This window comes from Sarcophilus harrisii, chromosome 3, assembly GCF_902635505.1.
Source record: "Sarcophilus harrisii chromosome 3, mSarHar1.11, whole genome shotgun sequence".
Classification (NCBI taxonomy): Eukaryota; Metazoa; Chordata; class Mammalia; order Dasyuromorphia; family Dasyuridae; genus Sarcophilus; species Sarcophilus harrisii.
The window spans coordinates 571,883,227-571,955,315 of NC_045428.1; the positions used below are offsets into that span (position 1 = coordinate 571,883,227).

Here is a 72,089-nt window from a genome sequence, read left to right on the forward strand (position 1 = left end):
GGCTTCTAGGGTAGTAACCTTTGTAAACACTTTGTAATCAAATGTAGACATTTCCAGCTAATAAAGAGTACAGTAAGTGCTGCAGGTATTATCTATTTTACAGATGAAGAAACTGAGGCTAGAGAAGTTGACGTATCTTTGGTCATGTAGCAAGTCCAAGACTATTCATTAAGCAATATAAGCCTTTTTGGGGAGCCTACAGACACATAGCGGGTCCTTAATAAATGCTTATTGATTGATTTTTCACTAATTGGTAGAAGATATATTGAAAAGAGTATTGATCTTGGATCCAGTTCTACCTCTGAAAGTTCTGGCTATGAGACCATGGGCAAATTCAACTCTCTAAGCCTCCATTTTCTTATCTGTAAAATGGAGCTAATACCTACAGTACTTGGTTGCAGAGAACTATTATAAGGATTAAATATAATGCTTAGAAAGTACATTATGATTCTTCAATCACTCTATGAAATGTTATATTTATGGCTAGGGTCCATGAATTACTATATACCTTTATATGCACCATCTAAGTGTTTCTGAGTGAAAGGCAGGACTCAATCTGTCTGCATCATAAAAAGTGAAAAGTATACAAAGACACTTGAGGATAAAAATTTCAAGAGACAGGTTATAAGGGTGGAATAACAGAAGTACCCAGTAGGGCCTCTGGTCCTCAAGGTAAGAAAAAGACCCATGTTGTGTTAGATTAGGAAGCGGGAGGCCAGACCCAGAGCAGGATGAAGGACCAGGTTCTGTCTGTTCAGTTCAAAGAACTGACACTGTATTCACTCCCAACCAGCTAGTTCTGGTGTGGGAAGGGCAACAAGATAGAACTAGTCGGACAAGATTCAGGGAAAATAAAATGTTCCAGAGGGGTGAGAGGATATACTACTGAGCACCTCAGGAGAGATTTACTGCTGGAAGAGTAACTGAGAAGACTTAAGGGGATAATAGGCAGTGGCTCACAAATCAGTTCCATACACATCAGAGGTAGTTCAAGGTTGGAAAACACGTAGACCTGAACAATGAACTCCATCATGGTTGGATGCGTGTATAGTAGAGCAGGGCTACTCTTTTGTTTTGGACACTCTTAGAGAACATACCAAAGCCCTAGGTTTGATCAGATCTGCATAGTATGGAGGGGAAGAATCTTGGATACAGCATCAGAAGTCAAGAGTTCAAATCCTGACTCTCGAACTAGAACATTGTACGCAATAACATTATGCAATGATCAATTTTGATAGACTCTTCTCAGCAATACATTGATCTAAGACAATTCCAAAAGATACATGATGGAAAATGCCATCCACATCCAGAGAAGTATGGAGTCTAAAGGCAGATTGAAGTACACTATTTTCACTTTGTTTTTTTCTTTTTCGTGGTTTTTCCTTTTTTGTTCTAATTCTTCTTTCATAACATGCCTAATGTGGAAATATGTCTAATATAATTGTACATATATTATAGTCTACCTCAGATTGCCATTTTGGAAATAGGAGATAAGGAGGGGAGGAGAAAAAATGATATTCAGAATCCTATAAAAGTAAATGTTGAAAACTTTTCTTTACATGTAACTGAAAAAACTCTTAAGTGGGGATGAAAAAATCTTGACTCTTCTACCTACTCCTGGTATTTTAGGCAAGTCAACTGCATTTCTTTGAGACAAAAGTGCCCTCGTTTCTAAAATGAGGGCTTAGGACTAGATGAGGTTTTTGGTCCTGTCTCCATGACCCAATTTGGTTTGGGAGCAACCCTATCACTTTGCAACTTGCTGAGCTTGCAGGCCACAGGCTTTTTCTGTAAAAACTTCCCAATTTTATTGGTAAAATGAGGCTGCTGAGCTAGATTTATTCTTTTAAGTTTTCTTCCTGTAGCAAGGACAAAATTCAGAGGAAAATCCACAAAGGTACAGAGGAGAATTTGTTTCTTTGGTATTAAGCTCCTAGATTAATTATTAAAACCCTAATTGATTCTCTGTCAAAGTCTCCAGACCATTCATTTCTTCTTTCCTCCATCCTCCCCCACAATCTATGCCATTATCTTGTCAGCAGATCTCTTATGCTTTACTTAGAAAATAGAGGCCACTCTATGTGAGCACCCTCTTTTCCCTTTCTTTACATCTCAAAACCCTTGGGCATCATTGCCAATTTCTCCATTATTTCTAGTCTCTAATGAAAATACCATAATCATTCTTGCCAAAGTCAACACTTCAAGATAATTTTTTTTATTTTGATAATAGTTTTTTATTTTTAAAACACATGCAAAGATAGTTTTCAACATTCATCCCTGCAAAATCTTGTGTTCCCAATTTTTCTCCCTCCCTTCCCCCCATGTCCTCCCCTAGACAGCAAGCAATCCAATATAGGTTAAACCTGTGCAATTCATCCAAACATACTTTCACATTCATCATGCTGCAAGAAACATCAGATCAAAAAGGGAAAAAAAAGTAAGCAAAAAAGTGGAAAATATTATTTTTGTGATCCACACTCAATTCCCTCAGTCCTCTCGCTGGGTGCAGATGGCTTTCTTCATCACAAGATCATTGGAACTGGCCTGAATCACCTCATTGTTGAAAAGAGCCATATCCATCAAAATTGATCATCACACAATCATCTTGTTGCTGTGTACGATGTTCTTTTGCTTCTACTCACTTCACTTAGTATCATTTCATGTCTTTCCAGTCTTTCTGAAATCACAGGATAAAATTTTAATCCCATCCCCTCCTGTCTCTTCTAGCAGATTGCTCCCACAATTATTTCTCCCCTAAGCTTTGTTCCTTTCCTGCTGCCTACAAATATGCCCATGTCCCAAGTCTTAAAAAAAAAACAAAAACAAAAACAAACTTGTAAATCTATCATTTCCTCAGATTATCATCTTTTTATTTCCTTTCACAATAAGGGCTTAATAATAGCTAACACGTATATACACACACATACATACTTGCATATAAGTGCATACACGCACAACGCATGTGTTTGTATACATGCATATATTTACATCTATGCATACATGTATGTATAATCTCATTTGATCCATATGTTTGCTTTTTGAGGTGCTATTACTGTGCCCTCAATTTATAGAAGAGAAAACTGAGACAATAGTTATGTGACTTGCCAAAGTTCACACAGCTAGGAAGCATTTGAGGTAGAATTTGAACTCATGACTCCAACTTCAACATTCTAGCCCCTTAATTGATGTCTGCTTTAGTTTAGTAAATGTCATTTTGGATTAGACTTGACTGGTTTTGTTGAATTCTAGGGAAGTTTGCTTATCCAGTGAATGAATTCTGTTTGCCTGTATGGTGTATGGTGTAAGATATATGAATGGGAGTAGTAAAAATTGAAGCTGGAAAAGTAGATTTGGACCACATGGGGAGACTTGATTCTGTTGGTTCTTAAAACATGACTTAAAACATTACTAGGGGCTACAAGGGCTGGAACACTGAATCTGGAATCAGGAAGACCTGAGTTCAGTTTCATTTATTAGCTGCGTAACTCTGAACAAATCAGTCTTAGTTTCCTCTTTTGTAGAGTGGGGATAGTAATAACACTTACTTCTCATAGTTGTTGTGAGATTCAAATGAGATATCATTTGTAACCAGTTTGGCAAATGTTAGAGATGCTTGTAAATAGATTCTAGCTATTGTTGTTACAGTTATTAGCACTGAAGCAGAAAAAACACCCAGAAAAAGAAAATAAATAGGCTTTTGTGTGGGCGTACAAAAAAGCCAGGCAAACCTCTCAGGAACTGAAGAACAAAGTGCTCCGGAAAGTCACTGCCAATCCTACCCAGGAGAACAGAACAGTTTGGCCCTGGGGGATGAAGCTCCTGGCCTTTAGATTACATTGTGGCAAGGAATCAGTCAGTGCTCTATCTCTTCATTGCTTCAATACTGCAGGTCATGGATACACTTGACTCTTTGTGTGTGGATGTGTGTGTCTGGGTAAATCTGGCACTTTCTTCTCCACTGTTGCTGTTTGTTTCTGCCTCGAGATGTGATTATCTTTCTTTTCACCCAGGGAATGATAGCAAGACGAAACAGATGATCAGGACATTAGAAAGCAAGCGGAGGAGAGAAAATCAAGAAAATACTGTATGGGATGGGACTGTTATTCTGATCCAAGGGAGCTCTTCTGCAGCTAGCAGCCCCCAAGCCTTGTTCCTTTTATCTACGACTAAGCCCTGCTCCTCCAAAGCACTGAGCTGTTTTAAAACTTAGCAATAAAACAGCCTGATCATCCAAAGTAAGGCAGGAAACCCAGTCTTTTGAGGGAAGTAGCTGAAGTAGGAATGCTCATTATCTGAGCAGCAATAAAACTGGATAGCTATCTGCTTTTCCTTTAGGATTGATATTTGCCCTATAACTAGAAAAGAGTAATAAAAAATGATATTTATATAGTGCAGCTTGGTAGTGAAGTGGATTACTAGGTGGCCTGGAGTTCACATCTAATCTCAGACACTGGGCAAGTCTGCCTCAGTTTCCTTATCTGAAGAAAATGACTGACCACTGCAATATCTCTGCCCAAAAAACCCCAAACAAGATCACAAAGAATTAGACACGATTCAACAATAATAACAAAATATTGTATTTTACATACATTATTTTACTGAAGCCCCTTTGGGAGTGGGTAGTAGAGATATTTCTGTTTTAGAGATGAGGCTTTTAAAAATTATTAAATTATATACTTTAACATATTTAACATGTATTGATCATCCTGCCATCTAGGAGAGGGGGTGGGGGGAAGGAGGGGAAGAATTGGAACAAAAGATTTGGCAATTGTCAATGCTGTAAAATTACCCATCCATATAACTTGTAAATAAAAAGCTATTTAAAAAAAAGAAAAAAATTATTAAATTAATGCTTGAAGAGCCTAAATTACTTGTCCCACAAAACACAGTGAGTTTTGGGATAAGACTTGAACCCACATATTTTTGACGCCAAAGCGAACTCTCCATCCATTCTGCTGCATCTGCTACACTCTTAAGGAGTAATGGACTCTTTCTGCAAATTTTGTAAGTTTCCATTTACTTCCTCTCCATCTCCAATTTTTATTCCATCCAATCAGGCTTATTGACTTCCTTTCGCGTCAGGCATACCCAGTCTGTCAAGTGAAAATTATGTTTCTTCCTCCTTCCATATTTCATCAGGATACCTTGAAGATGAGCATCAGTGAACTCCAGTCATATTGCTCTTACTCTGCAGAGTTGTCATCTTGCTCAGCAGATGCATGCCAGAAAGGTTCTTAAAAGAATTGAAGGAATTTCAGGCACTCTTTAGGAAAAATACAGAATGGGGGAAATTCTTATATTACAAGTCATGTTGTTTTTCAGTCATATCTAACTCTTCATTCTCCCATTTGGGGTTTTTTCTTAGCAAAGATACCAGAGTGGTTTGCCATTTCCTTCTCTATTTTACAGATGAAGAAACTGAGGCAAACAGGGCAAAGTGACTTACCCAGGATCACCCAGCTAGGAAATGTCTGAGGTTGGATTTGAACTCAGAGAGATGAGTCTTCCTGACTCCAGACCCAGCACTCTATGCACTATGGCACCCCCTAGCTGCCTCATATCACTCTGTAATGCAGGAAAATGTTTGCTCGAATTTTAACCTTTCAAAAGAAGAAAGCAAAGGAATTGCTTTCACCAGGTTATTTCATCCACCCATGCAGACAGGCCATCTGTCAGGATGGGGACCTTCAGGTGAGTATATAGGAGGTGGGAGAGGGGAAAGTCTGCCATGAAGTAGCTTCGAGAGTTTCCTGGGATCAATGAGAGGTCACCTGACATTTCCAGGACTAGTCTGCAGCCAGGGCTGGAGGCAAGATTTCAACTCAGAAACAGATAAGAGAGCTATAACTGGGCATTTTGGTGCCTGGGACAAATCCCACAAACCATGCCGTGGGCAAGCCTTCAGGGGAGTGAATAGGAGGTGGGGGAAGGGAAAAGCCTGGCTAAATAAGTTATAGTATATGAAAGTAATGGAATATTATCGTTCTACAAAAAATAATGAATGAGCTGATTTTAGAAAGGCCTGGAAAGTTTACACAAACTGATCCTGAGCAAAACAAGCGGAACTGGGAATACATTGTACACAGTAACAGCAAGATTATGCAATGATCAACTATGAAGGACTTGTTTCTTCTCGGTGGTTCAGTGATCCAAGGCAATTCCAATAAACTTTGAATAGAAAATGCCATCTGCAGCCAGAGAGAGAACTGTGGAAACGGAATGTAAACCAACACATGCTATGTTCACTTTTTTTCTCTTTTTCTTCTGTTTTTTTTTTTTTTCCCTCTTGTGGTTTTCCCCTTTTGTTCTGATTTTTCTCTGTCAACATGATTCATAAAGAAATGTGTATAGAAAAATTGAATGTACATGTATAACCAGAAAAAATATATAAAAAATAGAAGAAAAATGCACAAATCACCAAAGTGTACACACACACACACACACACACGAAGACATATGTTGCTAATCCTCTGCTTCCTTTGGCTTCTGGTTCTGGAATGTGAATCCATCCAGGAGATCAGATCTCAACCAATTTGGAGTGATCTGAAATAAGTAGAAATCTGTGTGTTTTTATAGGAAAGTGAACAAAGAAAGCAGGAGTCTTTTTCAAATTTATTTATACAGGACAAGGAGAGCTCAGGTACATATAGCTGCAGCTATCATCCATATGTCAGATAAATATAAACACAGGAGTTTGACAGAATTCCTTTGGTGTTAAGGGTTCTACCCCTTGGTCCATCAGTCACTCTTGATTATATGTCTTCCTCCTCATTTATAAAGCCAGGGCAATGGAGTAGGAGACCTTTGAGGTCCATTTCAGGAGGGGAGGGGAGGTGAGAACCTCAAGTAGAAAGTAATATCTGAATTGGGCTCTGAATGAAGCTGAGATTCTAGGAGGTAAGAAGTGAGAAGAGAGTACACGACAGTGAACAGCTGTGCAAAAGTAAAGAAGAGGAAAGAGTTGCTTGTAGAGGTTCAGTCCTAAAAATACTTACAAAAAATAGAACTAGGGCTCACATTCAAGTCTTCTCACTCCAAGCCTAGCACCATTTACATTATACTCTGAAGGTAAACAAAGTCACTATGGATTGAGGTCAGAGTCTTTCCCAGAAATGACCAATCAATTTCCCCTCTGGTATCACCTATACCCAGAGCACTTTCTAATTAGCCTGTTTCAAAGATTCTAGTTGACGCACCCCAAGATTTCAAGACAAAATCCATGCAATCCCCTAGTCGCCCAGTTCCTGTCTTTGCCATGTCAGGAAATAGAAAGGGAAAGATGGTTTTACTTCTGGGTCAATCACTCAAACTTTTATTAAGCACCTACTTTGTAATAGGTTCCATAATCACTTGAGCTGGTCCCGGAAAGTAAACATTTCCTAGGCCTGAGGAAGCAAGACTTTCTCAATTCTATTCCAGAGTGTCAGACTTTCTCTACCATGCCCCTCGGGGCACCTTCTCCCTCCCCCCACCTCACTTTTTCAGTGTCCTTTGATATATTGTCTTCTCTCAGTAGAAAGTAAACTCCTTGAGGGCAGAGATTTTCTTTCTACTCTAATCTGTATTTTTAGCTTTTAACACAGAGTGAGCAAGTACTTAAATGCTTTTTTTTTTTTTTTTTGACATGGAATAGTTTACTGAGTTGTTTCCCTACGTGTGGCAAGTAGTAGTGGGTCCTTTTCTAGCACCAGTGGGCAAGGGGCCTATCATATCACTGACAAAATCTAACCATTTTAATTTCTCATAGAAACAGGAAATAACACGTACACTAGTTAGTGTGTAGAATACATGTGGTTCAGTTTTCTTGGCAATGATACTGGAGTGGTTGACCATTTCCTTCTCCACCCCATTTGACAGATGATGAAATTGAGGCACACAGGGTGAAGTGACCCGCCCAGAGCCACACAGCTAGTAAGTATCTGAGCCCAGATTTGAACTCGATGTCCAGAAACGCCAGGCTAGAAAGCAGTTGGGTACGATGTCCCTCCCTGACACTCGCCCCAGACAGTTCAGTCATGCTGCTGGAGACAGCAGCTCTTGCTTTGGAGGCTGGACTCTGTGTGCTTGGCTTGTATTCATCAGCCAATAGTGTTCAGGATTCATTAGCTATATCTTGGCCCCTGCTAGGATTCTAAAGAGAGAACAGCTTTTCCATCTGGTCTTCTGATGTCTCAGCCAGGCTGATGGTGCAGGGCTGTGCTGGAGCCATCTCAAACTGCCTCAAGAGAACTGGCTGTTAAATTTTTAATGTGAGCTTTCACACCTCAGAAATCGGCAAACACGATAAATCAGGGATTGATTTATTATATTGTTGAGTGTCGACTTGAGAAAGTGACTGGAGAAAATGTGAATAATGCAGATTAAACTTGAAAGTGTGTCATGTATATATTTTCTCCTTCCCCAGAGGGACAGTTGCTAAACATCTATCAATATACCATTGACTGTCTCCTTCCTAGATAACTACTGCTGCTCCATAGAACTAGGTCTGAACCTCCCCGGGCTTCTCTCTAAACAGCCCCTACTTTCCTCTTAATGCTCTCCATCCCCAGGGAGGCTGAAATTTGCTCCAGTTCATGTAAATGTTGAAGTAGAAGCCATATGCAGTGGTCTGCTATATGGGGCAGCTATTTGGTGGATGCAATGAATAGAGCACCAGGCCTGGATCAGGGAGGTTTCTGTTCAAATCTGGCCTCAGACACTTACAAGCTGTGTGACCCACGGTTAGTCACTTTAGTTTGCCTCAGTTTCCTCTTCTGTCAAATGGGGTGAAGAAGCAAACCACTCTGGTATCTTTGCCAAGAAAACCTCAAATGGGGCCACAAAGAGTCAAACATGAGTGAACAACACTTACTCCACACATTAACCAGTATACTTGCTATTTCCTATTTATTTGAAAAATCAAAATGGTTTAACCCTGTCAATGACATGATGGGCCCCTTGCACACATTTGTCCCTCACCTCTAAGAGCCTTCACGTCTGGAAAGCATCCCCTCCTCATCTCCACTCCTCAGAATCCCCACCTTGTCCCAAGGCTCAGCTAGATCCCACTTTACTTTTTGTCTGTTTTATCCTTTCCCTGTTGTCCCTCTCTTTCCAGATTGAGAATCATAGACTTAAGGGACCTGGAAGAGACCTTTAAAGGTCCTTTTAGAAATTTAATTATCTCATGAGGATGAGACCAAGCATTTGCCCAAGATGACCCAGCTATTCTACAGCAGAAAAAGGTTTTCTCAGGACTTCTGCCTCCAAATCTTGTCTCCTTGCCACCATAGCCTGCTATCTCTATGTTTGTTTATCTCCTTATACATTGTATCCCCAAGTACGTTCCTTGAGGTCGGGGATTGCTTTTCTGTATCTAGCTCACTGCCTGGCACATTTTGTTCTTGTTTAGTCATTTCAATCACGTCTGATTCTTCATGATCCCATCTGGGATTTTCTTGGGAAAATTACTGAAGTAATGTCCCATTTTCTTCTCTAGCTCATTTTACAGATGAGGAAACTGAGGCAGAGTTAAGTGACTTGCTCGGTTATTTAATAAACATTTACTATTATTGTTGTTGAATCATAGGACATTTGAGGTTATCTGTGTATGGACAAACAACTCCGGCCAGAAAAGGAGAGACAAAATATCAAAACTACCCTCCAGTCATGAATGATTAACTCTTTATTTACAGTTTAATAAAACATACATGCAACACATCACGTGACTACAAGGTGACAACTCTCCCCTCCCCCCCACCAAAAAATCCCCTTCCCCCTTGAAAGAGGAAAACTCATCCCCCTAGAAAAGTTCTCGAGAATGACTAAAAGCCCTGGGATTAGTCCATTCCGTTGAGTTTCAGTTTCTCATTAATGAAAATCAATTCCAACCTAGGAGACAGAACAGCGAGACCAGAAGACGTTGCAGACTGAGGGTTGTGTCCTAGAGATTAAAAATTCATGGCTGACAGATATTGTAGACACGAGCCAGGTTCCACTATTAACCAAAGACTTTATGCAGAGAATGAATTAATTCCCAGTCATCCTAGTCATTAGGACAAGCCATGGAGGAGAAAACACTGGAGCAATTAAACCAGTTCTGGCCTTTTTCATAATCTCTCCCACCAGGAACAAAAATGAGTTTATTGTTCTAGCGCATCCAAATAGCTTTTTTCTCACTTGAATGCTTGGTTTTTGCTTTATTCGTCTTCCATAAATTATGAGGCCTATTTATAGATGTGTTCTGGGTTTCACATATGTGCATCGCCTCTTCAAATACAGGTCAAATCCTATTTTCATGAACTCCAAGCACTAGCTCAGTAATATAGCTTTCCTGGAAAATCAATAATATAATGGATATTTCTGGAAATAGGAGGTGGTCTGGGAAAACCTGGAAGTCTAGTCTAGTTCCTACCTAGTTCCTTCTGAGTCAGCTTGGGAGTTGCCAGCTAAAATACAATGGTATGATATTTGTTTGGCCTACAGAGTGGAAGCTCTTCTGGACAAGGGGATGCGTCTTTTACTGCATTCGTGTTCCTGCTCCTTGCAATTGGGACATAGTTCTCCACATAGTAGGCACTCAACACTTATTGACAGACTGGATAAAGAAAGTCCTGTGGCAAGTGAATCTATTACTGAAGATGGGATAGAGACTGGATCTGTGGTTTAATTGGTTCTGGGGAACTCCCAAGTGAGGAAACGCTTCTACCCAAGTACCTTCTGAGATCACTGATAGCCCTGGGCTATGATAACACATGGTATGTGTCAGAAGAGAGATTTGAACCTTCTTTTTCTTTTATTCAGTATATGACTCTTAAATTCACTGTAGCAATTTTTTTTTCTGGGTAGCCAGAAACATTTGAGTCAGCACTGCTAACTTTGAGGCTCCTTAACATAGCATTACAAAGCTCCCTCTAAGCAGTGCCTTAGCACCTGATATTTCTAGCTTCTATAACTCCAGGATTACAGTTATCTAGAATAAAGCAGGTTGGGGCAACTAGTGGCACAGTGGAGTCAGGAAGATCTGAGTTCAAATGTTGTCTCAGACACTTGACATTTAGCAAGTCATAATCTCTATTGCCTCGCAAAAACAAACCAAACTAAACAAAAAACCAAAGATTGAAGGGGAAGTTATAGGATCCCAGAGCCAGAAGGTGGCTCAAAGATTATCTAGTTCAACTTTTACCTAATTAAAAATCCCTTTTATGACATTACGGTCTACACTCCTCCATTTGAAGACTTCCAGTGGTTAGGAAACCATTACCTCTAGGGACAGCATATCCCATTTGGGGTGAGTTCTAATTGTTAGGAAGTTTTACTTTTCCTTGAAACTAAAACTATCTGTCTGTAACTTCTAGGATCTGTTCTCTGAGGCCAAGGAGAACAAATCCAGTCCCTCTCCTATGTGATAATACCTTTATGTTCCCTCCAAATCTGGACTTCCTAACTTGAGGTTGGAGAATTTGCCTTTTAATAATTGGTTTTCTTTGTAATTCTTTGTGTTTTCTTTTATGCATTTAAAAATATGATTCTGGGAAAGGGTCCACAGGCTTCATCAGATGGCCAAAGGGATACAAGATACACACAAAAGTTACGAATCCCTCTTCTAGGTATTCCCTTCTCCAAACTTTAACCAACCTCTATAAGCCTTGATCCCTCTCTGGACACTCTTCATTTTGTCAACATTCTTCTTTTAAAAAAAAATGGTGCTTGGAAAGGACCATGATTCTTCAGATGTGGTCTGATCACAGCAAGGGACAATAGGACAATAGGACTATCACCTCCCTTATCAGCTTTGTGAAGGACGGTTCTTAGAAGAGCGTTAGGGTAGCCTCTATCTCAACAGAGAGCAAGGCTAGAGGAAATAAGCTTCCATTACTTACTTCCATTCCTGGTAGTAAGGGTGATTAGACATTGCTTGATCAGACCCTGGATTTCCCATGGGCCTGGAAGAAAAAGAGGTCTAAAGAATCCTAATTCAGATTTCTAGATCAGACTGGAGATTCACGGAGGTAGGTTTTGTAGTGTTCTAATGATGTGGTCCATACTTAAATCAGTTACATGGAAGACTAAGAACTTTATTTGACTACCATGGACTTGATACCCCTGACCACTCAAGTAGCTTTGTTCTGTTCTGTGGTGGTAACTCCTAGCCAACTTTTTTTTTAAAACAAATATGTGCCTTTAGCTATAGTACTGGACAAGTGAGTGTGGGACCGAAAAGGGCAGATTTAACTAAAAATTAGGAGAAAAATGAATTCTGAAACACATCAAATTTGTATCTGAAGGATCTCATGGGATCATTGAACATCCATTAAAAGCTATTGTCATTTAAACTAGAAACTCCCAGACAGCAGGGATCAGGTTTAATCTGTGCAGATAAACAAACACTGAGTGGTTTTGTTTTTGTTTTTGGATGAGGGAACACTAATTTAGAGAAGGAGGGCAATAAGAAGACCCTAATACCTGGTAATCCTCTTTACTGAGGCATATCTACCTCTCTCCCACAAAGAAGCAGAAAAGCACCGAATGTAAGTAAACTTCATCTTTTCTTCTTCCCTTCCCCCAAGTAAATTAACAGAGCTAAAGATGAATTATCTCTTCCTCTCCTGTAGATATTGCCAATGGTTCACATTCATCATGGTGGCGCAGTACCTCCTGGGGACAATAGAGGTCACTCTTAGCATTGCCATCCATTGTAAATAGCGGCAAGATGAAGGAAGTAGGATATCTGGAGTAGTGGGTTGGATCCATGGAGCAGTTCAGTGCTTCATTAAGCCCAGAAGGGTCTCAAATCCCACTTTCTAGTCATTCTCTTTTCATAGTTGGGTCGTCCCGGTTCCGAACCCCCCACAGCCATCTGGTCCGCTCTGGTTTTCCCCACCGATGGGCGAAAATAATTTGCCGTTTCCCCAAACCTCCCAGAGCACGGTCCACAGGCAGATGGGGAAACCGAGCCATCACCTGGATCCTTTAAACGTTAATGAATGATCCTTGGTCCCCGTTAATGGACTCTGGCTCCACACATCGTCCTTTTCTCCGAGTGACTCTTCGGTTACGGTGAAATTTGGCGTAGCAGCGGAGTCCTGGGCAAAGTAAACGAGAGAAGGGTGAAGGAGGTGGGGAAAGAGAGAAGCTCTACGTGCACACAGTGTATAAGCACGCACTCACACGGGGATTCTCAATGGCCTTTCCAGTCTATTATGCCTCAAAATCTAGATTCCTGTGAGTTCTTCTGTAGATGAGTACTTTGCTCTGGGATATCTGGGTACTCTCTCCAAAGTTACTCACGATTCTTAATCACCAGATCTTTTGGCCTTTTCTCAGTCTTCATCCTTCTTGATTTCTCTACAGTCTTAAACATTGTCAATCACTCTTTTCTCCTTGACACTATCTTCCCTCTAGGTTTCCATGACACTTCTCTCCTGGTTCTCCTACTCATTCTCAGGCTCCTTTGCTGGCTCTTCACCCAGGTCCTCCTCAATAACAGTGAGTATCCCACAGGGCTTTATCCCGGGTCCTCTTCCCTTCTCCCTCTATACTGTTTAAGTTGACTATTTCATTACTTCCCAGGAATTTAATAACCTTCTCTATGCTGATGACTCTCAAATCTACTTATTCAGCCCAAATCTCTCTGCTGACCTCCACTCTTGCATTTCCAATTGCCCATTAGACATCTCAAACTAGAGATCCTGTAGCTATCAAACTCAGCAAGTCCGAAACTGAATTCATTATCTTTTCCCCTAAACTCCACACTTAGAGCTCAGATGATCATATTTGACTCCTCACTCTTTTTGACCCTTGCCCCCATCTTCAATCTGTTGCCAAGACCTGGCCATTTTGCTTTTGTAACATCTTTTTCACATGGCCTCTTTGCTCTGACCCTGCCACCATCTTGGTGTAGGATTCAGAGGTTCACCACCTTATTAAATCTGAGCTATTGAAATAGTCTGTTGGTTGGTTTCCTGCCACAAATGTCTCTCTACTCAATATTCCTAAGCACTGAACGGACTGTGTACCTTCCTCCCCATCCCACACCCCTCCATTCAATCAACTCCAGTGACTCTTGATGAAATATAAAATTCTCTGTTTGGCCTTCAAAGTCGTTCATAATTTGCATCTCTTCCTCCCGTACCATGTAATTTTTGATCCAGGTACACTGGCCTTCTGGATGTCCCCTACACAAAACACACCACCCCCCAATTGTCCCCCCCCCCATTCCGCCAAAGCTCTCCCTCATTTCTGCTTCCACCTCCCAACTTTCAAATTGCGCCCTAAATCCCACCATCTATAGGAAGTTTTGCTTTCCTCTCTTGATTACCTACAATTTATCTTATTTATAGCTTATATATGTATCTGTTTGCATGTTGTATCTCCCACAGACCATAGGGACTGTCTTTTCCCTTTCTTTATATCATCATCCTTCTTAGCACAATACTTAGCACATAGTAGGTGTTTAATAAATGCTTGTTGATTGACTGATATGTAGAAGCGTAAAACTCATGTTGTCAATGAAAACAGATACCTCTAAGTTTTTTTCCTTCCCTGACCAATAAATATCCTTTCCACCTGATTTTCTAACTACCAGACAAGGTTCCTATACTCAGAACATAAGAGACTGTTCATGAGTAGCTAAGAACTCAATTGCCTTTTTATACATTGTTTTTAGGTATGATGTAGACTGATTTCCCAGAGCCTACCTGCCTTTCCTCCTTATTTTAGTGACAAACCCTCAGGAAAACTACTTCAGGTTTAGCATGTGATTTAGCTAATTTTTTTTTATTGAAACAACTCCAATCTGACAAAGAAGGAAATTGAGGGGCTGTTCATAGATTGGGGAATGATTAAATGAGTTATGATACGTGATTGTGATGCAATACTATTGTGCTGTAAGAAATGATGAGCAAGGGGCTCTCAGAAAACTATGGAAAGACTTACATGAATTGATGCAAAATATGATGAACAGAACCAGGAGAATACGATACACAATGACAAATATTGTACAATGAATTGTGAATGACTTAGTTTAGAAATAAAATCATCCAAAATATCTCCAAGGACTCATGATGAAAATGCTATCCATCTTCTGGATTCTTAATGCAGATTGAAGCATACTTTTTTTTAAACTCTTTTTTCTTGTTCTTGCTACTTTGATCTATGTTATCTTTCACAAGAGGATTAATATGAAAAAATGTTTTGCATGATTTTACATATATAACTTCTATCAAATTGCTTGTCTTCTCAATAAGGAGAGGGAAGGAGAGAGAGAATTTAAAACTAAAAAAAAAAATCTTAAAGATTGTTTTTATGTGTAATTGGGTAAAAAAATAAAATATTAAATGAAAAGAAATAATGACAAAAAAAGAAACATAATCCCACTTCCCCCAGGGAGGATGTAGGGGCTTAGGTCACGTGGAATTTACTTCAGAGGGATTAACTGAGCAGATGGAGCCTTGAGAGCCGGCAGGTGGCTCGAGGGTTGCAAATCAGCCTATCTCTGCACTCCATATATCCGCCCAAATCAATAAAGCAGAAAGAGGAGGTAGGGCCACCTGCAACCTGCAGGTTATGCCTTGATCTTGCCTGTTGCTGTTGCTTCCCAACAGACAACAGGGAGGATCTGGGAGCCAAACTCTGAGTACAAATAGCAGGCAGTTGGAAAACCAGATTCTTGGGTCTCAGTCCAGGGTTTGTCCATGGGTTACTCTGGGATATTGGGACGTTCATTTGCCCACTGCTTCCATTCTATTCCCCAATATCTTTCCCAGTAAAATGGTGTTAACCATCCTTCATGTTAGAAGTAACAAGTACAATATCTGGAAATCATGATAGCTGATATTTAGATAGTGCCTACTATGTGTTGGGTGCTGTACTAAGTGCTTTATCCATATTATCTCATTTGATTCTCATAACAACCACTAGAAAGAAAGTATCCCCATTTTACAGATAAGGAAACTGAGGCAAACAGAAGTTCAGTCACTTGTTCAGGATTACACTAAGCCCTTACCTCCTCCCTGGGGAAAATGGGAGCTATTTTTGAAGGAAAAAAAATTACTGGAGGATACTAATCCTGGAGACCTTTAAGTGGAGCTAAACTTGAAGTAGTTTTCCTGAGTGTCTGTCACTAAGATAAGGAGGAAAAGTAGTAAGGGTAGCAGCCCAGATTTGAATTTAGATCTTGCTGGACCAGTTAGCTATAGCAATGGAGCACCAGTTCTGGGTTTGGGGTCAGTAAAAGCTCCATTCAAATCTAGCCTCAGACACTTCCTAGCTGTGTGACTCTGGGCAAGTTACTTCACCCTGTGTGTCTCAGTTTCCTCATCTGTCAAATGAACTGGAGAAGGAAATGGCAGACCACTCCAGTGTCTCTGCCAAGGAAACCTCAAAATGAGGGCAAGAAGAATCCAACACTGGATAGCTAGTTGGTACAGGGGATACAGCACCAATCCTGAAGTTCAAATCTGACCTCAGACACTTAACACTTTCTAACTGTGTGACCCTGGGCAAGTGCAGTGAGAGAGTCTTAATCACAACAAATCAGCAACTGAGACCCTTAATCCTGGTTCTGTAGCAGAGCAGATCAGTGGAGTAATCTCTAGTCCCAGTGCAGAAGACAAATCACTAGCCCAGGAAACCAGTATTAGGTAGGGCTACCTTGCTGTGAGCAAGACACCAAACACAAGGAAACCCTGTGCTCAAAGTCAAGGTTCAAAGCTGCACAAGAAGCTTAGGGCAGAGCTCCCTGTACCTAGGAGCAGAAAGAAAGAAAGAAAGAATAGGAAGAAGGAAGGGAGGAAGGAGGAAGGAGAGAAGGAGGGAGGGAGGAAGGGAGGAAGGAAGGAAAGGAGGGAGAGAGGGAGAAAGAAAAAAAAAAAGAATCGTACATGATTGAAACAACTGAACAACTTCCTGAGTTCAGTCTCAGCACTCTATTCACTGTGCCACCTAGCTACAAATGACATTAGAAGAAGTTGACTAATTTATTACTATGATGGCACTTTTTAAAATACTAGATTGGGACTTAATTTGTGTGGGGAACTCTCAATGAAGAAACTGTCAGCCAAAGCCATTTTTTCTACATCTCATTAGTCCTTTCTAACAACCCCGTGAGGCAGATGTTATTGTATTTCCATTTTAGAGTGACAAAATGAGATCAGATAATTTAACTGACTTGCCCAGGATCCCAAAGCCAGCAAGTACCAGAGTCAGAATTTGAACTCGGGTCTAGTGCTCTCCCTACTTCCTCACTTATCCTGATAACAACAGAGAAGTCTGAACAAAGCTGATTGTTGTGTGCACTTAAAGAGCTGAAGTATCTGTCAGAAGGATGGGGAAAATCAAGTTTGTGCCCTTCATGATTGTGGGATTTTTTGTATGGAGGGAGATAACCTTCCTTGGCCAAAGCACGAAGGAGCTGGACTTTGGGGGTTAACCCTCTTTGCACTCAGCGAGCTTGAATGCTGGAGAATCATGGCTCCCTGGGGCCAGACTCAAAGCCTTTCTGGCTCCGTGAACCGGACCAGAGACTGAACCAGCAAGGAGAACTTTCAAGAACTCAAGGTCACCTTGCAAGGCATCAAAGCACTTTAGTGGGGAGGTAACACCTATGAAGAACTTAGTTCAAATCTTGACTCATATTTACTAGCCGAGTGATAACTTTAAGCCTCAATTTCCAGAATAGTTCTTAAGACATAGAATTGTTGTGGGGATCAAACACATACAACCTTATATAACATATACATAGCTAATGTAACATATACAAACCTTAGCTATAAAGTGTTAGATAAATAACTATTCACTATTATGATCAAATACAGTCACTAGTGGAGCTGGAAGCTTAGAACAACAGTTCTTAAACTTTCTGGAATCTGGAAAAAAGCTTTTGGAGCCTGAGGTCCTTAGGAAAATTTTCTCTATTGACTTTCCCCTGAAGGAAGTTCAAAAAGATCCCTTTCTCTATTCCCATCCCCGCAATGGGAGGACAAAGGGTATTGGCCAACAAAACTCCTCAACCACGGGACAGCTGAAGAGAAGAGCTAGGAAATACTCTCTGCCCATATGATGAGGAGAGTCTCAAGAAGGAATGGCAGCTAGCTTTTCTGATTAATCGATACTTCCAACTTCTTTTCTAAGGATACACATATTTTTACATTTCCTAGCCCCCAAATACAATATTCAGAATCTTTAGCCTGAGCTCCCCTGGAGCTAGAGCAAGCTCTGGAACTAGGTACTAGTGGGAAATCTTTTTTGCTGAATTTCTCCCCATTTTTTAAAGCCCGACTCATTCTCATCATTCCAAGGAATGTAGACCTCGCATAGCTGTTTATTTATTTTTCCATGTTATGTTTTTATAGCACATTAACGTTTTCAAAATAATTTGCATCCATTATCTCTTTGGAATCCCACAACTGGATGAGTTAAGGATCTATTTTACAAATGAAGAATAAGGAAACTAGAGGAGTTTAGGATGATGATGATGATGATGATAATTGGTATTTATATAGCACTTTAAGATTTACAAAGAACTTTATAATTATTTTCTAATTTTATTCTCACAACCACTCTGGAGGTAGGTGCTCCTATCATTCCCATTTATAATTAGGCAAACAGATAGGCTAAGTGACTTGTCCAAGGACATACAGCAAATAAGCGTCTGAAGCAGGATCTAAACTCAGGTCTTCTTGACCCCAGGTTTATTGTTTTATCCATTGAGTTACTTGCCTGTCAATATTATCTCTCTAGATCTTTATAACTGAATGAGTAAAGAATTAATTTTAGAAACTGAGAAGGAAATAGGAATGATAATAAATAATAACGATGATGATATAAAAATGTTGTAAGGTTTGTAAAATGCTTGACATATGTTATCTCATTTGATCTTTATACCATCTTGTGATATAGGGGCTATTATGATCTTCAATTTAAAGATAAGAAAACTGAGGCAATCAGAAGTAAAGTGACTTGACTAGGATCATACAGCTAATAATTGGATAAGGCAACATTTGAACTCAGATCTCCCTGACTTCCAAGTCTATCAACCACTCGGTCAATCGATCAATCAACAAGCATTCATCAAATAATTACTATGATCCAAGTGCTAGGAATACTGATGCAAAAATGAAATCTTCTCTGCCCTCGAGAATCTTACATTCTATCAGGAAAAAACAACATGCACAAATAAAATTAAATATTAAATCAATCCACTGTCATGATGTCTCCTAAAGTCCTGATTATGGGAAAGCAGTATGAGAAGTAAGACTTCAGGGTTCCCTCCCCACTTCACTTCAAAGGGAACAGCAAAAGAAGGAGGCTAGAGAAAACTTACCTTCCATGCACATGCAGTCATCAAAACATTTGTTGTTAAGGCCTCGGTTATGAGGTTTGCAGAGATGTTCCCGTAAGTCACAGCAAGACCCTGCCATGATATTAAGCATGATAAGAGACACACCAGGCAGAGCTCCTCTCCCCGCTCCACCCCAAGGGACTGTCCCCCTTTAGAGCGAATCCATCATTTCCCTGTCAGGGATGCAGCCCCGGAGTGCTGGGCCCGGAGAGGAGTGCGGGGGGCCAGCTGGTCTGGAGAGGGACCATGCTGGGCTTGCTGATAGATGTCATCCCCTCCTGGGAGAGCAAAGATGCTCAACTGCCAGAGGCTGCTTATTGATCGCCGAGGAAGAACAAGCTGCCATGTGGCCTTCTTCAGAACAGAACTGGCAAGCCCGGCAGAATCAGAGAACTTTATATCTAGAGAGGCTCTCAGGTCACCAAATAGAGAATAATAATAATAATACAGCATTTACAGGTTAAAAACTCATGGGCTTTCTCTGAAGGATCGCAAGCCTTCGGTGGGCAGGATGCTGATTTCTCATAAAGTGAAGCTTAAGGTATTATGACAGGTGGAGATCTGCTAGTTATATAAGATGTATGATCTCTCTTTCATGGATGTAATAGCTATGTACACCAATATTTAATGTCTTATGTACTACCTACACAACATGTATTATGTACTGTTATAAGTTAATATGGGTTAAGATATGCATGTATTAGTACTGATATTTAGTACTTTTTATTATGTATTTAGTAATATATGAGTATAAAATATGCTAGAGGACTATGTATATATGTTCTTTCTCTATAAATGTGCAATACACATGGATTAAAGGTATTGATAAAAATACAGTTTAAAAGTTTGTAAAATACTTTACAAATACTCCCTCATTTTATTATTTTTTTAATCAATCTTTTTTTTTCTTATGTGAAACTATTAAGTGATTTGCCCAGGGTCACACAATTAAGAAGTGTTAAGCATCTGAAGATGAATTTGAACTCAGGTTCTCCTGACTCCAGAGCCAGTGCTCTATCCACTGCACCACCTAGCTGACCCTGTCTCATTTTATCTTGACAACTTTGGGAGTTAGGTGCTATTATTATCCCAGTTTAACAGAAGAAAAAAATAAGGCAGACAGAGGTAAAAGGGCACTCACAGTCAGAGTTAGGAAATGTCTGAGGCTAAATTTGAATGCAGGTCTTCCTGACTGGAGAAACTGAGGACCAAGAGTAGCTACAGGAGGTGTCTACCTGCACAACCTGCTGTGCTAGTACAATAGCCAAATTGTTTTTAAAGAATCCTCAGAGTTTTTCAGAATGACAATTTCATACACATAAAGAGTATTTTACAGTTTTCAAAGTGTTTTCTTCTCTTAGGCTCAGTTTTCTCATCTGTCAAATGGGAATAATAATAGCTTTTACCTCCATGATTACCGTGAAGATCAAATGAGATAGCCACATAGGCTATGTGAATTGCAAAGATCTGTATAGGCTATGTGAATTGCAAAGATCTGTATAAATGCTAGCCAGTATTAATACAAGTGGAATGAACAACCAGTCTCCTGCCATTTCTGTGCCCTTGTTCACCTCCTCTATCGTGTCTAAGATGTCCCTTTCCTCCCCTGCAACCACCACCATCTCTTCAAGTCCTTCCTTTCCTTCAGGATTTATCTAAGATCTCATTTCCAAGAAACGCTCTGACTCCCGTCTCCCAATTAAGACAAGCTTTCTTCCCCTCAAATTTTGCATAATTATTTTTTGTCATCTCCTTTCCCCTAATGGCTGGCCTTGGGGAATGGGGAGAAGGAATAATAAATTTCTCCTCTTTGGATGTCTTCAAGCAGAGGCTGAACAGCCTCAGAATCCTGGAGGGCTTAGACTCCACTGCCCCTGAGGTCCCTTCTGACCCCAACATTCTGTGATTCTATTATCTCCTCCACCTTGTATCCCAGCTGATCTGGTGATGGCTCTCTCCTACTCCATCCCCATTAGATGATAAATAGACAGGGCCATGTCATAGCTATCCCTGCATCCCCACCCCATAGAAGGCACTCAAAATAAATGTTTGTTTTTTTTTAAATTAATCAGACTAGGCAAAAAAATGGAAAAAAAAATCAGTCAACCAGTTGTTTGGTTTCCATGACACCAGGACCTTTTTGAATCCCGTCCCACCCCTGCCATGTGACAAGCAGGAACAATTTGTCATGGAAAACAGCTGTCAAATTTGCTTTGTGACAGGCTTGACAGCCATCATAGTCAAACAGGTGGCAGCATAAACATAGGCTTCATTCATCGCTCCCCGAAGATCTGTTGCCTGGGTGACGGGATGAGGGCAGAATTTGGCCCCCCTCATTTCAAACAAAAAAAAATTGTTAAAATCAGATTCTAGACAGAGGCTATCTCCAGCTCTGCCATCCTTAGGGAGCACAGGCCCTCCGGGGCAGTTTTGAGGACCTCTTCCCTCTTCCCTTCTCCACCCTATTCCCTGTAGAAGATTCCCTGATGGGATGAAGAGGAAGTACCTGGGGGGCAGTCGAGATGGTGGTCACAGGGTTCCTCCTGAGTTGCTGAGGTTTCGTTGCCATAGTCTGGGCTTTTACTCTGAAATTTCTCTGAAGGGGAGAATAATCAGGGTGAGAAGGTTGATAGACAGATCCCTCTCTGCCTCCCCAGCCCTCCCGTGTTGGCAAGCTGCCACCTAGAGTGTGAGAAAGAATATTCCCCAGTCCCGTCCCCAGTCCTTCAGGATTACCGTGGCACTCTGGGGATTGTTAGAGCTATCACAGAAAGGCAGAACGTAAGACTTGAAAGGGATCTTAATGGTCATCTGGGAAATCTGTATAGGAAAGGAACCCCTGCAAAATATTCTTGGATTTTAGAGAAAACCAGATATCGAAGCAGAGAATTTCGGTTGAAGACATCACATTTGATAGAGAAAGAAACTGAGGCTATTCTAGGCAGTCTCCCTGCTTACAGTATAGGGGAATCAGGAAAGTGTCTATTAATCTCTAGGAGACTCTTGAGAGGATTTTTGTGACATTGTTAGGGAATGATAAGATTAATGATAGTAATAACAATAAGATAATGATAATGATTAAGACACTCTATGCAGTGAAAAGGTGGATTCTCTCAATTCAGAACTGAGGGCAACATTTGCCTTAAATTAATCAAGCATTAAGTACCTGTGGTGGGGCAAGCACTGGATATATGGCTATATATTGCTCCTGTCCTCAAAAGCTTACATTTTATTTTAAATTTTTATTTTCAAAATATATTATAGATAGTTTTCAACATTCATCCTTGCAAAACCCTGTATTCCAAATTTTTCTCTCTTCCTTTCCCTCAGCCCTCCCTTAGACAGCAAGGAATCCAATATGTGTTAAACATGTACAGTTCTTCTATACATTTTCCCACAATTACCATGTTGTACAAGAAAAATCAGATCAAAAAGGAAAAAAAGAGAAAAAACAAAAAACAGGAGTTTACATCTTATCAGATAACAAGTATATACATACATATATGTATACAAAATAAATATGATATAATTTTGAGAGAGGCACTAGAGAAGCTGAGTGATAGAGGAAATTAGGGATTTTAAGAGGTAGGAGGAAGGAGGAAAGACATTGTAGGTAAGGGGCCCAGCCTGAACAAGAGTATGGAGAGCACAATTTCTATCATTTTAACATATTTTTGTTCTCTACCCTATATTGTGTTATAGTCCCCAAAAGAACTATTTCTAGGCAGCCAGATGGCTCATAGGTAGAGAACTGGTACTCAGACTGGGGACAGGATCAGGGAATGTTCTTCCCTGAGGGTAGCAGCCTCAGACACAGGCTAACTCTGTTATCCTCAGCAAGTTACTCCACTACTGTCTGCCTCAGTTTCCTTATCTGTAAAATGGAGATAATAATAGCACCTCCTTTCCAGGATTCATTGAGATAATGTTTGTAAAAAACTTTGCAATTCTTAAATGTTTATATAAATGTTAGGTATTCTATGGACTTAGGCTCTCTTGGAGTATAAAGGAGACATGCTATATAATCTTGATTTATAGACTGAGCTCTTACAGATAGGTCTTTGAGGTCTTTTACAGATAAATCTCAGTTGTCAGTGTATAAAAACATAAAACAAACTAGAAAGTAATGAAGAGAGGATCACTATTTGTTGTTGATTTCAAGTTTTGCATCATTCTGCAGGACTGACAGCTGGTGCAAAGATCAGCACATATGGAGCCAGAGTATCTGGTTTCAAATCCTGGTTCTGTTGCTTACAAATGACGCCGGGGAAGTCACTCCCTTCTCTTGTCCTCAGTTTTCTTAATTTACCAGATTCTCAGTTTTCTCATCTGTGACCTAAGGGTTTTGGACTGGGTAGCCTTTGAGACCCATTCCAGCTCAAAATCTCATGAATTTGAAAGGGCAGCATGTAGAAGAAAAATGAGAATTATTCTGGTTGGCCCTAGAGAGAACTAGAGCCGCAGGTAGAAGGTACGGAAAGAAGGTTTTAGCTTGATATCAGAAATAAATGTCCTCATAGAACATTGTACACGGCAACAAGAAAATTATGCAGTAATGATCAATTCTGATGGACGTGGCTCTTTTCAACAATGAGGTGATTCAGGTCAGTTTTAATAGTCTTGTGATGGAGAGAGCCATCTGTACTGAGAGAGAGGACTGTGGGGACTGAATGTGAATCACAACATAATATTTTCAACTTTTTTGTTGTTGTTTGCTTGTTTTTTTTCTAATTTTTTCCCCTTTTTGTCTGATTTTTCTTGTGCAGTATGATAAATGTGGAAATATGTTTAGAAGAATTGCACATGTTTAACCTATATTGGATTACTTGTTGTCTAGGGGAGGGGGTGGAGAGAAGGGAAGGAGAAAAATTTGGAACATAAGGTTTTACAAGGGTGAATGCTGAAAACTATCTTTACATGTCTTTTGAAAATAAAAAGCTATTACTTAAAAAGAAAAGAAATATCTTCATAAGTGGAGCTGCTCCTTAGTGGAACAGGCTGCCCTGCAGGTAGAGGTTAAATGACTTCTTCAAGTAGAGTTTGGCTGGCTGCTGGTCAGGGGTGTCATAAAAGGGAGTCTTATTCAAGTAGAGGCTAGATTCCTGGCCTTTGTGCTCCCTTCCAGCTTGGAGATTCTGTAATTCTACACATCAGATTCTCTCCTTTTAGCCCCAAGACCTTCCAGGGGGAAAAAGCACAAGTGAGGCTGAACCAGGAATGAATTGTGAGGAGAAAAGGCAAGAAAGATATACCTTTCTTCTTAGCAGAGGGCCACATATCAGGTTTTAGGTCTTCATAATCAGTCCAGTCAAACAAAGCCATGTCCAGAGTGGGCATTACATCTCCCTCAGGCCGGATCCGAGCCTGGAAAAGGCAAGGTAGAAAGATCAACAAACCATTTACGTTGGGAAAAAAAATTAGAATTGGAGAAACTAAGGGCTACATGGGAGGGGCCAATGAATCATTTAATTTATTAATAAAACATCTCAGACCAAGAGGCATCTTTTGGACTCACCTGGACCCCAAAAGTCACTTTGTTCTAGGTTTTTTGCAGCCATTTATTAGGATGCCTGATGTCTAAAACTGCTGGATTATGTTGCTCACAAAGTAATTATTCATTAGCTTTTATAAAGTGTAACTACATCTTACTCCCTTCCGAGACTATACGTTCTCAACATACTTTTGCTTCATAGATCCCCTGGATAGTGTCTGGTAAAGCCTCTGAACCCCTTCACAGAATAATGTCTTTAAATATTTACAATAAAACCCATAGGGATTACAAAGAAAAACGATTGCATTGAAATAGCCTGAAAATGTGCCAATGGCTCCAGCTCCTTCAGGATTATGTAGAATGATCTGTGTGACTTTTAATAAGTCCTTTTAGTAAGGCATTTGTAGGTCCCTTCTTTGATGGAGGAAGAATTTTCTGATGGACTGAGCCAGGTCCTAGTTTTGGGTCTGTAACCAACTAGTGATATGATCTTAAACAAATCAATTCTTCCCTTTATTAATATTTTACTAAAATATTAAGAAAAACCAAATCCTCAGCTCCAAATTAGGATATCTTGCCTTAAACCTTGATGGAAATAGCCCAGGACCCTGAACCCAGAAGCACTGGGAATAGCAGAATTCCTAGATCACCTCATCTGACTTCCCACTCAGCCCCTGCAGTCAAGGAATCAATCTTTGATTTCTCCAAAGATTGATATCATATCATATCAAAGATAGATGTCATATCTCTTGTCTCCTCAGCTTCTGAAGACCCAGAAAAGAAAGTTTTTGTCACCAAAGTCCTTGGCAATTCTAAATGTCTCAATATCAATAAATAGATATAGTTTGATTAGTGGGAATGATGGTAAATATTTGCTTTATGCTGTGTTATGGTGTAGACTGTATATATATATATGTATATATATATATTTGTTTGTATGCTGTCTTCGCTAATAGATTATAAGCTTCTTGAAGGCAGAAACTGTTTTTGGTCTCATTTTGTATCCCTAATACTTTGCACAGGACCTGACACATGGTAAGGGCTTATTAAGTGTCTAAGGTGCATGGGATCTTTCCATCTATTTTACTGTAGAACCTATGTGTTTTTTCTCTAATCTTATTACATCGTAAGCTTCTTGAGACCTAACTGTTCACCTAGTTCAATCTCCTCTTTTTACATATGAGAGATATACAATTCCATATCTTCATTTTACAGAGAAGGAAATTGAGGTGCAGAGACAGGAATTGAGTCACACCCTAATCAATGGCAGAGTTAAGGCTAGAACATCCTCAGTTCATTTGAGGATTCCTCTTTCTTGATCTAAGAAGGACCCAAAGGGGCAAAAGGTTTTACTCAAGGTCACACAAGTCAGATCATTTTACAGGAATGTGGTAGAGTTGATTGTTAAATTTTTAGTATAAACTATATATACTTCAAAAATTAGCAAATGCTACAAATTGGGTCTTGATTAATTATTTTTGTTGATTACTATACTTAAGAAAGTGATGGAGAAAATATTAACAATGCAAATTAAACTTAAAAAAATGTCTTGTGCACATTTTTTTGAGAGCCATTTGTTAAACATTTACTAGCACACTCTTAGAACTAGAGCTCACGCTGAATGAGCCAGACTTCCTTTGGATACCCTATGGATTTTATCCCTACTGTAGCTCAGGATTGTTCAGGTGATCCACCAGCCTCAGCCTCAACTGGGCCAGAGAGTACAAGTATGGACTATAGCACCCAGCTTAAATCCTTCATTTTACAGTTGTTCTTTTGTCCGACTCTTCGTGACCCTATTTGGGGTTTTCTTGATAGGCAAACTATCTCTTGTTCTCCTGATTTGCTTATGGTATCACCCTTTATACCCAAATCATGCACCCATTTTGACCCAATTTTGGTATGGGGTGTGAGATTTAGGTCTATGCTGAGTTTCTGACATCATTTTCCAGTTTTCCCAGCAATTTTTGTGAAATAGTAAGTTCTTATCCCAGAAGCTGGAGTTTGGGGGGTTATCAAATACTAGATTACTACAGTCATTGACTATTGTGTAAGTATATCTAATCTATTCTACTGATCCACCATTATATTTCTTAACCCTTTGATGACTTCTGCTTTATAATATAGTTTTAGGTCTGGTACTGCTAGATCACTTTCCTTTCTCCCTCCCCTGCCCCCCCCTTAATTCCTTTGATATTCTTGGCTTTTTGTTCTCCCAGACAAATTTTGTTAATTTTTTTCTAGCTCTACAAAATAACTTTTGGGCAATTTTGATTGGTATGGCACTGAACAAGTAGCTCAATTTAGGCAGAATTGTCTTTTTTATTATATTAGTTTGGACTACCCATGAGCAACTGATATTTTCCCAATTGTTTAGACTTTATTTGTGTGAGAAGTCTTTGGTAATTGTGTACATATAGTTCCTGGGTTTGCCTTGGCAGGGAGATGCCCACCCATTTGAGGCTTTCTTGGCAGAGATCCTGGTTTGCCATTTCCTTCTCCATCTCATTTCACAGATGAGGAAATTGAGAGAAATCAGGTGAAGACACTTGCCCCAGGTCATGAGCTGGAATTGAACTGGGGTCTCCCTGATTCCAGACCAAGTACCCCGTGCACTATGTCCCCACCCTACTGCCTCCATTTTACAGAAAAAAGGCTAAATAACCAAGGAGTAAGCCTCAGAACTAGGATTCAAAGTCAGGTTCCATGACTACAGAGTTCAGCCTTCTTTCCACTACATGAGAACAAAGCTTTCCTTTAGCTGGCAATCAGTGGTTGCGTCTTTTCTACAGAGAATAGTTACAACCATCCTTAAGTGCCCAAGCGAGAAGAAAGCCTGAGTCCCTGCTCTTCTCTTTCTGGCTATAGTGGGTATCCTTTCCTAACATCCTTCCCTTTCTCCTTCTGGAACAAAAAACTCCCTTAAGAATCTGGGGATGGAGCAATGGGTGACTCTGTAGTGGGGACAGCAACTGTCCTGGAGGCAGGAGGACAACAGATACTCACTAGCTCCATGACCATCCCAGCCAAGTCATTTAACCCTATTTGGTCAAAAAAAAAAAAAAAAAAAAATCTGGGGAAGCCTATGGATTCTTTCTTAGAATCATGTTTTTAAAAGTATAAAATAAAATATAAAGTGTTATAATGGAAAGCAACTAGCTCATTACAATGAGAAAAATAGATTAAAAAAAGATTCATATATACTGTATCATATTTAACATGTATAGGACTGCTTGCCATCTGGGGGAGGGGGTGAAGGGAGGGAGGGGAAAAGTCGGAACAGAAGTGAGTGCAAGGGATAATGTAGTAAAAAATTACCCAGGCATGGGCTCTGTCAATAAAAAGCTATAATAAATAAATAAATAAATAAAATAATAAAAAAAGATTCATAGACTCCAGGTTAAAAATCCCTGTTTCGGGCTATGTCTGTATGCTCTGTCTTGCTTAGACATAGTTTCCAACCTTGCCTCTGTCATTGATTAGTGGTGTGACCCTGAGCAAGTCCCTTCTCTCCCTGTACCTTTGTTTCTTCCTCCTCCTGGGAGGTTAGGTGGTTCAGTGCCTAGAACCCTGCATCTGGAGCCAGGAAGTCCCAAGTTCAAATCTAGCCCCAAACATTCACCCTGTGCACTCTTAACCCGTCAGCCTCCGTTTCCTCATGTGCAAGACAGGGCTGATAATAGCATTAAAGTTCTTAAAAGGAGATATCTAAAAAGGGCTTTGCCCACTTCAAACGAGACAAAATGCTAATCATTTTAATGAAAATGAAGGGGGGAAGGGAATACCCTCAGGGGGCACTAACTCTTCATGGGTCTCTGATTCCTCACCAGGGGCCGAGGGGAGGTAACGGGCAGAACTGGTGACTCCTCAGTGGATGCTGCTGTCTCGAACGTGGTCAGGAACAGGATGGTGGGGGCCAAGCTGGTAGAGGATTCTTCCATTGGGCCATAGGGGGCCAGGTCCTCGGAGACTTCCGCCTTCTTGAACAAAGAGCTGGGTTTTGGATCGAGACTTCTGCCTATCAAAAAGAACATTGAGAGAGAAGTTATAAGAAGTTTTTTTTTTTTTTTTTTTTTTAATAGCTTTTTATTTACAAGATATTTGCATGGGTAATTTTACAGCATTGATAATCGCAAATCCTTTTGTTCCAACTTTTTCCCTCCTTCCCCCAGATGGCAGGTTGACCAATACATGTTAAATATGTTAAAGTATAAGTTAAATACAATATAAGTATACATGTCTATACAGTTATTTTGCTGTATAAAGAGTCAGACTTTGAAATAGTGCACTATTAGCCTGTGAAGGAAATCAAAAATGCAGGTGGACAAAAATAGAGGGAAAGGACCTTCTTTCCACGCTACAATGACCGACCAAAGTCAATTAGGTGACCTCTCTGGAGATCACAGAATGAGGGATCAGAAGGGACCTCAAAGGAATCTAGTCTAATCTATCCCAGGTAAAGATTCCCTCTGTGACTGAGTCAATGAGTAATCATCCAGCCTGTTTTAAGCTAGGGAGAACTCATGCAGTAATGAAGGGGAGGGAAGGGGACGATACTAGAGGAGGCTGCTGCACCCTGGGAGTGGTGTGTGTATGTGTGTGTGTGTGTGTGTGTGTGTGTGTGTGTGGCCCATGGGCATTGAGAAATAGAGTGTAGCAGGGAGGGGTCTTGTTTTGAAAAAAGATGAACAGCAGGTAATTATATCCTCAGGGCTTTTTTACATGAGAAAAAATGTCTTTGGCTTTAACACCCAGACAAAAGGAATCATCTGGAGAATGTAGCCTTAAAAAAACACCTAAAATTGGGAAATGTCACAATCTGGGAGGGATCTCTGCATACATAGTGTCAGAACTGAAAAAGATCACAGAATGTTAGAGAGATGCCTTAGAATAGAGAATGTCAGAGCTGAGAGAGTCCTTAGAACCCGGGAGGTCAGAGCTGGGAGGGCCCTTAGAACCCAGGAGGTCAGAGCTGGGAGGGCCCTTAGAACACAAGGTATCAGAGCTGGGAGGGGTCTCAGTTCAAAGAGTCTCAAAGAACATAAGAGAGATGTTAGATGTAATGTAATCTAATCCCCTCATTTTCCAGCGGCCTAGAGGGATGATTCAGTTTGTCTAGGGCTTCCCCCTCCCCCAACTTGAGCCAGGAGCAAAGCCTGTCTGTTCTGCAGCCCCCAGTGATGTCACATTGCTCCTAGATTAGTTTTTATCTCATCTTAGTGTCCTCTGATTTTATGATAGAATTATTATAGGTGAACAGTGAAGTAAATGAAATTACAATGTCTGGTGGAGGAAGGTTGCAGAAGCAAAATTCCCTTCTCCCCAGGGCTTAGCACAGTGCCTGGAACATCATTATCACTTAATAAACATTTGTGACCTTCCTGAGCAGCCCAACAGAGATCGTGGTGGGGCTTCTGAGGGCAACTGGCTTAGCAGCAGCAACCCCAGCATCAGATCTGGGAGGCACCTTAGAAGTCATTTAGTCTAGCTGTATTCCTCTCTCTCTCTTGCTTTCTCTTCCTCCCTCGCTTCCTTCCTTCCTTCCTTCCTTCCTTCCTTCCTTCCTTCCTTCCTTCCTTCCTTCTTCCTTCCTTCCTTCCTTCCTTCCTTCCTTCCTTCCTTCCTTCCTTCCTTCCTTCCTTCCTTCCTTCCTTCCTTCCTTCCTTCCTTCCCCCTCCTTTTATCTCTCTCTCCCTACCTTCCTTGCTTTTTTCTTTCTCTCTTTTACCCTCCCTCCCTCTCCTTTCCTCCCCCTTCCATTTTCTGATCTTTTTGTCTCTTCCCTCTCCCTATTTCTCTGTGTCTCTCTGTCTCCATCTCTGTTTCTCCCTCCCTCGCCCCTCTCCCTTCCTCTTCTTCTTCTTCTTCTCTCTCTCTCTCTCTCTCATTTAATAGACAAAGAAGTGAGACTATGGTCCCCAGTGCTTCTCAATACCCAATAACAAAATCCACTGTTTCTTTGAGCAGCTCCATGTAGCCCCAGACTGAGACCCCAAACTGTGGGGAACCTCAGACTTGCTTGGCAGGCCCGAGAAGCTCCAGGATGCCAGGCAGAGGGAATGGTGGGGGGGCACATGCCCTGTGTGATTTGCACTTGCTCATTCCACCAGTAGATCTTGTCTGCGCACAGAGGGTGACGCCAAAGGCATCTGTTTGTTGTCACACTTGAAGACATTCGGGGGGGAACCTCAGCTTTGATGGCAGAAGCGTGGAGAGCTCCTTGGCAAGAGCCTGCGTGAAGCCCGAGGCTTCCTTCCCTTTGGCGGATCCATCCACCGTGGGTTAGGAAGGTCCCTTTCCTGGAACGCCCCGAGTGACAGACGGCTCCCTCCATGGCCAGATGCACCTGTCAGTGGCCCAGAGAACCTGGTCTAGCTCGTAGTTTGTATATTGATGGCGGAGTGAAATGGATTTAGTGTTAGGAGGGTCTGGGTGCAGACCTCGCCTCTGCTGCCTGAGTCACTTCTCCAGGCCTTAGTTTTCCCTAAACGTTTGGACATCTGGATCTCCTGAAGGTTTGCAGCCCCACCAGCAGAAGGATTAAATAAAAGCTGCATTAAGCATAGTTTGCATTTCCATGATTAATTTATCCAATCCTCATGACAACCTTGGGAATTAGGTGCTAATTATTACTCCCCATTTTCCAGATTAAGCAACTAGGGCGGTCAGAGGTAAAGTGACTTTCCTAGAGTCACACAGCTAATGAATGTCTGAGGTAGGATTCGAACTCAGGGCTTCCTGGGCACAGTGTTCTATCCACTAGCTGCTCCCCTGGAATTAGGAGAGCCCTGGGTTTAACCCTTCCTCTAATTGTATGAGAAGTCATTTTCTGAGTATCAGTTTTCTCATCTGTAAGATGGGGATGATATCCTATTCCCTTCAAGGTTAGTGCTTTTCCTCTCTTGATGATCTCCGGTTTATTCTGTACGTTTCTTATTTGTACATAGCTGTTTATACGTTGTCTCTCCCGTTAGACTGGGAGCTTCTTGAGGCCGGGGGCCGGGTCTTGCCTTTCTGTGTATTCCTGTGTCTTTAGCACAGAGCTTGGCACATAGTGCATGCTTCCCTCTCTCCTCCTCCTCCATTTATATTCTGCCACGAGGTATGATGGAAAGAACAGTGCATTTGGCACCAGAGGTCACCAGCACCAATTGGGCGCCAACATCTGTTATCAACAAAGCAATAAGCATTTATTAAGTGCCCATCATGGGCCGGACTAGTCTTTATAGCAACAACCTGTGTGATCTTGGCCAAGTGATTTACCCTCTGTTTAATTATCTATACAGTGAATGAAGGAGTAGAGACCAGGACCCAAGATGGCCTGAAGGAACTGATGATGTTTAGCCTGGAGAAGGAAAACTACAGGAGCCAGGGATTGGGGAGGGAGGTGACAGAAGCCATCTTCAAGTCTAGCAATCCTATGGAAAAGGGATTAAGATGTGTACTGCTTCGACACACTGGACTAACCCAGGAACAAAGGGGGGGTGGGGTGGCAAGAGCTAGATTTAGGCTTGAAATCAAGAAAAACAAAAACTTATTGTTATGCCATCAATCCAACTCTTCATGACCCCACTTGGGATTTTCTTGGCAAAGGTAACTGGAACGGTTTGTCATTTCTTGCTCCAGTTCGTCTTACAGATAGGGAAACGGAGGCAAACAGGAATCAATGATTTATCCAGGATCACACAGCTACTAAGTATCTGAGGCTGCATTTGAACTCAGATCTTCCTGAATCTACATCGGGTATTCTATTCACTGTGTCATCTAGCTGGCCCTCCTAAAAATTATGACTGTCCAAAAGTGAAATGAGGAGCCCCAGGACATGGGAGCTCCCTTACTTTGGAGATCTCCAAATAAAGGCTTAAAAAACATTCAGCAAGATAGACTTAAATGTGGAAGAGATCTCAGTAACCATCTAATGCAACTGCCTCATTTTGTAACTGAGGAAGCTGGCTATCCAACTAGCTAGCTGGCTCACTACCCTACTAGTAGTTTACCACTCAACCAGCTAGCTGGCTAACTACCCAACTAGCTAGGCTAGTTAGCAGTTCACTACCTAACTAGTAAGCTGGTTACCTACCAGGAGGGGACATGACTTGACCAAGGTGACAGATAAAACTAGGGAGTGATAATGTGGCAGAGCTGGGCTTTGCACCCAAGTCTTCGAATCCGAATGGAACATGTCTTGCTCTGGCACAATTTGGAAGAATTGGCTTCCAAGGTCCCTTCTGCCTCTCAGATTCTGTGATTCAGTGGATGGGTTAAGCTGGATCAGAGAGGGTAACTATTGTTGGTGTCCTGAAGCTGGATCAGAGGGGGGTAACCATTTTTGGTGTTCTTAAGCTGGATCAGAGGGGGGTAACCATTTTTGGTGTCCTTGACCACTCTAGTGAAGCCTCTGGACTCCCCGGGACACTTTTAAAAGTGTAAATTAAGCTGTACAGGATTACAAATTTTGCTGAAAATTAAAATGTCATTTTTTCCCCATCTAAGTTCACAGATCCCTCGAAATCCCAGCTGGGAGTCCATGGATCCCCATATTAAAAAGCGATCCTGAAGTAATATTATGAGCCTCTGTTTTCCCATCCAAAAAGCGGGCGCTTACGCTCACGCACACACAAAAACACAAACGCGCGCCCACACACGAGTGTGCATATACACGCGTCCACACGCTCGCGCACACACAAACACATGAGTGTGTACATACACGCACGCACACACCCGCTCACAGGCACACATGCACACACACCAGTGCACACACACGCTCACCTGCACACGCGCACACGCACACACGCTCACAGGCACACATGCACACACACGAGTGCACACACACACGCTCACCTGCACACACGCACATGCACACACACGCTCACACACACATATAAAAGCAACAGTCCGGGCCTCCGGGGCGCGGGCTGGGATACCTCGCTGTTGCTTCGCTCGGTCCCTGCGACGCTTGTGCTCCCGGCCGTGCTTCCTCCCTCTTTCGAACTGATTGTCCCTCTCGGAGTAGGGGAACTCGAAGCCCAGGAACACGTCCTTGTCCCGCAGCAGGCCGGCGGGGCCCTGGACCGCCGGCGCGTCCCCGGCACGGAGCATCCCCGGCAGGCCGGAGGCGCCGGCTGGGCCCGGCACGTGGGCTCGGCCCTTCTTGCTGGGGCCGTGTCTCCTCGAGTGCCGCGCCCGGGCCCGCCACAGCTCGGGGCTCTGCCGGTTGATGTTGTTCTCGGGAACGTTGCTTTCCTCAGGGGCGGAGTCCAGAGCGCCCGTGAAACTTGGATCCGAGAGGACCAGGATCCAGAGAAGGAGCGCCAGGGAGAAGCAGCTGGCGGACGCGGCCATGGCCCTCGGCCCCTGCGGGGAGATCGGCAGAATACACACTTAGCGGAAAATCAGCGAAAGCGCACCTACTGTGCGCCAGCAACTCGCTAAGAGATACACAACTCTAGATTTTGTTTTCCCTTTTTTCTTTTTGTTGCTGAGGCAATTGGGGTTAAGTGACTTGCCCAGGGTCACACAGCCAGGATTTGTTAAGTGTCTGAGGCCAGATTTGACTCAGGTCCTCCTGACTTCAGGCCTGGGGCTCTGACCACTTCGCCATCTAGTTGCTTCAAGTCTCGGAAAATAATTCTAATGACTTCCTCCAGTTGGTTATGTCCAATTTATGCTGAGCAGAGCTTGTTTGTAAGTGGGTGTTTGCATATTGACTCACTCGTTAGACTGTAAGCTCCTCGAGGGCAGGGACTAATTTTTTGCCTTTTTTTTTTTTTTTTTTTTTTTTGTATCCCCAGTACTCAGCATGGGGCCTGGGCACATAGTAGTCACTTTATTTTTTGTTTAATGTTTAATTGACTGATTGATCTGGACAGGTAGAGTGAGCTTCCTCATGAAGTCCTCATACCAATGACATTAAAGATTTGGTTCACACACACAAAAAAAGTTCCAGACACTATACAGTTCCTAAATCCACCATCCTATATATAACTTGGACAAGTCCTTTAACATCCTTGGGTCTCAGTTTCCTCAGTTGCAAAAAGCATCAGTTAGTTGGCCTGGTGGAGAGAGCACTGAGCCTGAAATCTGAAAGACCTCAAATTAAAGGCTTAGACACTACCTCAAATCTCTCCATCTGTAAAATGGGGATAATAGCATCACCTACCCCTCTCAGGATTATGAGGCTCACACAATATTTATAAAGCTAAAATATTATAAATAAATAATAATGTTAAATTTTATATAATATATAATAAAATGTTAAATTTTAATATAATGTTAGAAATTATATAAATTTATATAATATATAAAATATATAATATAAATATAAATCTATAAATGTTAGAAATTATGATTACAATTTCAGTACAATTACAATTCAAGAAAATATGATTACAAGGGGGTGATGAACTCAATGGTTTGTGGCGTTCTTTCTTCCAAATCTTGACCCTATGTGTAATCTTGGAAAAGTCACATAAGCTATAGGGTCTTTTTTCTTGTCTTGTCTTAATAGGGGGGTAGGAGTGAAGGTTGGACCCTTCCACTTCTGGGATCCCTTTCAGCTTCCTGGATGGCTCCTGCTTCCCATACACTGCAAAAGACTCAGGGAGAGGGGGATTCACAGGGCCTACTGTTCGGGAAGCCCCATCTGGAGTGACCAGGCTGCAAGATATTATCCTTTCCCATCTCTATCCCCCCCTTCTTAACCCCTCCATTCACATTATGACCAAACAAATACAGCGTAGGGTTAGTTTGACATGATTGAATTTTTACGACCTCCCTGGGGCCCACTATATATTGCATTATTCTTGCTTACTTGATATTCCCCCCTCCCCCAACTCTGATTTGTTGCAATATAATTGCTCAGGACCCAGGCTAGATTGGCTGGCCTGGAATTTTAAGTAACTTTCTTTTTCTTCTCATTTCTCCTTCATAGAATCCTATGACCCAGCCTCTCTTCACCCAAACACTCATTTCCACCCAGCGTGTTCCAAGGGACTCTACTTCCATGGGCTGTGTCTTTGGACCAGGGAGAAAAGGAATAAGAGTCTTTAGAAGCTTCATTATTATTATTACTAATACTAATGATTATCATTAATGAATCAGTTGTAATTATTATATCATATATATATATATAGTTCACTCCTAATAATTAATACTTTTTTTTTTTTTATAAAACTCTTTTGTGTATCTGAGATGTCCCAAAGGTCTTAATGCAGATTTAAGCTACTATGTCTAAAACTTCACTAAGACCCTTGGGAGGCCTTGTATCATCAGTTTTAGTCTGCAAGATAATTTAGCAATTTTAGAATGATTGAAGCTATCCCAAAGTGGAATGGGCTGTCTTCTGAGATAATGAACTACTTAATAATGGGGTGGTAGTCCCTTGTCTAGTTTATTGTAGAGGGGATTTTTTTTCTTTTCTGTTTTGTTGTTTTTGCCGAGGCAGTTGGGGTTAAATGACTTGCCCAGGGTCACACAGCTAGAAATTATTAAGTGTCTGAGAGCAGATTTGAACTCAGGTCCTCCTGATTCCAGGGCCAGTGCTCTATTCACTATATGCCATCTAACTGACCCTTTTTTCTGAATTGGACTCAATGATCTTTGAGGTTCCCTCCCGTTGTGCTATTCTGGTGTGGAGAGATTTGGAATCAGATCTGAGTTAAAATCCTGTCTCACACATTTAACTAGTTGTGTAACTCTAGAAAGTCAAGACTCTTTACCGCTGTCTGCCTCAGTTTTCTCATCTGTAAAAGGGAAGAACAATATCACATCCCTTTGAGACTTGTGAGGACCAAACCAGTCAACATAAAAAGCTCTTTTCAAAACCTTAATAAATGCTAGTTATTATAATTACTCTGCAGTGTGGATATATGTTCATGTATTTATTTATTAAGTTCTTACTCTGAATAAGACACTCTTCTAAATCCCAAGGTTCACAAAGAAAGAACCAGTGAATTTCAGTCTTCAAGTAGCTTGTGCTCTACTGTGGGGATGGCAGACAACGTGTAAACAGATCGGTGGGTGCAATAGAAGAGAGAGAGCAACAAGCAGATGCATTAGGAAAGGATTCTGCTAGGAGGTGGTGCTTGGAAGGTAGAGAACCTGGAATGGTTTTGGAAGAACCTGTGGGACTGGAAGGTGGAAGAAGAGGTATGGAATCCATGAAAGAATGTAGGAGACAGATTGCGGATCATGGGCAATGGCAAGGAGGCCTGAATGGCTATGGAAATATGAAATAAACCTGAAAAGATGGGCTGGAATTAGACCATAGAGGGCTTTAAAGAAGAATTCGAGCATTTGTTTTATCCTAGAAGCATTTGGGAATCATTGAAGATCGTTGAGCAGGAGAGTGACATCATAAAACTGGACTTTGGACAGATTATTTTGGCAGCTTTGTGGAGAAAAAAAATAGAAGGTGAGCGTGGGGTAAGAGATTTGCCTAGAGTCACACTGCTGGAGAGTACCAGACATAGGATTTAAATTTATATTCACATCTTGAGATCTTTTCAGCTTCTGTCTCTCATCCAGAGGGAGTCTCAACTACTACGGATTAAGTGCTTTCCAATGTGGAAATCTGATTTCGCATCAGACATGCTTTCTCCTGTATGTGCTGCTTTTTGGAGTCTGAGTCTGCATCTGGGAGCATGGATGCATCACCCTTCCGCCTCCGAGGCATTGGGAGCTTTGAGGAGCTTGCCTTCCCTGGCCTTTCCTTCCGTCCTTCTCTTCCTTCCCCAGTGATCTCACCCTGCTCGCCGCCTTCTCCCTCTCTCTTTGTGTCAGACCTGAAAGGCGGCAGGCTGTGGTACAGCCTTTTCCATGTCCCCTATTATCTGGCTCCCTCATTATTCAGCACGGAGCCTTTGGATGCTCCAGAAACGTGTGCCACTGGGGAGGGGTTCACCCCTAACACATCCACTTAGCCTCTTGCTCCCTTCTTGGTTAACCTCAGCTGCTCGTAGCACAGGAAGGGCATCCTGAAGCGTGAGCATCAGCTGAGACCTTTCTTTCCCTCATCTCCCTCTTCTGTGCCATAAGCTAAGTCCCTGGTGCTTTCTCCTGCAAGAGACGGGGTAAGGGGGATGCTGAACCTGGGCCGGCAGCCCCTCTAAAGGGACCTTTAAAGGGACTTTACAGTCGAGTGATGGAAACTTCAGGAGGCTTTGTCTTACATGTTAGAAACTCTCAGCCCCGGAGTAAATACCCCCTCTTTTATGAGAGACAGAATGAAAAGAGCTGCGAATAGGGGGTGGGGTTAGACTTACCTTATAAACTCAGCCCAATGACTTATTACCTGGGTGTCCTTAGATGAGTCACTTAACCTTTGAAAAACGAGGTTGTTGGACTAGATTGTCTTGAAAATCCATTGCAACTTTTAACCTCATGACTCTATTTAACCCCAGAGGTTTGCAAGCTCAGGAAGGTAGGGATCTTGTCTTTTCTGAGCCTTGAAATTTTCCAGTATCTGCCACAGAGCTAGGAGACCTAGATGTCAACAAGAGTAGCGCTAATGCGGACAAGGCTGAGCTCTCTATTTGGACCACAATCCTGCAGAATAAGCTTGAATCCCCCCCGGGGCAAAGTCATTACTAACTAGGTGATAACTATTCATTCAGTCAACTATAAACTATTCAGTAAATGTATATATATATGTGTATTAGTATATATATAATAGCATATTATATTATATTATAGTATATACCACAATATTATGTAGTTACATATTATAATAGTATATACCACAATATATTATTATATAAGTATATATTATATATAATAATATATTTGCCACAATTTGCCACAATTATATATAGTATATACCACAATATAACATCATACACATGTATAATATTACACGACACATAATACATATAATCTATATTTCATATATATCCAATACATCACATACACATATAATGTCACATACATATACATACATAATATTATACAAATATATAACCATATAATATGTATTGTACATACAAGATAATATATATAGTATGTCACATAAGTAATATCAAAATAATCAAAATTATAAATCACCTATAATATCCTACATATATTATATATCACATATACTATCTTATAGATATATATTATACATATGATATCCTATAGATATAGATTACACATATAGTATCCTATACATATATAATATTACATATACATATGCTCCTATAATATCATATATAATATAGTGAAGATCAAGATCCCACAGTTAGAGCTGGTAACATAGAAGGTGTTTAGTGAATAATTGGTTATTGATTGATTGAATGAATGGCAATAGTACACTGGCCACACCCTCAACATAATCCAGCTGGTGATAAATTTGCTCTGTGGAGGGAGATGGGCTCAGTGCTCATCAGTGACAGATGGCCGTTCAGGATCAAGGTCAAGGGGGTTCTCCGTGCCTCAGGGAACACAGGCTTCCCTCTGCAGAACACATCACTTCCTACAAGGCCCAAGCCTTCAACTGTATCTTCATTAGCACAGAACTCTGGTCCCCAAGTTAACTAGGATAAGTAGAATTTATTCCTGGGGATGGCAAATAAACCACCAGTACCAAGTTAACTCTTAACCAGACCAATCTTAACTCTTCCTTTTATACTGGGGAAGAGCAAATGAATCTCAGAATATCTTAAGCAGGGTCATTGTTCCCATGAAATTGTTCCCATCGATCCCCTCATTTATGGAGAAGGCACCAGAGAGGGCGAGGAGAAATCTGATCACAGCCTCTGAAAGCTGAGCTGCACCATGCTGTTTCAGCTAGTTTCCCTGGCTTCCTAAATAGCCTTGCCGAGTCACTCTGGCTGGGAAAAGATTTGTCGACTGATGAGCTGTGGAGGGGGGTAGTGTTTGCAAAGCTCTTCACGCCCAGGGCAGCTGTAAATCCATGGGAACACGATTTCCAAGGAGAGATGGCAACCTGCCACCGAGTGATGGAGAAGCCTGGCAAGCAGCTTAGGGAAAGAGGGAATGGATGAGGACTTCAGAGAGTTAAAGCGGAAATCTCCTAGATGAAAACCCGTCCTTTTACAAAGGGGGAAACTGAGGCTCAGGGTAGAATGAATTAGAGCCAGGATTCAGAGTGAGTTTTGAGTTTCTATCTCACTGCTAACACAATTTGAACTCAGGGCTTCGGACTCCAGAGGTAATCTGCTCTCTACTGTATCCCATTTTCCTTTGGGTTTGGACTGGATGACCTCCAGCGTTCCCTCTAGCTCTGCTCCCATTACCCTACTAACGAAATAGACTGGAGGAAGCCAGATTTGTGCCGGAGCCTAGCAACCCGCGACAGAATGGAAAGGGGAGGAGGTGTCAGAAAAATGAATGATTTTGCTCTCATTTTCCCCTCTACCTCCCCCTGCGCCAGTCACAGCGACGGGTCCCTGAGACAGCGTAATATGCAAATGAGGATCATTAATCAAGCTTGGCGCCCAGCTCCGATTCCTCAGTAGACACCTCCCCGGCTCCGAGCTTCCCACCCGCGGCCCGCCGCTGGTGAGGGGCAGGGGACGAGCGGGGCGCCCACCTCCCCGACGGACAGCTTGTGGCGCCGCAGCCCAGGCTCCCGGGGGGCGGCTGTCACCCCGAGGGGGGAGCCGAGCTGGCCGCCGGGAGGAGGCCCGGGCTCACCAGCGGGGACAGATGCCGACCGTGGCGCGGTGGGATTAGGGGTCCCCTTGGGACGGGTGGGGTCTGGGGTGTCCCGCAGAAGCCGAGGTTTTGGGATGGGCCAGCTGGGTGAAACTGGGCAAGGGAGAGAAGAGAGGAGTAAGCGTTTCCAAAGCACCTACTGTGTGCCGGCCGCTGTTCTAAGCCCTTGGCCATGGATCTCATTTGATCCACACAACAACCCCTCAAGGTAGCTTTAATATCATCTTTTACACTTGAAGAAACCACTTTCCTACCGTCCTAGAGGGACTAGAAAGTACCTGAAACAGGATTTGAATTCGAGTATTCCTGACTCTAGACCCAGAATTCTATCCATTGTAGCATCTAGTTTCAAGTCTCTAACCCTTATTGTGCCTCAGTTTCCCCATCTGTAAAAGGAGGCAGTTGGATGAAGTTATTCCAAAAACTCCTTGCAGTTTGAATGGATTGAATTCCATGAGAATATAAGCTTTCCAGGACCAGGAGATCATTATATACTTCAAGAACAATACTATATGATGACCAGTTCTGATGGACTTGGCTATCCTCAGCAAAAAGATCAACCAAATCATTTCCAATGGAGCAGTAATGAATTGAACCAGCTACGCCCAGAGAAACAACTCTGGGAGATGACTAAGAACCATTACATTGAATTCCCAATCCCTATATTTATGCCCACCTGCATTTTTGATTTCCTTCACAAGCTAATTGTACAATATTTCAGAGTCTGATTCTTTTTGTACAGCAAAATAACGGTTTGGACATGTATACTTATTGTGTATCTAATTTATATTTTAATATATTAAACATCTACTGGTCATCCTGCCATCTGGGGGAGGGGGTAGGGGGTAAGAGGTGAAAAATTGGAACAAGAGGTTTGGCAATTGTTAATGCTGTAAAGTTATCCATACATATAACCTGTAAATAAAAGTCTATTAAATAAAAAAGAGAGAGAGAGAGAGTATAAGCTTTCTAGTTCTAGAATTAGAAGGATAACCTAGAGGGGCAGCTAGGTGGTACAGTAGATAGTGCACCAGCCCTGAAGTCAGGAGGACCTGAGTTTGAAATCTGACCTCAGACACTTCCTGACTGTGTGATCCTGGACAAGTCACTTAACCCCAATTGCCTCAGCAAAATAAAAACAAACAAACAAACAAAAAGGACAAAGGTTCTCTAGACTTGGAATCCTGGTGTTTAACATAGAAGGCACTTATTTCCCAAGCTGTTATAATAATGCACTTCAATAGAGTACAGTAGAAAGAGAATGGGATTTGAAGACCTGGGTTCAAATTCTACCCTTCTTACTTATCACTTGGTGGTTACTTCATCTCTAGGCCTGTTTCCTCTTTCTGAAACCTGAGGTTAGATTCTGAAACCTTTAAATTCATCATTTTATACTGCTTTCCTCCCAATCATCCTGTAAGGAAGGGAAAGCAAGTCTTATTTAACACCCCCATTCTATAAATGAAAAAACTGAGGCTCAGAGACATTAAGAAAATTGAAGTCTGGGACCCAAGACTCCAAATCTAGTGTCCTCCCACTTTTCCATATTATATATTTTTTCATTTATATTACTATATTATATTCCATATTATAGCTCTTTAGGGGCCAACATTTATTAAGTACCTACTATGTTCCAGGTACTGTGTGCTGGTCCCAAAGTAATCTTTTCCACCATTTTAAAAACCTTGAACTCTAAAGGGATTCCATGATTCTTTTGGCACTGCTCTGTCTTAACAGGCTACGTGTTCCTTTCCCTTGCTCATAGATTCTGCTATTCGTAACAGAACAGGCATCTCTTTAGAGTTTTAGCTTCATATTTCCATTTGAGATCCATAGCCACCCTACAGGGATGCTCTGGAGCTAGTTCAAACCCATTCATAGAAGCACTGTTAGATTTTCAGTGAGAACATTTAACTCCTGAAAAATCAGTAATTGATTTATCATGTTGTTGATTGTCTAGACTTAAGCAGTGATGGAGAAAATATTAATGGTGCAAATTAAATTTTAAAGTATGCCATACACACTTCCCCTTCCCCGAAAAATGATTGTTAAATATTTACCAGCACATCCAGGGCTAATCCTAGAGATATTTTAATATCTTTGTTTTTACAGATAGGGTTATTGGACTTCAGGAAGATAAAATGATTCTCCTCTCCCACTGGAAGTTTTAGAAGTCAGTTTTGCTCCCTGGTCTTTTTCTGTCATCAAATCTAATGGTAGCCATAGTGATAGAAAGCAATCTGCTATAACCATCCAGAGATTCTCTCCAAGGCTTCCCAATAACCTTCAAACTGGGTTCATTTTCTCTCTTACTGGGTCAGGACCACTTTGATTCTGACTTCCCTACTGCCAGGAGCTGTCTAGGAAATCAATACTTTCCCTGTAAGTGTATTTGTGTATTTTGTGTGTGTGTGTGTGTGTGTGTGTGTGTGTGTGTGTTTGGAGAGTGGGAGTTATGGGGAGATGGAAGAAGGAATGAGATGGAGTTATTCCTACTCAAAAACCCATAAGCAGAGAATTTGTGGAACTTAACCATTCCTGATAGAGCTTGGGGTTCAAGTGACTCTCCCCTAATCAAGGAGTCAAATAAAAAAGGAATGGATTCTTACCAGTTCTTACCAATTCTTAGTTCAAGGCAAGAGGCTAAATCTAAGTTCTAGGTGCCTCTTTATTTGTGAAATACAAGTATCCTTGGAAAGTCATCGGTCTAGTTTTAATAACTCAAATCCTATTTCTCTGGGAATTTACATGTTAGGTTCATTGGATACTAATTGGAATACATAGAACTCTTGATATACATTATTTCATTTGAGACTCACAACAGCTCTATAGGTAGGCAGTATAAAAGGTATCATTGACTCCACTTTACCAAGCCCTTGAGAAGTGACTTGCCCGGGCTCACACAGCTATTGTAGGAGTAGAGATTAGAACCCAGATCTTCAAAACACTCAATCTAACACTATTTTTTTTTTTTTTTTGCCTTCAGGAATGTTTTATTTTCAGATTTAGAGGTGAAAGGGATCTTGGAGGCAATCTAGTCCCCAGGTTCTTAAAATGTGGGTTGTAGCCCTTATGGGTTCATATAACTGAATGTAGAGAGAGGAAAATTATGATCTATTATCAGTAAAGATTTGATTTACATAGCTATTTCATATATCTATTTACCCAGGGTTGCATAAAAATTTCTTGGGGCAAAAAGGGTCATGAATGGAAAAAGTTTAAGAAGCCCCGATCTAGTCCAAATCCCTCGTTTTATGGAGGTCTAGATAACTTAAACGATTTCTCCAAAGTCACATAGCTAGTAAATGGCAGTCAGGATTTGAACCCAGTTCTGTGTCCAGACCAGAACTCAACAGTCCAGAGTTTGTGTTCTCAATTATCTTTAGAGGACAGTACCTCCTAATATGTTTGCTTCAAGACAGTTGGAAATTATAGGTTAATTATGGGATAACTGTAGTTTAAAAAATATGGAAATAGGGGACAGTTAGGTGACTTAGTAGATAGAGTACCAGCCCTTAACTAGCTCCTTTTAAATTCAGCATCCTGGGACAAAACCCAATTGTCCCCACTCTAGTTACAGCTTTAGATAATCAATATCTATTACACTATTTGCCACTTAAAAATGTCTTTCAATCAAATTTCCTGCTTGTTCCTTCTTGGTTCACAAATGTTTAACAGAAAGGGATCTCAAAGCTCTTTTAGTACAATTTCCTTATTTTACTCATGAGGAAAGTGAGTCCCATAGATGTTAGGTAGCTCACAAGACTCCAAGATTCAAATCCAGGTTCCCAAGACCTCAGGTGTGGGGCTGTTTCCATCCCACCTTGCTCTTTTTTGCACTGTGTCACATTTCCCCTCCCCCCCCCCCCATTTTTCAAGCTCCCAACATAAGTGAGAACTCCCCTCTGGCCTTTTACATTTTTTTTTTCTCTATTTGTTTCTATCTTTATTTCACAAAACACTTTATTCTTCCTACTGACCCAGAGAGTAGACCTGTTTTACTTTAACCCTTTCATTTTCTCCACTCTGGAGTAGATCGACTTGCATGCAATCTGTACATACATGGGACTAACAGAAACAACAATGCAGCACGCCCTCTGGGAGGAGGCACAGGAAACCCCTTCCCCTTGCCCTCCTTCCTTACTTGTAATTTCTACAATCCTTTCACTTCTTTTTGGTAATTCTTGGCTCAGGCTTGTGGCTAATGACTATTCTTACTCATGGCACAGATTTTCAGATATTCCATAAAAATATTCCTTCTCCTTCCTCCCTCCATTTAGATTGACCAGATGTAGCAGGCAGTGGCTGACTCCAAAGAGCACATCTGAAACCAATTAGATCCTTTGTTAAGGAAAACAGAAGAAATCTAATTTCTGACAACTGACATCCACTGAGCACTAATTTCTCCTTTAGGTAATAACCATTTTCGAAAATAAAAATATGAAAAGTAACCAGAGCCACATTTACTTTGCACTCACTGTTTTCATAGCCCTGAACTAAGCCCTTTGGAAAATGCTTAATTAGTAGTAACAATAATGACGATGATGATAATTCAGGACTTGGTCAAGACCACCAGAAATTATAGACAATGTTGTCCTTAAGGAACCCAGACATTGATCAGCGCAGATTATGCGAGGAAATGGTAGAAACTTTATAACATCATTTTTGCATTTGCATTCTTAGCATTCAGCACGGTGCGGGACTGTGAATAATAGTAAATGAATAATAAATTCTCGTTGACTGACAACACTGCAGGCTGTGAAAGTTTGGTGCCTATCCAATATATAACAGAAAATGACCTAGTGGTTAGAATTATGTATCAAAAATTCACTATTTGTCATAGCCTGACAGATGACAGATCGAAAGATTATTACTATAGACCCCAGAATATACTTGAGATAATAAGCCATACTTCATCTTGGCCATTATTACAGACCAAACTGTTACAATCATCCGAACATAATGTTGATTCATTAAAGCTTATTAAGAACAATGTACTTCACAGTAATAGCAACATTGGGTAATGATCAACTACGACAGACTTAGCTCTTCTCAGCAATGCAATGATCCAAGACAATTCCAAGGGACTCAGGATGGAAAATGCTGTACACATTCAGGGAAAGATCTATGGAGTCTGAATGCAGATGGAAGCATATTATTATTTCTTTTCTTTTCTTTTTTTCTTTCTTGTTGTTTTTCCCTTTTGTTCTGAGTCTTCTTTCACAACATGACTAATGTGGAAATCTGTTTACATGATTGCACATATATAACCTATAACAGATTTGCTATCTGTTTTGGGAAGGGGGAGGGAAGCAAGGGAAAGAGAAAAATTGGAGCTTAAAATCTTACAAAGATGAATGTAACTGGAAACAATATGATTAAGTAAAAAAAAAATGAACAACATAATGTACTTTAAAATATATTTAGCCATATCAAATCTCCAAGGTATGTAATATAGAGGTTTTCAAAATATAGAGACAGAGAAGAAGGGGAAAAAAAATCACATGAGGAAAGGATTCCTGTCATCTTTTCTTCTACTGGAATTGTCCTATAAATGTTCTCAATAGCAGCTAGATGGTGCAGAGGGTATTGAGCTGGGTCTGGAGTAAAAAAACTCGAGTTCACATTTGGCCTCCGTCATTTAATTAACCATGTCACCTTGAGCTTAATCTCAAACTGCCTCAGTATGCTCATCTATATAATGAAAATCATAACAGCACCTTTGACCCAGAATTTTTGAAAGGATCAAATCACATATTCATAAATTGCCTGGCACACAGTAGACCCTGAATAAATGTTTGTTTCCCTCCCTCCTTCCAGTGAGATTACACAAGTTGAGTTCACATCCATCACAATTCTTTTATTTAACTACACGAAATAATCATTCTATGCACTTGTGCAATAGTCTAAGAAATATTAAAAATTGATAGTAAGAGAGCAACATTCTGTTGCTCCTTTCTGTCCGAATCTCAGAGAAAGGATAACACAAATGAGATGAGGACCAATTGGACAAAGGTATGGACTAGTCTTGTAATTGTACTGATAGAAGAAACTCCCAGTGAGAAAACTTTCTCCACCAGTACAGGTTGACACTTTCTCTACAACTTATACTCTTATTAGAAAGCTGTCTGGAGCATTGAGCGGTTAAATGACTTACAAAGCCGGTGTATATCAGAGTGGGTCTAGGAGCAAAAACAACAAAGGCAAGGAAATAAACGTTTATTAAGCATCTACTATGTACCAGGCACTGCCCTAAGTGCTTCACAAATATTATTTCAATGAATCTTCACAACATCTCTGTGAGAGAGGTTATCATCCCCATTTTACAGATGGGAAAAGTGAAGCCAAGGTTAATTGACTCAATAAATATCTGAAGCTGAATTTGGCTCTAGTATCAAGGCTCTATCCACCATGTCATCTCCCTGCCTCTACAACAACTATAATGATAAATTGGCATGTATATAGTGCTTTCAAGTTTGTAAAATATTTTACCTATATTCTCTTGTTTGATCAAAGAGGGGGTCAATTGAGAACTCAAGGATCTCTCAGTTTGAAAGGGGAAATAGTCCCTGCTGAGGGGGTAGACAGTCCCTACTTTCAAAGAGTCCTCAATATGATTGGAGGGGGGATGTAAAATCTAACATGAGCGATAAAGTGTATCCAGGAATAAATATTGATAAATAAAAATGATAAAAAAATCAAGACAAATTCTAGCCAACTCAGATTCATCAAAGGCTGGAGGATTAGGGAGCTAGGAGATCAGGGTAATTAGAGAAGATTTCTGTAGGGCAGAAGACTTCAGTCAATTTGGCTGGGGGATGGAGGAAGCGGAGAGGGAGTCTCTAAGAGAAAGCATTGGTTTATATGCTTGTGGAAGTGAGTCGGATAAGTGGATGGGTGTGCATGTGAGTGACTCCAAGTGTCCTTGCGTGCATTTTGCTGTGCATGGCTGGGTGCCCCAGGATAGAGACCAGACGCAGGTGTGAGCTGTTATTACTAACCAGACTCAGTGATAATGATCGATGATGGATCTTGGAAGGCTGGGAACAGAAGGTGGGAACAGGGTTCACAATTCCTGACTCAGAGGGCTGGAATCAGGAGGGTGGTATTGTCTAAATAAATGAAGTTCCCCTTTCCCTGCTAGCTATCTTCCCATCTGCTTTTTCTATTGTTCCACGCAATAGGGGAACTTCCTCTCCTGGCTCCCAAGAGACTCTCACACTTTCTTGAAATCTCTTCTGGTTTCCCGGTATCCCCATGTCCCCAGCTACAACTGTTCTATTAAGCTGCCCTCTCATCTTCCCATCCCTGCTCAGCCTCTTGAGTTATTGTCACATATAGGGTGCCTGCAGCCCCAAACACTCAAATTCTGTCCTCCAGTGTTCTCAGATGGCGTTCCCTTCCCCTCTGCCCCTCGAAGTCACCAAGGACTGGCCCTGTCACTGAGGGTTGTGCAGTTGCCTTTCTGTACGGTCCCCCTGACTCTGTCTGCTACCAGGGCAGAGAGATCCTAAGTCAGCAGTGACATCTAAAGAAAAGCCTTCATTCTAAAGTCAGAAAATTTAATTTCATGGCTTGGCTTAGCTTCTTCCTAGCTGTGCAACCTCAAGCAAGTCATGGGTCATCTGGTCCAAATCCCTTATTTTATAGTGGAGGAAAAGTGACTTTTCCCATTAGACTGACTGTGAGCTCCCTGAAAGCAGAACCATTTTTGCCTTTCTTTGTATCCCCAGGACTCAGTATCCCTAACATAATGCCTGGTACATAGTAGGCATTTAATATTTATTGTCCAGAATCACACAGGAAGTTTGTCACTGGCAGAGCTGGCAATCCAATGCACTGTAGTAGAATGTAGGCTCTTTGAGGACAAACTATCTCGCGTTTGTCTTTTTGTTCCCATTGCCTAGGACAGTGCTAAATGAATATTCGTTGGGGCAGCTAGATGGCACAGTGGATAGAATACCAGCCCTGAAGTCAGGAGAAACTGAGATACTTGACATTAGCTGTGTGACCCTAAGCAAGTCACCTAACTCCAAGTGCCTCAAAAAAACAAAAACAAAAACAAATCATCATCATCATCAACAACAACAACAAAAGTCCCAAACCATAAATGAATGCTTGTTGCTTGGTTGATGATTAATTCCAAGTTCAAGGCTCTTGTCCCTCTCCCATGGTGCCTCTCCTCTCTGACTGTCAGGTTTTTTTTATTCTTACATATCTGTGGGTGGCCAAATTTTCTTATATTCTCCAACCAAAACAGCATATTGCAGCAGATTGAATGCACAAGCAGTTCTGAAAATCTAATTGTTTTCTTTAAAACCAGACATTAAAGAGATTTGCAAAAAATGTGTAAAAATAAACTCATTAAAATTTTTTTCATTTTGGAAAAAAAAAGTTATTTATCATGTCGTGGATTTATTATTATTATTTTAACAAATGAATAAATAGAATATTAAATATAATTATTTTACAACACATAACAAAATATTACACATATAATATTACTGTGTTAGATAGCATTATATATGATCAATGATGATATGTAATTGTATAATAATTATAAAATAATGTGTAACTATAAAATAATGTTTTATTACAATTTTGTAATATTGCTATATAATTGTGTAGTATAACATAATATAAATTAACAATAGTATTAGTAATTTATATAGTGTTTAATATGTGCCAAGCACTCTACAAATAGTATTTCATTTGAAACTCACAACAATGCTAAGAGGTAGGTGGTATTATTATTATTATTATGCCTATTTTACAGATGAAAAAAAAATAGAGAGAATGAGCTTAAGTGCTTTGCCCAGTCACACAACTAGGAAGTGTCTGACTTAATTTCATTTCTAATGTTGTAAACATCAATAAATATAAATAACCCACATAAAAGCTTTTTGGGGGGAGCTCCTCAACAATTTAAGGGGTCCTGAGACTAAAAATTTTGAAAATCTCTGGCCTGGAGTCCCTAGGGTACCCTTCAACTCAAATCATCAAGTAAGTAAGGTTTATGAGATTGCATTCAAAAGGTGAGGCCCAGAGGTGGAGTGGGATATTCTCATGCGTGACCCTGAGTAGGTAACACCATGAAAAACTTCAGGGCTCACAATACCACGTTTCCCTTAAATTCCTTAGCCCAGGTCACATATGGTCAGTTGTCACTTGCTATTAGAGTCATAAATTCAGAGTTAGAGGATAGCATAGGGCCACCTAGTCCAAGCCCCTTACCCCTTCTGTCCCCTGTCCCTCATTTTACAGAAGAGGAAACAGCAGGAAAGGCTCAAATACTTTGCCCAAAGTCACACCAGGAGTAAGCAGCAGAATCAAGATTCAAACCCAGGCTCAAATTCAGCCTCCAATTGGAACTCCCAGTTGGATTTGGCTTTCTTTCCATTGTACTAAGAAGCCTCTCCAATTACATGAACAGTGATGATTCCTGGTGACATGGGGCAAGTAGCACAGCGTGGCTCCAAAGCAGGAAATCTCTCAACTTAATCGAAACATAGCTGATGAGGGAGCCATTCTCAATGAATGAAAGAAAAAGCTGGTGTGAGACAGAGGTGCTGAATTGGGTGTCACATGGCCTCCTTGTGATGAATTACCAGCTGTTAGAACCTATTAACAGAAGCCAAATTGATTTCATTTTGAAAGTGGAGCCTTTTCTTATCTTCCACAGATTATAGCGCAATCAGGGACTCTGTGTATGTAGATGTGTGTGGGTGAGGGGATGAGTGTGTGCAGCCTCGGTGAGAATGTGAGTGTGGGCAAAGATGAGAGTGTATGAGTGTGTGAAGGTATAAGTGTAAGTATATGTGTAAAGGTGAGAGTGTATACAGGTGAATATGATGGTATAAGAGTCTAAGGAGAGGAATGTGTGTGTGCAAAGGTGTGTATGGGTGTGTATAAAGATACAAAAATATAAGGGTGAGATGGCTAGTGTGCAAAGGTGAGAGTGATGAATGTGAGGTTAGAATAATATAAGGATAAGTGTGCAAAGATGAGTGTATGAGTGTGTCAGTGTGAAGGTATAAATGTAAGTATATGTGTAAAGGTGAGAGTGTATACAGGTGAGTATGAAGGTATAAGAGTCTAAGGAGATGAATGTGTGTGTGTGTAAAGATTCAAAAATATAAGGGTGAGATGGCCAGTATGCAAAGGTGAGAGTGATGAGTGTGAAGACAGAGCAATATAAGGATAAGTGTGCAAAGATGAGAGTGTATAAGTGAGAGTGTCATTGTGAAAGTATAAGTATATGTGTAAAGGTAAGTGTACATGTGTGAATGTGAAGACATAAGAATCTAAAGAGATGAATGTGTGTGTGAAAAAGTGTGTATTGGTGTGAGTATGAAGATACAAAACTGTAAGGGTGAGTGTGAAAAATGAGAAAGTAAATGGGTGTAAGTGTGAAGGTGCAACGGTAAAGGGTGTGCAAGAGTATGTGCATGAAGGTAAGCATCTAATGAAGGGAATGTGAAGGAGTGTGGATGAGTAGTATCTAATATTTAAGTGTCAGAGTGTATGTGGGAGGATTTGTGAGACTGACGGTAGGAATAAGACTCTGAGAGTGTGTCTATGTGTGGATGAGTAGAAAGAATTTGCATAAAGATGAGGGTGTTTAAGGATGAGATGATGAGCTTGTGTATGTGAAGGTGTAGACGACAATGCATGGATGTGTGTGTGTGTGTGTGAAGGTGAGAAGGTATGCAGGAGTGAATTGTGAATAGGTAAAAGGATGTGTGAGTGATGTATGGAGGGATGAAGGTGTATGAGTGTGAAAGGATGAGAGCGAGGGTTTGTGTGTGTGTGTAAGTGTGAATGCAAGGGTAGACGAGAGCCTTTGTATGAGGGTGTAAAATGATTGTGCAGTTGGGAGATTAGAAGAATGTGTGTAAGACAATTTGCACAGGAGTGAAAATTCAAAGATATGAGTCACTCGATCCCTAGATGCCCTTCTCTATTTCCTTTCTAAATCTATTCTTTGAAAAACATTTGCTATCAGTTATTTACACCAAAGTGTGAATTCCAGTCACTTATTTTACCTTTTCAAGCAGTTTAATGAAGATACTTTCATGACAACCTCATGACAAGCATTTAAAATGTACCTACTATGTGTCAGGCACTACGTTAAGTGCCTTACAAAAGTTATCTTATTTGATCCTCACCACAACCCAATGAAGTAGACTATTATTATCCCCCAGTGAAAAAACTGAGGCTGACAGATTAAATGACTTGCCCAGGTCAAATAGCTAGTAAGTGTCTGTAAACTGGATTTGAAGGATTTTCACTGAGAGATGAAAGTCTTTGTTTTCCATTATGACAGACTCCCAGGTACTAGCCATTATTGGCAAGAGGAAGGACAGGAGAGTATTCTAGATCCTAACTGCCCACAAAAGTGGCTTTCAATTCTGGTATCTGGTCAGTCTGGTCCTGTGGAGGGAAGTGTGGCTATGAGAGTTAGTGGGTGCTACCTGTACCTGTAACCTGATTTGGGACAGAGGGGGCGGGGGAGTGATCAGGGATGGGTTGAGTCTTTGTGTCTGGATAGATTAGAGAGCTGGAAAGAACCTGACATCATTTCAACCCAACCTCCTCATTCTCAAGATAAGGGAGACTTGGTGGGTGGGAAGGGGGAGAAAGAAAACAAGGACTAAGAAAGCTGCATTTCCCCAGGTTTCCTGCTCACTGTGTTGAGAAGAGGTGAGAGGCAGTAGGAGCTAAGGGGGCAGTAGCTTGACCCAGTAAGGCATCCTGGGAGAGGACAGGAATAAAGCACTTCAAAGAGGAAGGGTAAAGGAGGGCAGGATGGGTAGAGGAGAGGTGACTGAGTGAAGAGAACCAGCATTGTTTCTAAGAGAATAAGGCAACTCCTATTGTTATATACCAAAGTCCAGGTCTCCAGAGGCACGACTAAGTATAGAGTTCTAGAAAATGAGAGTCTCTTACCAGACGATCTCTTAATGTCTCACATCCTGTGTTCTAAGGTTCTGACACTCCTTGTTTTAAAATCCTCTAAGTCCTCTCCTCCCTTCTGACTTTCTAGGTTTTAAGACATTCTGTATCTTAAGGACACCCCCCTTCAGCTCTGACATTCTATGTTCTAAGGTCCTTCAGCTCTAAATCTAGTGATGACATTCATTCTCACAATTCCACATCTCCCCCTTCCTTCAGAACCTCAGTTGGCAGTTTTGCTTAGGATACAAATGGGGGGGGGGGAATCAGAGGGGGAAAGGAAAAAGGAAGGAGAGGAAGGACCAGCAATGCAAGGAGGGACACTTTTTGTAAATGCACGTATATATTTTTTAATGCCAGAAACATGATTTTCACAGGCAAGGGAGGTACTAATTTTTGAGTCAAAGCAAAGACTCCGATGGACAGCAGCCAGAGGGGGTGCCATTTTCAAATGGGGTGTGGCAGGAGGACTCAATTTTCCAACCCTGTCAAGTGGCTAAGCAGCCGTCTCCAGTCTCGGTAAAGGAGGAGAGAGGCAGGTTTGATTATAGAAGGAGGAAGGGAATCTTCCCCCAAATCAGCGGATCTGAGTCATGAAGCTCTGAGGATTTAGGTTTGGAAGGCTTTAATTAGGATAGAAAAATAGAGGGAGAGAGATAGACAAAAATCTAGACAGAGTCACTGAGAGGAAGGGAAGTGAACAGTAAGTGATACAAAGCTTGAGAAGGACAGAATGGAGAGAGTCCTGGAGGAAGGATCAGGGTTCAAGTCCTAGCTCTCTCTGTGTCTCCGTTTTCTCATCTGCAAAATGACAGGGCTGGGTTTAAAGGTCTCCAAGGTCCTGATCTATGAGTCAAAAAGAATGAAGAACGGCCCGAGTCCCCTTAGAAACTTGGAGGCTGAAGTCCGGCTTGTTCACACTGAGCGGACTCCCTCAGCGGCGGGGATCCACCGGGCTTTGTTCTGAGTCCAGATGGGAGGTACTGACAGAGCAACAGCTCCGTGAGGGAGCTGGCCGTGAGTCCAAGGTTTGGGAAAGTGTCAAGTTTCAGGTCAACCAAAATGTTGACAGTGCTTAGGAAAGGATGGAAATGGGTCTGCCTCTCAAGCAATAGAAAGAATGATCTGGTCTTCCCTTAGGGTCTACGGAGGTGTGAATGATGCCCCGCCCCGGGCTGTCCCTAGCACAGTGTCCGGTTCATTTTTTCCGAGGGCGAGATTAGGTTCCGGTCCTACGGATGAGGTGAGGGGAATCTCCTGGAGCCGGGAGGCACAAGTCAAAGAGAAAGAAAGAGAAAGTGAGAATGCAAACCTAAGGGAAGGCTTGAAAGGGGAGAAAAAAGGAGAGTGAGCGTGTTGGAGTGTGGTGGGGAGGAGTGGAGGAGAAGGAAAAGTAAGACAAGGGAGTGCGAGAGAGCCAGAGATAGAGGGATAGAGGGATAGGCGAAAGTGAAAGCAGAAAAAAAAAGAGAAGGCGAAGAGGAGAGACCCCCCGGAGTGAGTCAGAAGGAAAAGGAGAGGTGGAGAAGGAAGCGGCTGTTCACTCTCGGTTACGCTCCGAACTCCTCGCCCGCGCCTCTGTCCCCTACTCCCCTTGTCCCCCCAGCCCTCCGCCCGGGGAGCGAGCTCTTTCGCAGGTGACCCACCTTTTTCCAGGGACAGATAGCGCGGAAGGAGCGCAAATTCTCTCGGGCTCCGGGCTGTGAGGCTGGCCCAGGAGCTTACCTGTCCCGCGGCGGGACAGCCCGAGGCGGTACCCTGCCGGGGGCAGGACAGGGGCTGGTGCCCCGAGGGGAGGAAGGGCAGGGCGGACTTAGCAGTGGGAGAAGGTGCAGATGTGAGAGGGAGGGGAGGTAGGAGGGGACGCGAGAGGTGGGCAAGGGGAGGGGACACGGGGCGAGGGGAGCGCCGGGAGGGACCCGGAGCCCAGTTACCCGGGGCGGGGGCGCGGGCGGGCTAAGCAGCCACCAGCCGCGGGGCCGGGGGGATCGCCACCGCCCCCTGCCCCACAATGCGGCGGGCCCGGGCCAGCCCCCAGCCCCAGCCCCGCCCCCCCGCCAGCGTTTCCCTGCCTGGCGGCTCCCCAGAGGCAGAGGCACCGCGCGCGAGAGAGACTTGGAGACAAAGGGAGCAGACAAAGGGCGGTGCGGCCGGAGGCGTGCGGGGGACCGGCGGGGGCCCGAACCTCCCAGTATGTACGGCTCCACCTTGGCCTCCATCCCCATCCCCACCCCAGCCCCCACCTCCCGCGCTGGGGCCCCGGGATTTGGTCAAGGGGCCCAGATGCCGGGAGGACATCTGGGGCCCGGAGCCGGCCCCCGGGTCCCTTTCCCTCCCCTCCCTTCCCCTCCTCTCCCCAAAGTGAACGGATGCCCAGAGCCGCGGGGGACGTGAAGCGGGACCCCAACAATGAGATCAAGGCAGCCCGCTCAGCTGGCGGGAGCGTCTGGCCGGGCCGGGGACTGGCGGTCCCCAAAGAGATTATCCCCTTTTCCTGTCAAATGGAATGGAACAAATCAATGGAGGGAGGTGGGGAGGACGGATGGAAGACCAGTGAGCCCCTGGCGGAACATCAGAAAGTCAAAGTGGGGCGAGCAGGGGGGAGGGGAACGGCCTTCCCGGGGCTTCGGGGCTTGCTTTGGAGTGCGAGTGTAGACGTCGTCGGGACTTTTAATGGGAGATGAGGAGGATCAGTGTGTCCCCTCCCCCACCCCGCACACCTGGGCCGATCTCCGCCGTTTGCCTACTTTCTCCGGCTCACTCCTCCTCCTCCCTCTTGGAAGAGAAAAGGAGGGAGGGGCGAAGAGGGAAGAAGAGCATCTCTGCTTTCCCCTCCCTTCACCCCCTCCTCTTCCCTTCCTCCCTTTTCTCTACTCCCCTCCCCTCTCCTTTCAGTCTGCCACCAAACCCAAGGGGGCCAAATTAATGCCTCACACTTCTCGGTCCAACTATTGAAATCACTCAGGCCCTGAGCCCAGGACAAAGACCCTGCCCCAAGCTCATCCATCAAGCTGCAGGGGAGGTGAGAAGGGGCTGCCACTGACGGGAAAATCCATCTCAGGCTCCTGGAAGTGCCGAAGCCCATGAGTCTCTCCCTCCCCCCACCCCCAACCTTGGCTCCCAGTTCTCGGCCAAAAGAATGTAGCAGACTCTGAGGGAAGGTGGAGAAGACTGGATTTATGGGTCCCCCAACCCCCATAACTCATTGCCGGGGTCACTTGGGCCATGTTTGGTGGTATGATCAAAGGAAACTAGCAATGGAGAGGATGGGCCCTTGGCCTTCAGGCTCTCTCTCCTTCTAGGAGGCAAAGGAGTCAGGGAACTGGAAATTGGTGGATCTCAAATGAATGGAATAAGAACAAGAGAAATGAGAACTGTTTTTCTTTAGGACTAGGAAACAGAGCCCAGCTCAGATACATTTAATCCACTGAATTTAATTTTATTGCGTAATACCTGCTGAGGGGGCAATGTGAGGGTGGGGAATAGTCATATAATCCAGAGGAGGAAGCCGGGCCAGTCAAGTGGGGCAGTGTTTAAAGCACCAACCCTGAAATCAGGAGGACCTGAGTTCAAATGTGGCCTCAGACTTCCTGGCTGTGTGACTCTGGGCAAGTCCCTTTGACCCTGGGCAACTCCAATTGCCTCAGCAAAAAAAAAAGGGGGGGGGGGGGAAGGAGGAAAATGTTTACTGGAAGGTTTATAGTCCAGCCAAGTGCAGTCACACAGAAACCTGGACTTGGTGCTTGTAGGACAGTGGCTGAGTGATTCACCCCTTTGTGACTCTACACAAGCCCCTGGATCCTTCTGAGACTTGTCTGTTAAAAGAGGGAATTGGACCTTAATTCTTAATTAATGCCTTAATTCCAGGATCTCTTTCCAAGGAAATAAGCATTTAAGTACCAACTATGTGCCAGGCACTGAGTTAAGTGCTTTACAGATATAATCTCATTTGGGATCTTTGATTCTGTGAAATGTCATATATGATAGCTAGGACTTTGCTGAGAGTGTAGAGGAGGATGGTTTTTGCACTGACCCGACTTTCTTGGGGGAGCCTGATGTCACTGGCTTAAATGATGTAGGACACTCAGCTGAAAGGGACAAGGAGCATCAGGAGTGGGTTGTGGGATAGACTCCTGAATACTTAGGGGAGACTTTGCCCCAGCTGCCAAGGGAAAATAATTATGGTGTTCCATTGGACCCCAGGGCCTCCTGAATTTAGACATAATGTGAATGATCCATGAATGAGGGACACTTTAATGCCCTCCCTGCCAAATCCCCTAACACAGGTGCCTTGGAAATACCTCATGAGCTCAGAGGCTTGCCTATGTGGTGTGTGTGTGTGTGTGTGTGTGTGTGTGTGTGTGTGTGTGCTTGTGTGCAAGAAAAGAAAGGACCTACAAGAGAAACAGTTTGAGAGAAAGTGTGCAATGGAGTCAGGCTTGGGTTCTACCCTTCTGTAGGATAATCTTTAAGTCATTTAGAATTTACCCTCTTTTTCTGCATGAGATATACATCTAAGATTGTTGTGTTGCATCTTAGACACATTTTAGGAAGATGAGCTATAGAGCATCCAAAAAAGGAAAGTGGGTGGGAGGGAAGGGAATAAACATTTTTAAAGTTTCTACTATGTGGCAAGCACTGAGCTATGGAGCGAGTTTCCTATTATTATCTTACTTGATCCATGCAACTATCCTGGGAGGTGAGTGCTGGTATGATTCCTCAGTTAGGGAAACTGAGGCAGATGGCAGTTAAGTGACTTGTCTATTTGAGGTCAGATTTGAATTCAGATCTTTCTGACTTCAGATGGACTGGAAGCCATACCATGTAAGGCCATTGCTGTAGTGTTGCAAGGTGTACCTCACTGGGCATCCAGTTCAACTCCCTCTTTTACAGATGGGGAAATAGGCTCAGAGAGATTAATGACTGAAGAAAGGTCACAGAGGTTGAAGCTAGTATAAACCCAGGTCCTGTAGCTCTCTCAGAACCTTCTTCAGGGCTCTTTCCAGTGGAGCCTCAGGATGACTCTCAAAGCTCAGCTGAAGCAATTTAGGCCAGAAAAAGGAAGATTTAGGCAAGATTTGAAGGTTTGTGTTTTCCTGGGCTCCAGCTGGCAGGACAAGGAGCCATGGGTTGAAGTTGTAGAAGAAAAGGTTTAAGCTGAGTTATAAGAAAGATTTTCCCCCAAATGAGAAGAGTCTCAAAGTGGGGTCTCCTGGAAGTCTGTAAGCAGAGTCTGGAGTACAATTTGACAGTGGTGCTGTAAGAGGCAATTTTTGTTCAGGGTTGGGTCCAGGCAAGATTGTTTAGAAGATAGAGAGCCTCTCAGCCAGGGAGATCTGGGTTTAAGTTTGTCTTCTGACATAAATGGCCCCCTTCCTTCTGGGCAAATCTCTATGATCAAAAATTGTACACCAGCTGTGGATTTGCACTAATAGGGAGAATTTTCATCCTGAGAGCTTTCTATATCAAGGACATCTCAGATTCCACTTTTACCCCTGCCCCCTGAAAAGGGTTGGGATCAACTAGATGGCCAACAAGGTCCCTTCCACTTAGTAGCTTTTGTAGGAATGAACACTTCCTTTATTAGCTCAGATCATCATCTTGAATCAGTCAGCAGAATGTTACTCCTTAAAAGGACGGACCATTCTATTTTTAAAAAGTAAAAAACAAACAAAAAAAATTGCCTCTAGTGCCTAGTACTGTGCTTTGTTATAATAGCAGTTGTATTTCTGTGATGTTTTAAAGTTTACAAAGTGCTTTGCATATGTTATCTCCTTGGCTCTTTACCACAACCCCAATGGAGAAGTTCTATATGTTATCTTTATTTTGCAGGTTAAAAAACTGAAGCAGAGAGACATTAGGTAACTTGCCCAAGGTCACATAACTAGTTAGTATCTGAGGTTGGATTTGCACTCAGGTCTTCCTGACTCTGATCCAGTACTCTGCTGATGACAGACCGTTTCTTACAAATAGTAGGTGCTTACTAAATGCTTTCCAAAAGTACATTGCCCAGTGGCTGACCTAATGATTATCATAGGACAGTTGATATAGACTCAGGGGTCATCTAAGCCAACCTACTCATTTTACAGCTGAAACTGAAACCCTCTTTCAGGTCATCCATCCATCTATCCATCTATCCCTCCATCCATTTATCTATCTATCATCTATCCATCCATTCACTCATTATCCATCCATCCATCCATCCATCTATCCATTCAACAAGCAGACAAGCCACAAGTTTTTCTGTAAGGTTTGTGGTTCCATCGCACCCACCCTCTCTGCTTCTTCATTCCCAGTTTCCATTTTAAAATATTCTCAAGTGTTTTCCCCTCAGGGTCCTGTCACATTTCCCCAGGGAGCTGATTGCAGTTGGCAAATACTCTCTCTCCTCCCAAACATTTAGCCTTTTCTCCTAGACTCCCTTCTCCCTAGTTGTCATGGGAAATGTGCAAATTATCGCAAATAACATTCCACCAAGCAATGAATGTTCCAGACTGTCATAAATTAACTCCAAATTCAATCTGGGCACCATGACCATCCATCAGCATGATACAATCAGGCTTATGAGGAATCAGATTACAGTGACCCAAATGAGAATAACTAATGTCCTTTCCTCACAGCATCTGCCCTCCAGACAATCTCCCTTCTCCATTGTTTGTTTACAATCTGTCCTTCTCCCACCCTCCTTTCCCTTAATCCCTGTTAGGTTAGGGTTAGAGTCTGGGCTTCAGTTTTCTTAATTCTCCCACTTAGCATGTTTGCTTTGTCTTTTATGATGTTCTAACCAGGGTCAGTACTTGGAAGACAGGCGAGCTCCCAGCTCTCCCCTTGACTATTTATGTGATCCTGGACATGTCTCCACTCCACTCAGATTCTCATGGGATGATAGATTTAGATCTAGAAGGCACCCTCTATTCCAGAGGGTTTTAAACCAAGAGGTCTGTGAATTTTGATAGGAAAAAAATGACATCTTTGTTTTCTCTAACCTTAAACTGAAATTTAGCATTTCCTTCGATTATGAATTTGTTTAAAAACATGTTTCTGAGGACTCCGTGGACTTCATCAGATATTGTCAAAGGGCTCCAACAAGCTAATTAAGAAGCTTTGATCTAAAACATCACCAAAATTTTAGAGGTGGAGAACTGAGGCTCATGATGATCCAAAAAACCTAAACCAAATTAAGACCAAAAATCCCCATATATTTATCTGTACTGAATCATGGTTCTAGAAAGAGGAGCAGGTCCAGATTCTATCTAATACACCCCACTTTATAGATGAAGAAATTGAGGCTCAGAGAAGTCAATTGATTTGCTCAAGATCACATACACAGTGACAGAACTGAGGTTTCAACTCAGATCCTCACTGTACCATATTGTCCCTGGTCCTGAAGTCTAACCTGATGTAGCAGAATAAAAACAAATAGCATCAACGCCCCAAACTGAAACAATATCCCCACTTGGATTTGGTTTCCTCCTTTGTAAAACGAGGGAATTAGATTAGTAATCACCGTCTGACTTTTTTCTTTTCCAATAAAGTGGGGAATTGAATCATATAAATACCCGAGAAGCACAGATGACAGATGGTTGGAATTGGGGGTGGGAGGGAGGCAGTTCTATATAGATCACTAGAATAAGGAGTGGAAAAGATGGTGGCAGAGAGAAGAAAAAGAGGAATCAGGGGCCCTTGGAAACTTTTCTGAGAATTATAGAGTTGTCTCAAAAGATCCTTAAAGCTAAGAACCCTAAGCCCACACAGTCCCCCAGAATTGCAGGGGCTGAGGAGGTTGAAGGGAGGCAAAGGAAGTTTTCCTTTTGAACATTACAGTCACAAAAGTCACACTAACCTTCAAGGGGGAGCAAATGGGTTTATACCTCCATATTAAGTTGGTTTAGCCAAAAGATTGATATCTTGAGAATGTGTAATGAGACATGGCATAATTTTAGGGGATTCTAGGAAGAGTTTACCTAATTCTAAACTACATAGGGAAATGGAAAGAGTCCTGAATTCGGAGTCAGAAGATTTAGTTTTGATTTAGTCCCTTTCTTGGTCTCGGTTTTCTTTTCTGTAAAATAGAATAATCTTCAAAGTCTCTTCTGGTTCTTGACCCTATGTAGTCCAATCCTCTCAGTTTTCAGATAAGGAAACCAAAGCCCAAGGAACCTAAGCAACTTGCTTGGGGTAATAAGGCAGAATTTGAACCCAACTCGACTTCAGAGCCAAATTTCACTGTACTTCTCTGACTTGCTGGACTTGATTCTTTCCTTCCAATGATTCAGTGTAATATGAAAATACCTCTGGGAGAAGTCACAATCAGTCAATCAATTGGAACATACTTTTAGGCATCTATTAAGTTCCAGACTCTGGAGATAATAAAAAAAGAAATGGAAAAGTCCATTCTCCCGTGGAGCTTAGTGAACTCCCAAGTTAAAGAGTTAATGAACTCTAAGCAGCTGACTTCCATAAATGTGAATACCTTTGGCTAGAAGCTATAGATAAGCTTCTGATAAGGATCTGCAAATATTCCAGGTTGGATTCCCTGAATAAGCAGTTTGATCTCTAACCTTTCTATTTGCAGAATCTGGGGAAAATAATTTAATCTCTGTAAAATGAACTGGTTGGCCAAGGATCAATAAATCAACAAGTATTTATTAAGCATCTACCATGTGCTAGTCTGTGTTAGGAGCTGGGAGCACAAGTACAAAGAATGAAAGTCCCTATTCACAATAAATTTATATAATACTTAATATAATATTATATGAGTATTATGATAATATAGAATAATAATATATAAGGCATTTTGAAAACCTTTAAAAAGCACTATACAAATGCTGGTTGTTATTTTAGTTTTCATTTTTGTTCTTTTAAAAAAATAAAATTTTATTTTATCTTTTGTTTTTTACACAAAAAAATAGATTTCCTCTTGTATCTCTCTAGCTCCCCTCCCAGAGAGCTATCCTTTATAACAAAGAATTGAGGCTGCATTCTAATAAGGGAGACAATAAGTATACATAGAAATATGTGACATGAATATAAAGTTAAAATATAAAGTTAATAAATAAGAACATAATTATGATAGATAGCATTTCTATTATTTATTTATAACATTTTAAGATTCCCCTTCCCAGAGAGCTATCTTTTTTTTCTAATAAGTTTATTTATTTTAATACACATTACTTTATGAATCATGTTGGGAGAGAAAAATCAGAGTAAAAGGGAAAAACCATAGGAGAGATAAAAAAAAAAATGAGTGAACATAACGTGATGATTTATATTCCACCTTCTTAGTTCTTTTTTTTTCTGGATGGATGCATATGGCATTTTCTATCCAAAGTCTATTGGAATTGCTTTGGATCACTGAACCGCTGAGAAGAACCAAGCCTTTCGTAGTTGATCATCGCACTTTCTTGCTGTTATGAAGTACAATGTATTCCTACTTCTTTTGTTTCATGTATCAGTTCATGTAAATCTTTCCAGGCCTTTCTAAAATCAGTTTGTGGGTTATTTTTTTTTTTTTAACAGAACAATAATATTCCATTATGTTGGTTCAGCCGTTCCCCAGTTGATGGGAATCTCAATTCTTTGCTACCACAAAAAGAGCCGCTGCAATCATTTTTGTACACGTGGGTCCTTTTCCTTCTGTTAAAATTTCCTTGGGACACAGACCTAGGAATGGCACCGATGGGTCAAGGAGTATGTACGGTTTGATAGGCCTTTGGGCATATCCTTTATCACAAAGAATTGAGTTTACATTTTAATAAGAGATAACGAATACAAAAAAATACATTACAAATATAAGTTAATTAAAATGTTTTTTTTTGTTTTATGTTTTTATTAACAAACATAGCAATAACGATAGCTAGCATCCAAGGCACAGTCCTTTACATAGGCTATTTCATTGGCTCTTTACAACGACCTTGTAAATGGATGCTCTTGCTATTCCCATTTTACAGATGAGGAAACTGAGGCTGAGGTTAAGTGACTCGCTAAGGCCCATGGCGAAACATGTACAGGATAGTTAACTAGCGGAATCACTCGGGAAGGGAGAACCCGGGGGAAGAGGAGACTTCACGCAGGAGATAAGAAGAACAATAACAACACTGTGCAGCGCTTACTCCGGACCAGGCACTTTGTGGGGCGCTTTACAACTAATAGCACATCCGACCGCGGAGGTTTCTCCGGGCTTTGAGACGTTCCGGGTTTGAGTTCCCCGCGGGCGGGGCTCCTTCCCACCTGGGCAGACGCCGCCGCCGGGGGCTCCGCGGAGGCGAAGGGGCGGGGCGGAGGGCGGTGTCCGCGCGGGCCCGGGATAGGGGCGGAGCCCGGGAAGAGGCGGGCGCTAGGACCCGGTGGGAGGCGGCGAGACGTCACCTCGTCGCGCGCCTGGAAACCCGGGGTTTGGGGCCGCGGGGAAAGAAAGAGCCCGAGCCGGAGCCGAGCGTCGGCTGAGCTGGGGCAGCCGGTACCGGTACGCTGGGCTCGGGCCACTGCCCAGTGGCGTCGCGGCTGCCCGCGGTGCCCCGTCCGGAGCGCGGGGGGGAGCCTCCCAGCCCGGCCCCTCCCCCCACGGCCGCTGCCTGTTCCGGGGTCCCCGCTGTCCGTTTTAGGGGCGCCCTCCTGCTTCCCGCCGCCCCCCCCCCCACGATCCCGAGATCCCCGGCGGGGACGCGGACGCGGACGCTGAAGTTTCCCGGGCGCCGCCGCGTGCGTAAGGGAGGAAGCGGGAGGGCCCGGGGCCCGGGGTCGGCGCCGGGCTTGGCGAGCCCCTGCTACGCCCCGGGCCCCCGGGAGGGGGGGGGGCGACGCTCGCTTTGCCGCGCGACCCTCCCCTCCCCCAGCCTGACCCCTCAGCCCCGCCATCCCGGGCCTGGCTGCGGCCGCGGGTCAGTGTCCCGTACCCTCCGCGGGCTGGGGAGTTTGGCGCAAACCCGGAAGGTGGCGCCTGGTCCGCTCGCTCCTTCACTCAGCAAACGGGCATTAAACCCAGCTCTGGGGTCAAACCCCCTTAGCTGAAGGAGCTCTCGCGCCTTCTCCTTCTCGTCCCCTCCCCTTAGAACCTTCTATGGGATGCCGCTGCGTTCCTGCCCGGCGGCCCCGGCGGCCCCGGGCGGCGGCGTTTGAGGGCGTGGCCCGGGAGACGGGGCTGCTTCCCTTTCCCGCCGGGAAGGGGCCCGCAAGTGTGGGAACGTCCCGGGCGCTGGCTCCGCTCTAAGGGGCCCTCTGGGCTTGGCGGGGCGGCGAGCGCGGCTACGGTGCGGGGTGTCTTTGGAGAAAGGGCCGACCTTCTCCCTCCCTCCCTTCCCAGGGGCCGGCAGCATGACCACCCTCACGCGGCAGGACCTTAACTTCGGACAAGGTGAGCGCTTTGGGTCCTCGGGGCTGGCGCCCGCGCGGGACGCTTGCCGCCCCCTCAGGGCCCTCACCGTGCTTTTCTCCTCCTTCAGTCGTGGCTGACGTTCTCTGCGAGTTCTTGGAAGTGGCCGTGCACCTCATTCTCTATGTCCGGGAAGTTTACCCGATTGGGATCTTTCAGAAGAGGAAGAAGTACAATGTTCCTGTCCAGGTACGGGATGAAGCTGCGGGGAATGAGTACTATTTGTAGTTCTTGGGCAGTGATTTTTTAAATCCTAATTATTTAATTTTATTTTTTAAAAATCTGGTTTTTAAAAAACTGTATAGTGTTTTTTCCCCCCAGTTACACCTAAAGAAAGTTTGATCTTTGTAAGATTTTGAGTCCCGTAGTTTTCTTCCTCTCACCTTTCCCCAAAACAGCGAACTCTCTGATATAGGTCATACATGTATCTAAAACTCATAGATCGTCCCGTTTTATGAAGGTCACGGTTGATGAATTCACTTGGGTCCAGGGGAATGAGGGGACAGAAGAGAAAAATCGAGGTTATTTGCCCTGGAAAACAGACTTGATAGTTATTTTTATAGGACAAACTTTTTTGGCCCCAAAAGATAGAAGCAGGAGCAGAGAGGCAGATTTTGGTTGGGTGTAAGGAGAAATTCCTAATGGCTGTTGAAAAGTAGAATGGTAATTTTATACTGATCCTCGCTTTGTGTTGTGCTGTGTGCATGGAGATGCACTTTGACTTTTTGTCTTTAAGTTCAAAATAAATTAAAAAAATTTTTTTTATTTAATAGCCTTTTATTTACAGGATATATGCATGGGTAACTTTACAGCATTAACAATTGCCAAACCTCTTGTTCCAATTTTTCACCTCTTACCCCCCCACCCCCTCCCCCAGATGGCAGGATGACCAGTAGATGTTAAATATATTAAAATATAAATTAGATACACAATAAGTATACCTGACCAAAACGTTATTTTGCTGTACAAAAAGAATCAGACTCTGAAATATTGTACAATTAGCCTGTGAAGGAAATAAAAAATGCAGGTGGGCATAAATATAGGGATTGGGAATTCAATGTAATGGTAAAAAATTTTAAAAAAGAAAAAAAAAGAGAAGTAGGATGGGCTTCTTTAGGAGACTGTGACTTGTGACTAGGAATCTGATGGAAGCTGGATTCTCATTTTTTAGGAATCATAGTTCTAGAGCTGGAAAGAATTTCAGAGGTATCTGGTTCAACCTTCTTGTTTTAGAGGTGAAGAAACAGGCCAGCCGAGGTAGTTGGCTTTGTCTTCCCCCATAAGTGCCTGGCACAGAGTAAGTGCTTAATAAATGTTTATTGTTAATAAAAGTCCAAGGTCTGGGAGCTAGTCAATAAACATTTATTAAGCACCTATTCAGTTTGAGGCACTCTGCTAAGTGCTGGGGATACAAATAAGAAAAAGAATGCTGGTTCCTGCCCTCAAGGAGATTACGTCTAATGGAGGAAGACAATACACCTAAGGTAGCCTGTTTAGTGGAGAAAGTTCTGAGCCTTACATAAAAGTAAGACTTTGTAAAGTTTTTTTTTTTTTTGAATGGGTAGGGGCAGCTGAGATACTGGTATCTAGCCTGGATCACTTTCCAGGGTGATGAGATTTCAGGTAAAGATATCCTGAGGGAGGTTTGATGTCCCAGCTTTCCTGGGATGTCTTAGTGCCACCTAACTAGATTTGAGATGAGAAAGAGATGGAAAACACCTCCATCTCTCTCCAACATTGGAGCCATAATTAAATCAACTGCTGTTGTTATCAGTGGAAAAAATGGGTCCAATCTACTGAGCTTTTTTGGCTCCAACTAAAATAACCCTCCTTGGCTACTGATCCCTTAAATGTGCTCTTTCCCCCTTATTTAATAGAAGCAAACACAGCAGCTGTATTTCTTTATCCTTCTTCCCCTCTTCCTTTACCCTTTAACTCAACCAATTTGGGAAAAAAAGGTAATCTTGAGAAGGAGATGGTGTGAGATTAATCAGCATTTATTATGATGATGATTTCTATTGTTCAGACACCTAATCTGTGCTAGGTGCTGGGGATATAGAAGCAAAAAAAATGTGATTTTGGCTAACAAAGGGTTTATATTATTTGGGGGGGAAACATGCGTGTGTGTGTGTGTGTGTGTGTGTACACATAAAATAAACAAAGGTTATTATTGCATCTGGAAACTCCCCTGCTCCCCTCTCCTCTTTCCCAGGAAGAATTGAATTAAAACCAGCTTCAGATACTTACTAGCCTTGTGATCCTGGACAAGGCACTTAATCCTGTTTGCCTCAGTTTTCCTATCTGCAAAATGTGCTGGAGAAGGAAATGACAAACTATTCCAGTATCTTTGCCAAGAAAACTCCAAATGAGGTGATAGACATACTGATATGACTGGATATTATTGTAGAAGAATGCACTGGGAACTGAGGGAGTCAGGAAAGATTTCTTGATTCCTAGATATGTTTGCCTTTTCTGAATTTCAAGAATAAGGTGAAGCTACAGAGAAGCAGTTGGTGTGGTGAATATAGAGCTGGCCCTGAGATCGTTTTCAACCTCTGATATTTACTAGCTCTATAACCTTGGATAAGGCAGGACCATAAGTGTCAGAGAAGGGGAAGATACTGATCTGCTTTGGTGGAAGGAGTTCCCTCCCCTGGGGCTCTCAATACAAAGGCTTCTTAAACTGTTTCCACTTATGACCCCTTTTTGCCAGAGAAATTTTTACTTGACCCCAGGTATACAGATACATAAAATAAGTGTACAAATCAAACATGTACTGATAATAAATCATAGAAAATTTAAAAATAGTTTTTTGGCACATGTGCAGTTTTGCCATTTATTAAAGATGAAAGTAAGCTTGCATACCTAAAAGATGGATGTGCTTGTTTATTTTTACAGAAAGAATTAAATCTTGGCAGAATGTTTGATACTGCAGGTATACATTCAGAAACCTGTTATTGTTGCCATATTCTTCATGACCCCCGTGTTCAGTTACATGATCCCATTTGGGGTTGCGACCCACAGTTTTAAGAAGCTTTGCCCTATACCAAATAAATCCCTTGTCCTTTTGAAGGCTTCAATTCAAGTCTTAAGTACAAAAGACCTTCCAGCTTTCCACCATGGGGAGAAAGCACGGTATCTCACTTCCTTTATATCAGTGTTTCATTTTGTCTTGTATTCCCAGGTCTTAGTATATTCCTTGACATATAATAGGTGACATCAAGCCCTGAGTTCAAACATAGGCTCGGATTCTTCGTGTTTACTGGCTGTGATGGTGATGTTTATCTTAGTTTCCTCATCTGTAAAATGGAAATAAGGTCGTTCCAGTCCTGATGGATCAGGCCATCCTCAGCAACGAGATCAACCAAATCATTTCTAATGGAGCAGTAATGAACTGAACTAGCTATACCCAGAAAAAGAACTCTGGGAGATGACTAAAAACCATTACATTGAATTCCCAGTCCCTATATTTATGCACACCTGCATCTTTGATTTCCTTCACAAGCTAATTGTACAATAATTCAGAGTCTGATTCTTTTTGTACAGCAAAATAATGTTTTGGTCATGTATACTTATTGTGTATCTAAGTTATATTTTAATATATTTAACATCTACTGGTCATCCTGCCATTTAGGGGAGGGGGTGGGGGGGGGTAAGAGGTGAAAAATTGGAACAAGAGGTTTGGCAATTGTTAATGCTGTAAAGTTACCCATGTATATATCCTGTAAATTAAAGGCTATTAAATTTAAAAAAAAAAAAAGGAAAAAAAAAAAAAAAAGGAAATAAGGTCGTTGTAAGGTTTGACCTCCTGCTTACTGTTAATAATGAAATGCTGTTCTAGGACAGAGACTGACTTTTTTGTGGTTGGATTTTTTTTTTTTTAAGTTAAATTGAATTAAGTTGGAGCTCAGGTGGTATGAATGGATGAAAAGCATTTATTAAAGCACTGACTGTTGTAAGAGGTAGAGATATAAATACAAATCAAGCTTAACTTCTAATGAAGGAGATAACACTTTGGAAGGGTTTTGTTGTTCTGTCATTTTAATCTTGTCTGCTTCTTCATGATCCCATTTGGGTTTTCTTGGCAGAGATATGAGTGGGATTTGCCATTTCCTTCACCAGCTCATTTAAAGATGAAGAACTAGATTTGAACTCCAGGCTGGCTTTTTGTTTTGTTTTGTTGCATTGTCACCTAGCTTCCCTTGAAAAAGCAACATTAAGGACAGATTGCATTTAGTGGGAGGGTGTCCTTGGATTGGTGGTGGCGATGTCACCAGTGGTGAAATTTGGCAAGGCCTTCTTCCAAATGATCTTCCTTGTCCACTTACCAAAACCAACCTTAAACTGTATTAGAGTGGTAACCTTTTTTTTTTTTTCTTTTGCCACATTATTCTATGCTGAAGACTTTTTCTTGAGTTTTAAAATGTAAATTTTTTTTTATTTCATTAAATATTTCCCAATTAAATGTAAAAATATTTTAATAATCGTTTTTCAAAATTTTGCATCCCCAATTCTCTTCTTCCCTCCTTCCCCTTTCCCTTGCTTGAAAAGCCAAGCAATTTGATATCAGTTATGCATATGTAGTCATGCAAAATATATTTACATACCAACTAAACCCAAGAAAAATAAAGAGAGTATAAAAAGTTTGCTTCAGTCCCTGGGAGGTAAATAGCATTTTTCATCATGGGTCCTTTGGGATTGTCTTGGATTATTGTCTTGATCAAAATTGCTCAATCATGGGGCAGCTAGATGGCTCAGTGGATAGAGGTCTGCTCTGAGAGAAGAGATTCTTTCCCATGTCATACTTAGCAGAAACAGGCGAGAAGGCCTATGGGCACTATATCTTTTTAAAAAGTTCCAGTCTTGGGACAGCTAGGTAGCTCAGTGGATAGAGCACTGTCCCTTAAGTCAGGAAGACCTGAATTCAAATGTGACCTCTGACACTTAACTCTTCCTAATTGTATAACCCTGGACAAGTCACTTAACCCTGATTGCCTTAGCAAAAATAAAAAAATAAAAAAAAAAATCATAGCTGATCATCCTTACAGTATTGCTGTTATTTTGTATGATGTTCTCTTGATTATGCTCACTTCACTCTATATCAGTTCCTGTATGTCTTCCCAAGTTTTTCTGAAGCCATTTTGCTTATCATTTCTTACAGTACAATAATATTTCATCACATTCATACACTACAACTTGTTCAGTTATTCCCCAGTTGATGGGCATCCCTTCAATTTCCAGTTCTTTGCCATCACAAAAAGGAAAAAAAAAAAGAATATAAATATTTTTGTACAAATGAGTCCTTTTCCTGTTCTTTGATCTCTTTGGAGAACAGAACTAGGGGTGGTATTGCTGAGTTAAAGGGTATGGGCAGTTTTGTAGCCCTTTGGACATAGTTCCAAATTGCTCTCCATGCTAAAGATTTATGGGTTGAGAGGCACGTGCTACATAAAATTTTCCCCCTCAAGAGCTGCCATTTTTGTTGCTTTTGAGTCCAAGGTTCTATGTATTTTGAGGTTTCTTGAGCCTATGGGAAATACGCAAATGTAAAAAAAAAAAAAAAAATCGTGAATACTTGACTTACCATGGTACAAATGTTGGTGAAGTCAAATTTATATAAAAATTATTTGAGAATGACCTTTTACTTATAATTACATGCAAAATTTTGTGGCATATCCAACAATATGGCATGCCCATTGATAACCACCGATGGGGTTGGGGGTGATAGTTGAGCGTGGGGATACCAATTTTGGAGGGCTTCCCTTTCCATGAATATTCCCTCCTTCTTCTTTATTTAATAAAGCTTCGTGGCAATTGAATTGTGTGTGTTTAAGACATTTATTTTTGGTCTCCGTATCTTCAGCATTTATTCCATGTACATAGTAGGAGCTTAATAAATAATGATTGATTATCCCAAGGACCTCATTCTTGGTTCTTCTGTGAACAGATGTCCTGCCATCCGGAGCTGAATCAGTACATTCAAGATACCCTTCACTGTGTAAAGCCCCTGCTGGAGAAGGTGAGTAGTAATTTTGTTAGCCCTGCTCTCCAGATCCCCCCAGTCCCTCTGGTCCTTTTTAAGTGTATCTCTTCTGCTCCTCTGGACATCATAGATTCTGACTGAACTTTGAGGAAAATCATCAGATTAAATCTAGGGGGTGGGGGAGAAGGGTCCTTAGAACTCATCAAGTCCAAGCTCTTCATTTTACAGAGAAACTGAAGCCCAGATGGGCTGAAATAGTTTCAACAAATTCACAGAGCTAGCATGTAGCCAAGTGAGCCTTTGAACATGGGTCCTCTACCTCTAAAATGAGAGTTGTCTCAGTCTGTTTGTCTATTTGTCTCTCTCACAGACATACACACATACAGATGTGCTTTCAGTCAAAATTCAGTGTCCAGATCACTCTCTGATGGGCCCTGCCCCCCTCACCATTATCTTTGATTCACCATGTCTGGAGAGAGTTGTTTGCCTGTTGTTCCCCCATTAAAAAGAAGAGTTCTGGAGAACAGGAGCTGTTTTTGCTTTTCTTTTCATCCTCAACCCTTAGCATAATGCCTGTACATAGTAGGCACTTAATAAATGCTTACTGACTTGATTGTTGATTGACTCCAGAAGCACTGACTTGACTTTAGGTCCCTTTTTTCCCCAGAGGAGAAAGGTGACTTTCACCACTGTGACCTATAGAGGGATTTTTTTTTTGGGGGGGGGGGGGGGGCGGTTGTCTCTGCTCCCTGCTGAAGAATGACTGAGAAAGATGTGGGGGCTAGGTTACTGGTGTCTCACTTGTTGCGTTCGCTGTGGTTGACCTTGCGGGATCTTTGCAGAATGATGTGGAGAAGGTCGTGGTGGTGATTTTGGACAAAGAGCACCACCCAGTGGAGAGATTCGTTTTTGAAATCACTCAGCCTCCCTTGCTTTCTATCAGGTGAGCTCACAACAATAGCCTCCCTCCTTTGAAAAGGGTCACCGAATCAGTCTGTTTGCTGGGAGAAAGAAGGCGGCTTTCGGAGAGAGAATAATCGAGTTCTTAGGAGTCTTAGGGTGTTCGAGCTGGACGGGGGCCTCAAGACCCAGAATGATGGAACTTAGAGGGGTTCTAGCTCAGAAGTGTCAGAGCTGGGAGGAACCTTGGAATAGAGAATGTCAGAACCCGGGATGTGTGGTGGAACCAAAAAGGCCCCATCACAGAGATGAGAGCCTTGGGTTCTTGGGCTGGCCTGTGAGCTTGCTTTAACACTCTGATAACCACATTGTGGCAGAAGTGGTTTCCTTTTTTCTGTGTATTTTATTTTTAATCATTTAAACTTAATTCATCTGAAGATCACTTCCTAGCCTTACCCTTGGGCTGTAGAATATGTTAGTTCTAACTGAAAGCTGTATAAGTATCTCCTTGCTTCAGTTTCTTGACTGGATTCTATTAGAATTCAGTCCGCTCGGTAATGGCGGCACATTTCAATAAATCTTTGCCTCTTGACTAAGGGGAAAAAATAGCATTTAAAAACATGATTCTGAAAAAGGGTCCACCTGCAGGCTTCCTTACACTGCCGGAAGTTCTGGTCTAAGCTCCAGAGAGCTTTTAAAACTGGAGAACTGTGATTGAGGAAGAGCAAAAATAGGGCTTGCCCATGTGTAGCTTGGCATTTCTCATAGGATCTTGGGACTTTGCTAGAAAGGACTTCAGAGGGATCGAGTCCCCTCCAGTTTTACAGAGAAAAAAAAGTGATTTAGCCAAGGTCTGAATGCCTTCCATTTCTCCGCCTCTTGTTCTTTGCCCCCTTCCAGCAGTAACATGCTAAAGCCCCCTGCTGATGTGCTTGGAGACCCAGAAAAAGGGTCAGATTGATGGAGGTGACCCAGAACCCTTTACTAGACGCCATTTACAAGGTTTTAGGTGGGAAAAAAAGTAAAACTTGATCTGGGAGTCAGGAACTTGTTTTCAGGTTTCATCTTTCCCTCTGGGGTGTAGTTGATAAAGAGAATTGAGATGGTCTTCCAAGGCCCCAGACCCCCTGGCAAACCTCCACTTTCTCCTTCCCAGCTCAGATTCTCTGCTGTCCCATGTGGAGCAGCTCCTTCGGGCCTTCATCCTGAAGATCAGTGTCTGTGACGCTGTCCTGGACCACAACCCCCCAGGTAGGCGCTGCTGTTCTGCTCTGGGGGTTCCCCCATGCCTGGTGTCTGGGAGTTGGCTGCGTTTTTCCCTTCCTTTTCTCCTGGAATTGGAGCCCATCCCCATGGGCAGCTGTCTCTGGGACCAGCCTGCCAGGCATTCCTGCGGCCCAGCTGAATTTCTCTG

General features: G+C 42.2%; 2 protein-coding genes across 5 annotated transcripts in view; one reads left to right on the plus strand and one right to left on the minus strand.

Annotated features, from left to right (window-relative positions):
• Positions 1-9,647: 9,647 nt before the first annotated feature.
• Positions 9,648-34,154, minus strand: DRAXIN (dorsal inhibitory axon guidance protein). The gene is made up of 6 exons (XM_003765002.2): positions 33,737-34,154; positions 28,640-28,830; positions 24,574-24,685; positions 21,828-21,917; positions 19,304-19,393; positions 9,648-13,064 (listed from the first exon to the last, which is right to left on the minus strand). Exons 1-6 carry the CDS (start codon positions 34,152-34,154, stop codon positions 12,952-12,954), a joined length of 1,014 nt encoding a protein of 337 aa, XP_003765050.1. The 3' UTR covers positions 9,648-12,951.
• A 28,654-nt stretch (positions 34,155-62,808) lies between these two features.
• Positions 62,809-72,089, plus strand: part of MAD2L2 (mitotic arrest deficient 2 like 2) — a 14,800-nt gene continuing 5,519 nt past the window's right edge. For 2 of the 4 annotated variants that reach the window (XM_031962865.1, XM_031962861.1), the window contains exons 1-6: positions 63,037-63,122; positions 63,724-63,774; positions 63,863-63,981; positions 69,740-69,811; positions 70,618-70,718; positions 71,832-71,926. In XM_031962865.1, coding sequence (XP_031818725.1) covers positions 63,735-63,774; positions 63,863-63,981; positions 69,740-69,811; positions 70,618-70,718; positions 71,832-71,926 — 427 coding nt within the window. In that variant the 5' untranslated portion in view covers positions 63,037-63,122; positions 63,724-63,734. Of the gene's footprint in view, positions 62,887-63,036; positions 63,123-63,165; positions 63,302-63,723; positions 63,775-63,862; positions 63,982-69,739; positions 69,812-70,617; positions 70,719-71,831; positions 71,927-72,089 lie in introns of those variants that run through there. The other 2 variants (XM_031962862.1, XM_031962863.1) reach the window with 2 other exon arrangements.

Coding starts and splice junctions, on each gene's coding strand:
- DRAXIN (XM_003765002.2), bottom strand. CDS start 34,154: ATGGCCGCGTCCGCCAGCTGCTTCTCCCTGGCGCTCCTTCTCTGGATC. Junction 28,831..33,736: donor CCGAGCGAAGCAACAGCGAG/GTATCCCAGCCC, acceptor TCTTTTTGATAG/GCAGAAGTCTCGATCCAAAA. Junction 21,918..24,573: donor GCCCTCTGCTAAGAAGAAAG/GTATATCTTTCT, acceptor TCTCCCCTTCAG/AGAAATTTCAGAGTAAAAGC.